Source organism: Gobio gobio, assembly GCF_949357685.1.
Source record: "Gobio gobio genome assembly, chromosome: 15".
In the NCBI taxonomy this organism is placed as follows: domain Eukaryota; kingdom Metazoa; phylum Chordata; class Actinopteri; order Cypriniformes; family Gobionidae; genus Gobio; species Gobio gobio.
Genome location: NC_137108.1, coordinates 40,568,935 through 40,641,023, shown reverse-complemented (window position 1 = coordinate 40,641,023; position 72,089 = coordinate 40,568,935). Strand labels below are relative to the sequence as shown.

Genomic DNA, 72,089 nt, shown 5'->3' with positions numbered 1-72,089 from the left:
CCGTTTTCATTGCCGTTGAGTCTGACATCTGGATCTGACAGGTTTCTGATTGGTTGTTATGATTCATATGAACCATATGTTGTCCTTGCTGGTCTGTCATCTTTTGCTATTCCCAGAAGGAATTTGTTTCTTGACTGAAGAATTATACCATCACGTTACTGAATCCTGTCATTTACGCAGATATATGCAGTTAGCTAACGCTTTTATGTTAATGATTATTCAAAAGGATAAACAATGAAGATTTATTTTTACAGCCATCTTTGATCATATTTACCAGGGGTGCAAATAATTACCATATATATATACAGTGAGGAAAATAAGTATTTGAACACCCTGCTATTTTGCAAGTTCTCCCACTTAGAAATCATGGAGGGGTCTGAAATTGTCATCGTAGGTGCATGTCCACTGTGAGAGACATAATCTAAAAAAAAATAATCCAGAAATCACAATGTATGATTTTTTTAATTATTTATTTGTATGATACAGCTGCAAATAAGTATTTGAACACCTGAGAAAATCAATGTTAATATTTGGTAGAGTAGCCTTTGTTTGCAATCACAGAGGTCAAACGTTTCCTGTAGTTTTTCACCAGGTTTACACACACTGCAGGAGGGATTTTGGCCCACTCCTCCACACAGATCTTCTCTAGATCAGTCAGGTTTCTGGCCTGTCGCTGAGAAACACGGAGTTTGAGCTCCCTCCAAAGATTCTCTATTGGGTTTAGGTCTGGAGACTGGCTAGGCCACGCCAGAACCTTGATATGCTTCTTACAGAGCCACTCCTTGGTTATCCTGGCTGTGTGCTTCGGGTCATTGTCATGTTGGAAGACCCAGCCTCGACCCATCTTCAATGCTCTAACTGAGGGAAGGAGGTTGTTCCCCAAAATCTCGCAATAATTGGCCCCGGTCATCCTCTCCTTAATACACTTAATACAAAAACACCCCCAAAGCATGATGCTACCACCCCCATGCTACACAGTAGGGATGGTGTTCTTGGGATGGTACTCATCATCATTCTTCTTCCTCCAAACACGTTTAGTGGAATTATGACCAAAAAGTTCTATTTTGGTCTCATCTGACCACATGACTTTCTCCCATGACTCCTCTGGATCATCCAAATGGTCATTGGCAAACTTAAGACGGGCCTGGACATGTGCTGGTTTAAGCAGGGGAACCTTCCGTGCCATGCATGATTTCAAACCATGACGTCTTAGTGTATTACCAACAGTAACCTTGGAAACGGTGGTCCCAGCTCTTTTCAGGTCATTGACCAGCTCCTCCCGTGTAGTTCTGGGCTGATTTCTCACCTTTCTTAAGATCATTGAGACCCCACGAGGTAAGATCTTGCATGGAGCCCCAGTCCGAGGGAGATTGACAGTCATGTTTAGCTTCTTCCATTTTCTAATGATTGCTCCAACAGTGGACCTTTTTTCACCAAGCTGCTTGGCAATTTCCCCGTAGCCCTTTCCAGCTTTGTGGAGGTGTACAATTTTGTCTCTAGTGTCTTTGGACAGCTCTTTGGTCTTGAAAAAAAAAATTTTTTTTTTTTTGATTATGTTTCTCACAGTGGACATACACCTACGGTGACAATTTCAGACCCCTCCATGATTTCTAAGTGGGAGAACTTGCAAAATAGCAGGGTGTTCAAATACTTATTTTCCTCACTGTGTGTGTGTATATATATATATATATATATATATATATATAAACTGAAAAGTTATTTTATATTGTAATAATACTTTATGAAAAAAACCTATTGTCCAAAATCAAACACACACACACACATATACAGTATATATAAGGCCTATATATTAATCAAATCAAAAAGCCTTGATGAGCATAAGAGACTTCTTTAAAAAAACAGTAAGAAATCTTACTGACCCCCAAAATACATAATATTAAAGGTCCCATGGCATGGCATTTTGTACTTATATTGTTAGTATGATTTTTACATCATAAAATGTCATAATTTAGAAATAAAATGCATTTTTTCTATACTGATGTTTGCCCTGTGGCTGAATGTCCTGTTTCAAGGGGCGTGTCTGCTGTGAGACTTCAGTAAAAACACCCACTGTTGTGATTGGCTGACATCTTTGCATTTGAAATGAGTATCAGATCTTGTAGCGGAGGGGGGCGTGGTTTAACGAGGTCTACCAGGCAGGAGCAGGCACGAGCCTGCTGCAAGAGAGACGGATGGACCGGAGTTCACTTCACATCAGTTCTCTCAGCACGTCTCAGTTCAGTGAACTGTTGTAGTTACTAGCATATACTTCAGGTTATTAGTTTATTTCTAGTCGGAGGGGCTGTCTGTCACTCATGTCAGAAAGTTAGTAACTTTAGTAAATTATGGATCAGCACTGACTGGAGACGTGAACCGTTTAGAGCGATTCCGTCCGATTTGGTGAATTGGTTCGACCATGTTCACTAAAAAGAACCGGTTCAAAAGAACGATTCGTTCGCGAACCGGACATCAATGGACCAGAGACGGAGCGATTGCTAGCAAAGTTATTTATAGTAACTACTGAGTTGTGAGAGCGCTGTCAGCGTGAGTTTGTGTTGTTTGTATCTGAGAGTTCTGAATAAACACGAGTCCCAGTCACGCCGAGTCCGTCTTCATCATTATTCTACCAACTTTGTAACACATGTAATGTACCATTACAGCTGTCGAGATGAACAAGTTATGAGTAAGTGTTGATTATAGCATTATTTTTAGATATTTTCCTATCATATGAAAAGCGTCAGTGACGCGCATTGAGTACACAGCGCAAACAAATACACAACAGCAATGTAATCCATTTTATTGTGGGGATAGCTGGCTAGCCTAGCCGGATACCCTCACGCTTACCCCCCTTCTGCTTAATCTCGCACCACGTAAGGCGCCTCCGCTGTGGGCCAGATGCAGTACTGGGGGTCGGTGATGTTGAAGGCCGACCGGTCAGTGCAGCCCGAGCTTCGGCGTGCGTGAGGTTTATCTCTAAAGATGTGGCTTTGCCGATGTTGAGCAGAAACTCACGACTGTATGCACATTTTAGAACAGATAGACGCGACGAGGACGTACAAAAACACTGACTCACAAGATAGAAAACACGAAGAAACCGTTCTGTCGGGAGAGAGAGAAGCCGCAGCGTGTGCACGAATAATACAGTTCTGTGTGAACTTGAATAATTAGCTACACATTAGAAATCACTGATCACAGATCAGAAGGAACTGAAAAAAGACTTCTGTTTTCATTTGTACATCCAAACACTGAGAAACTGCCAGCATTCACTCGTTCACAAGCCATGATCTCTCGAGGACAAACAAATATGGTGCTCGCATGGGCGTGCCAAATTCTCTGGGCGGAGGAAAAGGAAGTAACCGTTCCTGTTATGACGTCACAACAGGAAAATTCAAGATCAGCTTGTCTGGGCTGTCATTTTCTCAAAGGCAGAGGAAGACAGCCAGAACTCAGTTTACACCGATCGAAATTTCTAGCCACTTGGGGACAATATTCAGGCTAGGGGAACTCATATTAATGTTGAAAAACCTCATAAAATGAAAATTTCATTGCATGGGACCTTTTAATAATGCTGTGCAGGACACTTGAACCACAGGAACTACATAAAGGAAATTAAGTAAGTGATATTGATCATCATGCTAATCCACACTGCTGTGATTCATGCTCGTCAATAATGACATGGAATCAGTGATCATGTTCCTGTAATCTGTTAATATGGCTTTAATTTGACACCACTAGCACAAGTCAACATGACATGAGTGTGTATGAGATATAAATACTGTCCGCTGTATAGCAATGGACCACAGCCGAGAGAGACGGAGCATTCAGGGAGCACAGACGGGGGGATGGGCCACTGCTAATGGTGGGGAGGGGGGCTGCACAAACAGTTTAGTTCTGCTCTGGTTGGCAGCACATAAGCCGGTGTGATCCAAACTCCAGCCTGTGTCCAGAGCCAGGAATAGCAGCAGTGTGCCGCTAATGGCACTTGAATAAAGGGAAATGAAAACGCTGAAGTAGGTGTAGTAGAAGAAAAAGGAGGGGCTTAGCTCTGGCCACATGGCCAGAGGAACTGGATTATAATATATTTTGCATACATACTGCTTCTTAGTAGCATTCGTTGGACTGATTCAAACCATCAACGTGAGTGAAAATAAGATGAATCATGAAAAGAAGCTGCTCAAATGAGTCATTTGTTGGCGAATCGGACTACACTAGCATTGTTTGATTGGGTGTTGAGCTCGTGAGGACAGCTCAACAGAGCGATGTTTTTGTCACCACATTCAATTCAGCCTTCAAAATTATATTCTCAAATGTAAATAAAGAAATCTAGGTAAAGTTTTTTTTTTACTATTAACAATTTTTTTTTTATAAATATTGTGCGGCGCTGGAGAGGCCTCATCACAAACAGTGACATAACCGCAAACGTAAACGATACTCGAAAACTGGTAAATCACTGATATATTGTTGCCTAAATTACCTCTAAGGTGATTGAAATCGAGTCAGTAAACGTAATCTGAGTACAGGAATTTGTGTTAAATTATTTAATTTATAGTAATAATATATAGATCATAGAGCGTTACGTCACAGTCAGCACAGATTAAAAAGCTAAACATGCTCGCAGTCTCAGCATCAGCGATATTCTGAGCAGAGGCGAGTTTGAGTGACACATCTACCGATACATTACAGCAGAAATCTACCGATACTAACTTAAAGGTGGGGTAAGTGCTTTCTGGTATCCGATGTTGATATTTCAAATCACCAAAACAAACACGCCCCTATTTTGATTGCTCCGCCCCACACATATGTAACCCAGGCAACGACTATGGCGGAATCTGCTGTGCTATGGTATGATGCCATCAATAAGTGAAAGCAATGTGTGTTACTATGGTAATCCAGGTCGAATGTTCAGTGAAAAAGTCATCCCTTAGTTACATCCCAAAAACACGAGCACGACAGATCAACTAACGAATATATAACAAATATGAAAAGATTAGAGGGTTATATCGAATTCTGTGAAACAAGACAACAAACCAATTGTTGTCAAACAAGACAAAACCAATGTTACTCGCCTATCAAGAATAAATAAAGCAACCTCGGTGTCCGATTGCAGGCCTTCGCTCCTTGAGTTCTCTCCAGCGCTGGAAAGCTGATACTTCTTGCCTGATCGTAAGCCTTCTTTTGTTCCTTAGACATTTTCCACGTGTTTTTTTATCTGCCATCTCTCTCTTTTTGTTGTCGCTCGGCTAATGTCCGTCATCATTAGTAGACACGCCCCTTACTGCTGATTGGCTACAAGTTTGTTTTGGTCCACGGCCCGAGACACTTTTATTAAGCATTTTTGAAATAACACTTACCCCACCTTTAACAAACACTGTTTAAGACGTCATTCCATACTGAGTCTATACTCAGCGTGTATTTACATACTCACAGTTTATAGACTCAAACTGTACGGGGTCACACACAGTGTGTGTATCACATACAATTTGATAACTGTAGTGTATATCTGACATTATCAGTTACATTATCCGTTATAATCTGTCAGAACTAGATACAATGTCTACAGAGAGGTGTGTCTTGAGTTCTATTGAGGTGACAGTTGCTGGGTACCAGATGAGGAAGATTTGCAGGTGGAGTTAGAGATCATCAATGCCATCTACGACCTTCTCGGTTGCTCTACATCGGCCCAGATAACTGAACTGGAGGTTGATACGCTTGATGGCATGTCAGTCACTGCGGTTTAGAGGGGGGCGATGTGCAGGTTGAGGTTGATATGAACGACTCAACCTGTGAAGCCTGTAAAGCGAGAGATGAGCAGCTGGAGACTGACGTCAAAGATGTCATCTCAGAGGCCAGAAGTGGCAGGGAGCAGCAGTGGGGTCGATCCTGAAACCCCTGAGAACAGCCCGACAGGTGAATGTTCAACATGCACCACTGCCAAATTTTCAGTATATTGTAATCATTAAGATCACAGACAGAGAGGGAGACACACACCCATTTACAGTTGTTCAAAAGTAATCTGATCGAATTTCGGCTATCGGATTGGATCAAATCTTGAAAATGGGGTGTTCAAAAGGAAAAAGAATTCTGAGATCAGATTAGATCACAAAATCTGGACCAAAACATCAGTTTGTGTTGTTCAAAATGTTTTTGTCAGATTGGGATACCTTTGATCCAAAAAAAATTTGGGGATAATACTGATCCCAGCAGAAGGGACATAAGAAGTAAGGTCCTACTATGAACCTTTTTGTGGTAAAAAAGGTACAAATGTGTCCTTTTAAGGGTACTGCCCCAGCGACAAGCTGTTGTACCCCTAAAGGTACAATTTTGACACCCTTTTTCTCTATGTGTAGACACTGCCTATAAAGCCTTTCGGTAGCCTACAGTAAAAGTAAAAAAGAAGGACGTTAGGACGATTCTAAGGGCCCACGCACTTTTAGGGCCCACAGAGATGTTTTTTTATATATATATATTTTATTTTATATATATTTTTTATATATATATATTTTATATATATTTATATATATTTTTTATATATATCATCATCATTTCGGACATAAGGCTTCAATGAGCACTCTCCATGACAGGTTCATAAATATATATATATATATATATATATATATATATATATATATATATATATATATATATATATATATATATATATATATATATATATATATATATATATATATATATATATATATATATATATATATATATATATATATATATATATATATAATATATATATATATATATACACACACACATACACAGACACAAACAAATATAATAATTTATTATACACTAATATTATGTATGTATGTGTGTATATACAGTATATATATACACAGAGTCATATATAATATATAAATCAAATAATATAGGCTATACACACATATTATGAAAACAAAGACTTTTGTTAGATGCGATTTAATTGCGATTAATCGAATTGACAGTAATTATTATGTATATATAAATACACACTCATTCATGGTTATATATAAGAAATATTTGCATGTATATACTGTATATATATTTATATAATTTATATTATATATAAATATTTTATATATAAATATAACACATTTTTCTTAATTATATACACAAGTGTGTAATGAATAATAAGTGAATAATAATTATACACAGTACACACACATACAGTATTATGTGAACACTTACTTTTATTTTGGATGCGATTAATCGATTTGACAGCACTTGTTGTAAATGTGAACTCAGTATTTTGGATCTATCAGTTCTTTGGAGATAACTACTTGGGGAAACTGTTTTTGTTATTTTTGGGATTTAATATGTTCCATTTCTTGTTCCTTTTTAATTAAACCAATGGAGCTAACGCTATCAAAACAACACTCATGCTGAAGAGATGAAAAGATTATGATGGATCTTTAACCTAAATATTTTTTCTTGACTGCCCATATTGGTATTGTGACATTATTATTTTTGTAGGTAATCTGCTTGGGCTTTACACATTTGGAATTAATACAACTTGTTTTGTTAACTGCTTATCCATCTGTTGAAATTTTGGATCATCAGTAACAAATGTTACAAATACAGAATAATCCTAAATAAATATGTACACCAACATTAACATTTTCGCAAAACTATATGTAAAGCAAAATAGCATTTGAATGCAGTTTAACAGGAACATCTCATAGTGCACTGCCCTTAACCGCAGATGGATAATCACTATTATTCATTTTTAATAGGCATTCCCACTGTGACTCTATTTTTAAACCTAACCATATTAATAATACTCATTTCTCATGAGTGCATTAAAAGAAACCTATACTGCATTCATTACCAGATAAATGTGTATGTTCAGCAGGGAAAACACTTGCAGTTTTACAACCATCTCTCAGGCAAGTGTCTTGCTTTACTATGTTTGTTCAAAAGTGTGGGATCCTTTTTTGTTTAAGAAATTAACTTTTAAGACTGCATTAAATGGATCAAAAAGACAGTATAGACATTTTATAATACAAAAGCCTTCACTGTAAAAAAAAGAAAAGAAAAGTTGACATAAAATTGTATTTGAAGCCGTTTCTGTATTTGGTTGCGTTGTGAGTATTTTCAGTACATTTCTGTATTTGGTTGCATCATGTTTCTGTATTTGGTTGTGTTGTGAGTATGTGCAGTGCATTTCTGTATTTGGTTGCATCATGTTTCTGTATTTGGTTGTGTTGTGAGTATGTGCAGTGCATTTCTGTATTTGGTTGCATCATGTTTCTGTATTTGGTTGTGTTGTGAGTATGTGCAGTGCATTTCTGTATTTGGTTGTGTTTTGAGTATTTGCAGCGTGTTCTGTATTTGGTTGCGTTGTGAGTATTTTCAGTACATTTCTGTATTTGGTTGCATCATGTTTCTGTATTTGGTTGTGTTGTGAGTATGTGCAGTGCATTTCTGTATTTGGTTGTGTTTTGAGTATTTGCAGCGTGTTTCTGTATTTGGTTGCGTTGTGAGTATTTACAGTGCGTTTCTGTATTTGGTTGCGTTGTGAGTATTTACAGTGCGTTTCTGTATTTGGTTACGTTGTGAGTATTTTCAGCACATTTCTGTATTTGGTTGCGTTGTATTTGCAGCACCTTTCTGTATTTGTAGTGCGTTTGTGAGTATTTGCAGGCGTTTCTGTATTTGCTTGTGTTGTGAGTATTTGCAGTGTGTTTCTGTATTTGGTTGTGTTGTGAGTATTTGCAGTGCGTTTCTGTATTTGGTTGCATTGTGAGTATTTGCAGGCGTTTCTGTATTTGGTTGCATTGTGAGTATTTGCAGGCGTTTCTGTATTTGGTTGCATTGTGAGTATTTGCAGGCGTTTCTGTATTTGGTTGTGTTGTGAGTATTTGCAGTGCGTTTCTGTATTTGGTTGCATTGTTAGTATTTGCAGGCGTTTCTGTATTTGGTTGCATTGTGAGTATTTGCAGGCGTTTCTGTATTTGGTTGCATTGTGAGTATTTGCAGGCGTTTCTGTATTTGGTTGCATTGTGAGTATTTGCTGGCGTTTCTGTATTTGGTTGCGTTGTATTTGCAGTGTGTTTCTGTATTGGTTGTGTTGTATTTGCAGTGTGTTTCTGTATTGGTTGTGTTGTATTTGCAGTGTGTTTCTGTATTTGGTTGCATTGTGAGTATTTGAAGGCGTTTCTGTATTTGCTTGTGTTGTGAGTATTTGCAGTGCGTTTCTGTATTTGGTTGCATTGTGAGTATTTGCAGGCATTTCTGTATTTGGTTGCATTGTATTTTAGCACGTTTCAGTATTTGGTTGTGTTGTGAGTATTTGCAGTGTGTTTTTGTATTTGCTTGTGTTGTGAGTATTTGCAGGCATTTCTGTATATGGTTGCATTGTATTTGCAGCACGTTTCAGTATTTGGTTGTGTTGTGAGTATTTGCAGTGTGTTTCTGTATTTGGTTGCATTGCAGTGCGTTGAGCTCTCTTGGGCACAGTGGATAACAAATACTGTATTTAACTATGTTAGAAATGTTCCAGTTAAACACTGCTGACAGAAAGTGAAAAGTAGATAATTACATTTTAAAGCATCCGGGTGAAAACAAACCTGGAAGATGTAAAGATTTGGGGAGAAAAACTAGAGATTCTTTGTGCATTCCGTGTGAAATATTAAAGGGATATATCGTAATTTAAATTGGGAGGGCAGACATCAAATGCACTGTTTTTTTTTGTTGTTTCATATTGTTACAGCAGAATACAAAGAAAAAAGAAAAGAATCAAGAGAAAAAGAATCCAGCGACTGAAAAGAGCTCTTGCCATTGTTATACCGTGTCACATTTAAATACTTCTGACGTCTAAAAATAAAACATGAAAGGAATTTCATGTCAATTCAGTCGAACTATCTGATAAGAATTATCACATCCTTATTATTTGAAATTATTTATTTCAGTCTTTTTAAATAAAAATTCTCCAAACCGGAAGTGCGTCTCATAATTCAAAACGCAGTAGGCTCATCAGGAAAAAAAGTGGATAAACAGAGCCACTATTTACTGCTTTATGGAAAAGAGTAACCAGGACACCTTTTTTGTTTCACAGAAGAAAGTGATATCGGTTTGGAATAACATGAGACATGATCCCTTTATGCATATAAGTTATCAAAAGCATTTTAAGATCTGAAGCATAAATTCAGTCAAGTGCATACAAACCTTTGACTAGTACTGTCAAACAGTGTTTCTCCCAGCACCTATAAGGGAAATGTATATTTGTATTATTGTAAGAGTGCTGGTTGGAGACCACAGTACACCAGCTCTTCGCTTCCATGGTCCCTTTGAAGCTGAGCCTGTTGGCACTTAACCCAAATCTTGCACACGGAGAGCAGTGTGGGAACCAGTAGGGGGGGAGAAGGAGGCATAGAGACCGGGTTAATGAGTCTGTGGGAGAATATCACTTCTATGGGATATTTTTTATGGACTATCAGTTAAGATTGGTTTAAGAATAATTTATTATATAATGCAGTGTTTTTGTGTGTATGTGTATATTCATGTGGGTTTTTTTTGTCGACGTTTCTATATTACTGTTGCAAATACTCACTACATTAATGCTGTACCAATATAACTGTTCAGTGACCAGAGGAATATAATATATCCTATTTGAAATATTTATGTAGTAATATAGTATGACCCCTGCAGGGTCAGGAAATGCAAAAAGAAAGAAAAAGCCACCCAGTGAAACTTTCCATTGATTTTAAAGCCTTTTCCTTAATGAATGGTGTTTTTGCTATACAAGTGCTAAACAATTGCTATCTTCAACTGTTGCCTGATGAAACGAATTGCTTACATGTATGTTTTAATACAGTGGGAAGAAACTTAAGAGATTTTTTCATTAAGAAAAACTTTCTGAGGATTTTTTTCTCTATACCTCAGCTTCATCAAACTTGTGATAGCTGAATAGGTTCAGATGAAATTTACATTGTAAAAGGAGGGGCATTATGGTTCATTTGTCCCATTATTAAAGGACAGTCATCCGATTTATCAATTCTTGATGATGCAGTGAATTCTGTGTTCTTCCCTTTTTGCTGATAGCTTTATTAGTTATTTTGCCCATGAGTGAAATTTCAACCTTGGACTTGGGGTGATTGGGACACTTTTTGGCGTTGAGATGACTTGGAAAAAGTGTCCCAATCACCCTGAATTCACCCTAGTGAACGCTTTTAACACACACACACATAGAGCACAAACCCAAGGCATTGGTGAAACGCCTGTTGCTGGTCCCTTGTGTTTATCAATGGTGCTGTGTGGAAGAATGCTGCCGACCCCCACTGACACCTCCACCCCTCATGCATTCATCACCACAGCCGGAGGAGTGTATCTCATGCCTCCCGCCCCTCCTCTTCCTTATTGTCCTATTCTGCTCTCCTTAAACCATCAACCCGTAAACAATCTGGACCATATCACAGCCCTCGATAACACATGCATCTCCTCTGCCCTCTTGTCCACTATTAATAGATTCAAATTCATTATTCAAATCTGCATGTTTCTGCATGTAAAGGGCCCCCATGTCTGAAGCATTGCTTGCTTAATTGGTAATTTCTGTGGTAACCATTTAGATATTCGTATTTTAGGCAAGATAAAATAAGATGCCACCTTAAAATATATTAAGAGCATAGGCGTGTATATTTATTTGTTTATTTAAACAGTTTTTTTGTTGGCCTAGTCATACTCAAACATTTGCATAATATAAAAAAGATTATTATTTATGTAATTTACAAAATGTACAATTAAATGTTCTTCTTATAACATATATGCTAATATTTGAATAAGAAAAACTAAGCCACACGCAGTAAAATCCACATTGGTTAAAGCTATTTGTTTATTTACTCAGTTAAATAATAATAATTACTATTATTAATATATTATTATATGTAATTTACAAAATAAACAATTATATATACATATTCAACAATGTACAATTTTATTTTCTTCTTTCATATTAACATATATGTTAATATTTGAAAATTAAAAACGAAGCCACAAGCAGTAAAAATTATATTTATTTATTAATTAATTTGTTTATTTATTTATTTATGTAATGTTGCCTTTGGCAAATGGCTTAGTCTTTCATATTTAAAAAAAAGTTAATTAATAATAATAATAAAATAATAATTAATATATGATTGTTATATGTAATTTACAAAAGTATACAAAATAAACTATTATATATACATATTCAACATATGTGCGAATATTTGAAAATGAAAGACACAAGCAGCAAAATCAGTTCCAGCCACTGCTCTATAACCATCAGCGGTTCCAACTATCCAAGATAAAAGCCCATTGGATGAGCAAAGGAAAAATCCGAGCTTGTACAATGGAGGGCTGTTTTTGTGTCTGTCAGTAGTTGAACATTATTGAAAGGAGTAAGAACTTGGGGAGGGGTTGGGGAGAAGAGGGGGTGGGGAGACAGTGGGAGCCGAAATCATTTTCCCTCTCATACTGTGAGAACGCGTAGAATCGCATCTCTCCAAGTGGACGCGCGTCGGTTTGGTTTCCGGAACCGATTGATTCGGTCAGCGTCCGTTCGTCCGTCCGTCCGGTTCTCAGCAAGATCACCGACTTGCATTTGCTCTGTGGCAATGGGACCATAAAGGAACAAATTCCATCGCATTGAGAAAAAATAGAAGTAAACAAATACGACCAGAGAAGACACCTCACAAAAGAAGTGGACATGGAGAAGCGCAGAGGAGATACGATATAACAGATCGGACAAAACACATCTAGGATTTACTTCTCGAATTGAACATTTTTGGTTTCCAGGAGACTATAGAATTTTTATTCCGCTAGATATCTTAGTTACACGCAAGCATGAACCGAAAAGAGATGAGGCTGTGTCCGAGATGCTGGAGCGTGCCGATGCTCTCTGTCCTCCTGGTTGTCTTCTTGACACCGCTGTTTGCACATGGTAAGATTTTTTCACATGCACATTAAATCAGCTGATAGTTAAAACTCAGTAGCCTTCAAACACGAGGTGGCATGACAGAACATCACAAAATGAGAATGTCGGTCAGTAGTGCAGCCGCTGCTGGGTTTTGCAGCGCGTAAATCATGACTGCGCGCCGGCTGCTGCTGATGTGCCTGGACCAGCGCCGTGGAAATGTAGGTTAAATGTCGAACTGGGATATTTGGGGATTCGTCCAAAGTGCACATCATTAATTAACCCACATTAAACCACAGAAAACATCTGCGAGCAATTTGCAACCCATTTTTTATCTTAAATATTTGCTCATTATGCGCAAATGTCTTTTTCCTCCTGGCCATTTTATGCAGTAGTATTCGTTGTAGTAGTAGTAGTGTAGAGCTGTGATTACTCCACAGAGCAGCTGTTGTCACTATGGCAATGATGGAGGCGCACAAAGGCAGGATTAGAGCACCAAATAATTTATGCTCGGACATTCGCGCGCAGCAAATCACACTATTTATCCGTGTAGTTTGATTTTACGCACAGAACAAGAATGTCTTTGTAGTTGTAATGGTCAGTCACTTGGGTTATTTAAGAGATGTGTCGTTCAGCCAGGGAAGGATGGAGGACCAGCCCAATGGGAGCATGTTCGACCAGTGGTGTGTTTCAAATTCCGATAGATCCCAGAGCATTAGGCATGATCTCATTGACGCGCTCTGTGTTTGTAAAAAAAAAGCCGGTCTTTTTATGAAATATTATAAAGTCTATTGTATAATTCTGCAATGGTGGCTAGAAGGTCCATTGTCCATCTAGTCAGATGCTCAGTTTCTGCATTTTGTCACCCAGCAACAGGACAGGGAAAATCTGATGTTCTTGAATCTGCTAATAGACATATGAATATTGATGAGCTGTATCTATAGTAGCTATGTGTTCTTTTTTTATATCAAATTTTACTTGATGATTCCCCAAACTGCACTTGATCAGCAGAACACCTTTGTTAAAGCTGTGTGATGGCGGTTAGTGTGGTCAGGTAAAAATGATGTCACCGGCGGCCATGCCCTTTGTTAGCTTCATGCATGTACCGGCTTTTGATTTTTAGTTCATTCACTTCATCTCTTCATTTGAACAAGGAATTGTTTGAGATTAAAAAAAAAAGCATTTGAGTAGAAGAGGAGTGCCATTGGCCATCATAGACAGCCTTTTCCAATCCATTAGGTCCTTATTGGTGCGGTGAAACCTTTCAGGCAAATTTTATTTGTGCCACTAACTGATTTAAAAATATATTCACTTTCAGTATTTGCTGAATCGCCTTTTTATTGTCACAAGAGCCCAATGGACACACTCGCTTGTGCTGAGAGATTCAGCTGCTGCTAGGGAAAAAAAGGTGTTGCCCGCCTCATCTTGTCTTGATTTTAACACGATTCTAATAAGATTTTTTCATACATTGACACGTGCATGATTAATAGCAGTTTTATCTATATGTACGTGTGCCACCTGTTACTGTGCATCAGTCCAAAGCCATGAACGCTTAAAGCAGGATTCTGATCTCAATTCCCTTAATTGAGGAGGATATGGAGATACTCTGATATCCTCGGACACTAGCCCTTGCTCAAATTGAGGTAATGCTGTATGCATCATATTCATCAATCCCTACAAATGGAATCCACTACTGAATGTAGGCTACTATATTCCCAAATGAGCCGAGGCATGTAGTTTTAGTCATTTTCAATGCAACATGTCCAATCCTGAGTATTTCAAGGATTGCAGTTCTTTGTTCCAGGGATATGATGTCATGTGCACAGCTACCTGATAAAAATGAAGGTTCTTTATTGGCATTGATGGTTCCATAAGGAACTTTTAACATCCGTGGAACCTTTCAAGGTTCTTTATAATTAAAATGATCTTCACACTAAGAAAAATTTTCCTTTTGAGAACGGTTCACTGAAAGGTTGAAAATGGTTCTTCTATGGCACTATGAAACAAAACAAAAAAACCTTTTGGAACCTTTATTTTAGTGTATTAGAGTGTATTAAGTCTCGTCGTGACATAAATAGGGCATTTTTGTCCTTAATTTATGATTGTTGTGTGGATACATTTGTGCATACGGATTTGTAGGCAAAAGGGCTGTGTCTTTTCTGCTGGATCTGTTGCAATGTTCCCGAAAACAACAGCTCACACGTTTTAGATGGTTTTAGGTGAGGTTAATCAGATTTGCATTCATTCATAATCGTTTGCTGCCAAACAAAGTCAGTGCAGTCTGTTTTCAGAGGAAGGGAAAAATTACATTATTGGTGATCTTGGAATCTTTTGAAGGCATTCATTTACTGGGTCTTCAATGCCTTGATTTTTTAATTTTTTAAATTAGTTAATTTAAAGCAACCAAAAGAAGGGGGTGGTGGATTATAAAGATGTGCTGTGTTAATGTGGGCTGCTGCCATTTTGTGTTTCATCAGAAACCGATTACCCCACCCTTATGTATCTACCATGTGAATTCATACATGTAATGACAACACATAATTAGCTTATTTAATTAGCTTATCAAAGCAGACAAATGGCAGGGAAGATATATCAGCGGTTGTGCAGATGCTAGAAAATTGAGTAGTCTAAAAGACTTAGCACATATTTGTTTTTCTAGGTGTTTTTTTAACTTGAAATTGTGTTGATGTGGACGTATGAATTTGTGATGATGGTTTTTCACACAGCGCATTCGAGCTCCGCCGTTGCATTCGCTCTGCACAGTGAGGGCAAGCTGGTTCCCATGGCAACACATCCCTCCTCCATCCAACCACCTGTTGAGTACAGAAATGGAAAGATTTATGCATTGGGAGGTGGCGAGATGTCCAGTGGCAGCTGTCTGACTATGTTTCAAGGTCAAAAGATCTGGCGGTTAATACCTGCATAATTAGTTAAGGTAAACTATTGGAGGGATGGAATAAAAAAAAAAATCCTATTTTTTTGCACAGGAAACTAAGGCGTTTCACAAAAGCCTATTGAATGGAGGCAGTGTTACATTTTTCCCTCTACATTTTCCACTCTAACTTGCATCCTTTATTTATATTTTAGATATGTACTTAATTCTTTTTAGTCTTTGCAAAGTTCTGGAGGGAGACAGTGATTGAGGTGCTTCATTCTGGGATTGATCATCAGATAATCAAACATTTTTGGCACCAGATCCTGGACGTACTGCTGTTCATGATTAACATGTCTCTCTAGTTACAGACTAATGACACTGATGTCTTTAGTTACAAATTCATTAGCTTGGTCTGCTGTTTTAGGGGCCGTTTACACGACACCGTTTTCAACTGAAAACGGAAATCATTTGATGCGTTTGGCCGTTAATTTAAATGACAACGGCATTTCGGGGGCCTGAAAAGGTGTTTAAAAACGGTCTTAAACGGATTTAAAAGTGCATGTTTTTGAAAACGATATCGTTATCGTCTCCGCAAAACTACAAAAAAGGGAATTTGTGAAAACGGTGATGGCATGCACGTGTATTACATGTTCAGTCTAAAGGGGCGTGGTGTTTCTTTACAGTGATATCGCCAACTACTGGCCTGGCATGAATAATACAGTGTTTTTAATCGTTTTCGCTGATTCGTGTGAACAAGGATCATTTGGACAGCGTTGTCATATGTATGCGAAAACAATTTTTTTTAATACATTGTTGTCGTGTAAACGATACCCTAAGTGTTACATGAATACTTAAATATTATGTTTTCTTTAGTCATCCTTTAAATAATCTTGTAATCTGTGTTTTCAGTACTATTTTATTTTCTAAATCGACATGAAATCAAACTTGACTCTTATACTATATATTCTGTTTTTTGTTTTTTTTTAAAGAAATTAATACTTTTATTCAGGAAGCAATTAAAGGATGATGCAGTGTGCATGAAATTGATCAAAAATCACAGTAATAACATTTATAATGTTACAAAAGTTTTCGATTTTTAAATTAATGCTGCTCTTTTGAACATTCTACGGGAGTAATGATGCTGAAACCACAGGAATAAATGACATTTTTAAATATATTAGCAAAGACAACAGTTATTTATTTTAACTTGTAATAATATTTCACAGTAGCCTATTACTGTTTGATTGCATATTTGATCAAATACATGTAGCCTTGGTGAGCTTTAAAAAACGTATGTCCTTAATACACATTCCCAATCTTATTGTAAACGTTTCATGATATTCCAAAGAAACTTTTTTTTCTTTTAGATTTTAATATTTAAAGGCCCTTTGAAGTGCCTTGAAACGTGCAGTATTATTCAATGTTTTGACATAATTTCCACTGAAACAGGAATACAGGACAAGACATATCGAACAGCTCCTCCCCATTTTTAAAATGGCCAATAGCATTTAGTTTATATCACAGACAGCTCGGCCAGAGCCGTTGAGCTTGGTAAAGCCACAGTTTCCTCCTAATCTCTAACCATTTCTCCTCCTAATCTCCTCCATATCCCTTTAAAATATAGCATTCTGTGTAGTATTCAAATGGATCCAATACGTTTTCTGGTCTTCGCCGACTTGCGCATATGATCCGCTCTGTGCTATTGTGTCTCTGGACCACTGCAGTGATTTGCGTGTCACTAACTTGAAACCAGACTTCATTTGCACAATGGAAAGCATATTTTCACAGTTTGAATCGTTCCCTATCCCCTGCACTATGTGCCATTCACAATGTCGAAAATAGTAAACGTGTGAGCAAGTGATTTTAGCCGCAGTGTCTATTTAGAGTGTACGGGGCGGGATGCTTCAGATTCTAGAGAGGATTTGATTGGATAGAAAATCTGATAAGAAGCTGAAGTGCATCGTGATGTCATCAAAATCAATTATCCATATTGGCAGAAGTGAGAGACTGTGGGTCCTATTTTTAGTTGTCTGAGTGCAGAGTCTGAAGCGCATGGCGCAGGTGCATTTAGGGGCGTGTCTGAATCCACTTTTGCTAGTATAACGATGGAAAAATGCATGGTCCAAAAGCGTTTTACCTATTTTCTTAATGAGTCATGGGTGTGTTTTGGGTGTGTTTTGGGCGTAATGTGCAATAAACCAATCAGAGTATCATCTCCCATTCCCTTTAAAAGCCAGTTGCACTTGCACCATGGTGGATTTGCTATTTACATGGCGGAATTTGCAAGCGGAAAGACTGAACTTTTAAAAAAATATATATATTTAAAAATGTTTGTGTGCTGCTGCGCATCCCTGTGTGTGTAATAAGCAGAGTGTACACGCGTTGTGCACCCACCTATAGGCGCATATTAGTTTTCAGTTGCCTCAAAATAGCAACATGCCAACAAATGTGCCTGCCCTGAACACACCTCGTTTTCATTCCAGCACGCCCATCTCGTCGATGTGCGTGAGTCCATTTGCTATTTAAACGAAGTGCTGGACGTGAAAAAGATATCTAGCAAAAAACACTAGCCTGCCATCGCATTGCGCCCTGATAGGGCCCTGTGAGTTTTGAACGCAAATATCTTCTAAATGTCAATTGTCATCGTTTTGGAGCATACTAGTTTATAGATAATCAGTAATGCTAACATATTCATACTAAAAGCCAAAAATCTTCAATTTTGATTTCAAGGTGACTTTAATATTCATGCGCTTCCCTCCAACCACCACTTTTCATGATCCAGTCAATTCCTTATGGATGAATATTTGATTGCTGACCTCATAGAAATCACAATGTTACTAGACCTATAGATGACTGGGGGAAAAAAACGTTAAATGAAGCTGTTGGGTCCATGGTTTCTGAGTTGTACCTCCCACAGTTCTTGCTCAGGCAGTCTGCCATCAGACAACCATCTGAGGTACAGACGAGCTGTCAGGGCGCTTTCGCTGTCCTCCCTTCACTGTCTGCAGTGCTGCACAAACAAAGAGCTTGGCGTCTCCCCAAAGTCATGCAACCAAGACCCGTGGCCACGATTCCTCTGAGCCTTGCCACCAAATAAAAGGGCCAAACCCCAAATTACCTCCTCCCCACTGGGCTGCATTGGGGTGCCTGAGAGAAAAAGGGGTAACTGAGTATTATGTAACAAGATTTGACCATCTGAGAGAAAGGGGGAAACACAAGGACCCTTTTGTGTCCGCTTTGCCAGGGGCCCCCGGTTCCTCACTTCTGTAGTGCGTCCCGTCTGAGAGACGCATTATGGCAGGGGATCTTTGATAATGCTGTGGCTGTAAAGATCTGACCCAAATCTGGCTATTTAACCCACACAGTCTAAATCCAGCGTTCCAATTATGGTGTCAGATGTTTTTAAACTGAACAAATAGTCTTGACTGACTGACCGACTTGGTGTATTTTACTAAGAAAAGGAGATAAATGAAGGCGAATGTGAAAATCCTGCTCCTAATTAAATTACCGGCAAGTATCCATGACACGTCTGCTAATGGTTGAAGGACGCCGAGCATTAACTGTTCGCACTTATCAAATTCAGACCTTCCACACCAGAGTTTGGTTTTCTATCTCTAGTTTAATCACTGGCTGCTCTCTACATGAGTCACACTAAAACATCATTATACAATTTAGCAGATACACTAAACTGCAATATTATGCTACTCAAATGAGAGCTTTATTACTTAGCATTGGCCATGTTAATGGTGCAAAACACTTTAAATGTAGAGATCATGTGTTTTAACTACACATCTGGTTTCTATCTAGTCAGATTGATGATGTCTTCCTGAATTAGTCATCTTATTTAAAAATACTTTTGTATTAAAATAAACACCAGACTCGTTTTTTTTGTTCTGTGCATGTTTTGTTAAGTTGTATCAGAAGCTAAAGATATTTGTCAGAGAGCTTTGATTTTTTTGTACCTTAAGTTTCATCACACAAATCAGATATGAATTTCAAATCAGATTTTTAGGACTGACAGTACACTATTTTGCACTACAATGTTCTACTTATAAGTGTACTGTTTCAATAATTTTTGGGACTAAATTGGCTAAATTAGTATATAAAAGTACACTTTAAGTGTAACAGAAGTAAACTTTGAGTACACAACTAGTTTACAACTATGTTTTTTGTTTGTACTGCAACTATACTACAAGTGAACTTATAGACATACTGATAGTTTACTAGTCAAATACTTGTAGCATGTATTTTTAGTTTATGAAAGTACACTTTGAAGTGTACTCTCAGTAAACTACTAGTTTAGTAGTTTTATTCTGCAAGTATACGTGTAAGTTTTCTTTAAGTGAACTTAACATCGTACTTATGGGGCAAGATTAACTAAACTGCAAATAAGTGTGAATGCGCAATTTAAAAAAAAATTGCGGATGGGAGTGGAAAGTTCTGCCCGTGATCTACTGACTGATTAAAGAACACAAACGCAGCAGTTAATTTCCATAATGACCAACGCAATCTACAAGAGAACCGCAAATTAGCGACTGGTTTAAGACATGCTTTTTTGGGGGCGGTAAATAATGGCACAAATACCAGCAATTTATAGCACAAACCTTAGTAAATCACCTTGCGTGATTCATTCAAATACTCTCCTCCCATAAATTGTGCATCTGGAAAGGAAAAACTCCTAAAAATGCGTATGCAATAAGGTCAGACGAAAACATTACTCTGTCCATGCCTTTTCATCGCTAATTTTTCACTGCGTATCTTTAGTAAATCCTGTTTTTTAACGCCAAAAGAGGGTTTGTGATGGCGCAAGCAGTTAGTAAATCTGTCCAATAGTTTACTATTTAAGCTATATATTATTTTTGCATTAAGTATTTTCCTATTATCTGTTTTCTTTGTAAATAAATATTTTCAAACTATGTAAGTTTATAAGAGTATGTAAAATTATGTGAAAAAAGTATTTAATAGGCTACTCAAAAGAGTAAACAACTGCAAGCTCAAGTATACTTAGAATACTTAATTATATTTTTAAGTTTATCTCGATCAAAAGATTGAGTACAAGTATAGGCCAAATATACCTTGAATTATCTGTCCGTGTAAGTCAAGTACTTAAGTGTAATTTTAAAGTACTGGTATATTTCTGAGAATTACATAAAAAGTAGACTTAAAGACTTAAAGTTATTTTTATAAGAAGTATACGCTAATAGCATAATTGAATAAACTTTTTTTATTTTAAGTTTTACTGTATTTTTAATCAAATAAATGCAGCCTTGGTGAAGAGGTGTCTAAATATCTGTTGTTTCTTTTCTGTTCAGTCTAGAGAAAACTAAATGGAAAAAGTTTCAAAGTGTTTGTGCTGGTTGTTTGGTGTCAAAATTGCTGATGTCTTGAAAACAGCAATTGATGACCTCCTCACCCTCTATGTTGTGTGTGTGTGTGTGTGTGTGTGTGTGTGTGTGTGTGTGTGTGTGTGTGTGTGTGTGTGTGTGTGTGTGTGTGTGTGTGTGTGTGTGTGTGTGTGTGTGTGTGTGTGTGTGTGTGTGTGTGTGTGTGTGTGTGTGTGTGTGTGTGTGTGTGTGTGTGTGTGTGTGTGTGTGGTGTTTATGCTCCAATGACTGATTTGACATCTGTGTTTGAAAGGCATGTTAATCTTGCACGAATGCAGAGATCTAAATGCTAATTTCTAGATTCGCTAACGTCTAATGTTACCACAAAGGAGCTGTATCAGATTCATCTCTGTCAGATTTGTCACATAAATACTACATTAGTGATTCGCACTCCAATAAAATCCAGACCGAGCACATCTGGCCATTTTTGGGAACCTATTTCTGTCTGAGGGAGCATCTCTGTGCCAAAGATCTTAGTCTCCACTGTCATATGTTAAGTCTCCGACAATATACTCAGTTTATTTCTTTAATAGTCACCGGTTTTAAGTGAAAAAACACAGATGTTCTTGAAGCAAAAATGTCCTGGCAATACAGAAATAAATAAACTCATCATCAATAGAGCAGTCAGATAATGGCACAGGAAAATCAATGCAAAACAATCTTCAAACAACGGTCAAGTTCATGTACTGTAAGTTTGCTTGGACTTTTGCTCTGTGCGACAGGAAAGCAGGATCACAAATCCACTTTTAAAGCACACGATTGACTGAGTCCATATACTTGTTCACAAAATTTGCTATTGCCATTCCAAAAATACACACAATTTTCTGTGTAGTGGAGGCAGCAACATATTTTTGAGCTTACAATACACAAGTATCTTTGTTTGTTTTCAACTGCTATAGAAATGTTTTACCAATCATTGCGTGAATCCATGCTTTTTTGTTCCTGGGCATATTGTAAAAGATTAATTTGTTCATGGTGTTCTTACCATGTTTTTAGTGAAGTGTTTCTGACTTGTTTCCAGTAAAAATATCTAATAATCCTTAAACTAAGATACATTTACTTAGAAGCAACACTGTAAAAGGTATTTAGACTTGTTTTAATTGACTTTTGAATACAAGTAGGCCTATTTGTTTTCCACTTGTTTATATTTAAAGCAAAGCAAGTTACACACACACACACACACACACACACACACACACACACACACACACACACACACACACACACACACACACATAGACGTGTGCATACATGTATGTATGTATGTATATTCATGTATGTGTATGTATGTATGGATGGATGTATGTAACTATATATATATATATATAACATACACACATGATGAAAAAACTTATGAAAAAACTTTTATTTCATTATCACCAAGCCTTTGACGAAATTACATTAGACCTGATGTAATTTTTTGTTGTTGTTGGATTAGACCTGATAAGATAGAAGATGACAAAAGAATTTATGTTCTTTTCTCGTGGTCAAAGATGTTGTGTGTCTTTTTAGCTAATCATTGATTCAAGTTTCGACCCCTAATCCCTAATCCTGCCTTTGAGAACCATGTACATTAGTAAAATAATTGCACCTAATCTCAAGGCTTGCTAAAGAAGCTTTTTAAAGATATTGGGAGACCTACCACTGAGAAAGAAATAAGCAAAGAGTTAAATACAAGTGGCTTTATTGTTTGGATAAATGTGAGGCCCTGTTTGCACCTGGTATTAAGATGTGTTTTGGTCGATCAGTTCACAAGTGGAAGATGCTAAATACAGGTGTAATCAGGGTCAAACACGTTTTGAGCTTGTCCACTTTCAACCACTTCCAGAGATAATCAAAAATGCATTCGACCGGATTGCTTTCGTAGTGAAGACGCTCGTGTGGTTGAATGTCTTCGAACCACCTTCTCTCCACCTACTGACTTAATGAGTAAACATTACCCCAAACGGGATTTAAACTTTGTCAGGTGAAGACCCAAGTTAGGTTTGTAGATGAAAAACGTACCAAGCACAATGTTCTCTCACCATTCCTGATTTCTAATATGCCCTCACCGTGTTCGCCGTGGTCTTGCGGCTGTCAGAGCAGAAACTAACGCTGCTGTTCTTCAAATGCTTTTCTGTTGTCTCAATGCACGTTCACATGTAAAGTGCGCAAGCGTTTTTTTTTTTGTCCATTAGATCGAAAGATCTGAAAATACACTTACATTTACCCGCCCATAGTCCCTCTCCTCAAAGAAATCAGGACAGAAATGGTTGATCAAAGAAAAAAGAGACATTAAAACACCAGGTGCAAATGGGTGTGAGGCGTCTACTTGTGATCCGATTGACAAAAACACATCTTAATACCAGGTGTAAACAGGGCCTAAGGATTTTCATTCCTCCTAACTGTAATCTGCTTCTTTCAACAGGTAACTCTGTGGAGGGGAATGAAACTGATGCTGATAGTGCTGTTAATGTGACCTCCTCGACTACCAAGGGTGATCAGGATGTGTCACAGTTCTCCACCTTGTCCAGCCCCTCAGACCTGACTCGCACTGGACGAAAGCTCAGAGAGGAAGAAGTAGGCAGTGGCATGCAGGAAGAAGTCTTCTCGCCAACTCCAGAAACTCCAACTTCCAGTGAGGGTGCCTCAACCACTTTGGCAAGCCCAGAGATCAGCCCCGACTCTGCTGAGGATGAACACTTGCTTCCCCATGGGCCTGTTAAGCCTGAAACCATGAAGCCTTCAAGCCATGAGCCTGAAGAGGAACATGAAGAGGAAATGGAAATAGCTACACAACCACCCTGGCAGGATGCTAAAGAAGACATGGAGACCACTGTGCTTGACCTTGACCATGAGCAATCTCCTACGACTGCGTCCCCAACTCATCCACCGTCCCCATCTGACATCATTGTAGATTTCTTAGACTCCGGCTCCCGCCGCAAGAACCTAGACCCACCATCTCTGTCACCGCACGAGCTTCAGGGCCGTGACCCCACCTCCTTGTCCATGCCCGACAATTATGACTACATGACGCCCTATGACGACAGCGTGTCTCCCACTACTGACGATTACCCCTACAGCAGCACTACTGAGTCTGACGGTGATGACATCTCCCCTACACCTCCTTCCAAATACTTCCCTCCCCGATTGCCCTCCAACCCTGATTCCTCGCTTCCCAAAGGAGCCACTGTGAACGAAGACCCCCGTGCTCCCCCTGGTGTGATCGAAACAGTTAATGGCTCAGAATGTCGGCAGGGCCTTGTCCGCACCAATGGCACCTGCAAGTCCCCATGTGATCTGCAGCCCAACTACTGCTTCAACGGGGGCCAGTGCTACGTCCTGGAAGGAGCTCAAATGCTCTGCAGGTAAGCGTTTTGAAGAAGCAGTTTATTCACTAAGGCAAGAATCACAATTAATTTTGCTCATACTTAACATTTAGTTTGTTTAGGACAGGGGTTCTATTACTTTACTATGTGATTAGACTTGTAATTTTCACTTAGTGGGTGTTAAAACAGGTGACAAAATCCCATAGGCTTACATTGAAGGCATGACTCGATCCATATCTAGCGACCAGAGTACTTGAGGGTCGGCTTTTATATTTCGGCTTTTCTTGCTCACTTAGCAATCATCCAAAAAACCCTAACAAACCCAGCAAACATTTAGAGCACCTTAGCAACATGGCTGCATGCCATTCAGAATTGAATTGAGGGTGTCTAAATGGAATACATGAATGGGATACAGAATTGGAAAGAAATTCAACTGTAGCTTTTTAAACAAAGTTTGTCCAAATTTGAGTATTGGCTACACAAAGCTTTTTTTTAAGTTTTGTTTAGAAACAATGTTGAAAACCCTGAACTTTAAAGGTTTAGAGGCCTCGGAGAGAACAATACAGATATAGACAGACAGATCCTTTACCTGTCATTCCAATTCAACTTCTTGTGGGATATGGCAATTTCGATTCAAATTCATAATCATATATTGAAAGGGAGTCAATCTGAATTCTGAATTTGCACATCCCTGTTAGCAACCACATAAAAATGCCCTGGCAACCCTCCACAACTCCCTAGTTTATGCATGAGCAAACACCACTGGTATTTTCTTTGGAAAAACCTAGTTCTAAATTGGAATGAAATGGAGGGAACCTCTCAAGAAGATTGGCCTTTCCTCATGGCACATCTGGTCACAAGGGGAACTAAGGACTTCCACAAGGACAGGCCGAGTGCTGCAGAGCAGAAAGTACCACATGTTTTCCCAGATTCTTTATGAGGAAACTTTATTAGGAAACTTCCCTCTCGCTGCCAGATTATTTTGAGCACAACTGTTTTTGCCAAAACATGTGATCAAACATGAAACATTCACACTAGTCTAGTCACACAAGTGTGTTTGTTTTCATGTGTCTTCTATTATGCCTAAAATCCTGTCTTTTACAAGGAAAACATTATTCAAAGTCCAATTTTGAAGAATGTCAATAACAGCGGGTTCAATAACTTCACTATCACTGCAAATACAGAACATTTACCATGAAAGCAAATGCAGGGCCTGTAGCAGTTATAAAGAGGTCATCATGAGGATTATGTTTAAGCTGAAAATAAGTATGAGGAGATGTGAAATTCAGCTTGTTCAAGGGTAGATTAGGTCAAAATGGGGGGAGGATGCTTGAGAGCCGAACTCACTGCTTCCTGAAAAGCAACTACCATATTTTCTTACATAAAAGTCACATATGGGTGATAGTTTGGGGGGGTTTGGTAGAGTAGACCTTGGGTAGATCATGCAGTCATGGGTTCAGATGATCTCAGTACTTCAGAAATGTGAAATTGACCATCATTCTCCCTCTACAACTCTACAAACACCGATTGTAATTCACATTGTGATTAAGATCTAAGACAATCCCCTTGCCAGCCAGTGCTCTATTAACAACCTATCCATGGTCATAAATCTCTCGCCCCTCCCCCTTTTTGGATTTGTGCAATGACCCTGACTGTATCCCCAACCTTTGTCAGTCCCGAGGTCATGGTTAGCTGTAAATTTCAGATTTAGTCACATTTATTATTATGAATTTCATTCCTAACTGAACGTTTTATTGCTCAGAGGTTGCTCTTTCATAGCACATGAGATTTCTCAGGTATGCTTCATATAAGGATTTTGTCTTAGATGTTTCTCCTTAGACACTGTTTGAATTTAGGATGGTTTACATGCAGTTTACAATAAATATAGAGCTATATGCATGAGTAAATAGATAATTTGATTTTAGAAGAAGAGTGAGAAATGTTTGAGTACATATTGAAATCTATGGTTTTTGATTGATAATTGAGCACAGTTTGAGATTTTGTTGAGAGCAGAGGACTTAGACCTTCATTTGCTCTGTTTAATCTCTTTTTTTCTAAGAGAACAAACAATTGTCTTTCTGCCAGTTGTGGTGGATTAAAAATCATTTTTTTCCCCTCCCTTTCCACTCTAAATAACACCATAGTAACATAATATGAGCGGTCTATTCTCATATTAAATGATCTTGTTGAAAACTTACTCCCAGATACTCCTCTCACCTAGTCATCATAATTACCAGTGTAATTTATTACACCTCTAGTCACTGAATAAGAGCATCTGCTAAATGTAATCAAATGGGATTTTTCTGAGCCTTTCTCTGAGTTCTTCACCATGCTCATGTACTTGCAATTTAAACAGACGTTTGCCCTATCAGTAACCCCCCCTTTGGGCCCGGTTCCCCTTACTGACTCCCCGAAACAGGCCTAGTCAAAGTGGGTCAGTGAGGCTCTGGGCAGCTGTGTCCCATGTTGGCTTTGTTTATATGAGGCTCGTCTGAACACACTGATTTATTCACCACTGCAATCTTATTAGAGGATGAATGTTAATGACTCAGACATCTTTTCAGAACACTGTCCTTCCCCTCCCCTGCGCACAAGCCTCACTTTTAGTGTCGAGAGCTTTCTGTAAGTGTGGATATATGACAGATGTGCCTTCATTTCAGTTAGAAAACATGCTTTTGACTGTGATTCTAGTCAGTGTAATATTAACATCCCAGAGGACTTTTTATGCTCTTTCACACCTCAATAGACCTAATTTTGTTCTCAATATCACTACTGTTTGGGGTCGCTACGTTTTTTTTGCACCTCTGGTGCTCCTAATTTAGGGGTCACACTCATACTCCTCCCGGTCAAAAGTGGCTAAACACCCCAAATACAGCAGTCATGGACTAATGTTCAGAGAGTCAGATTAGTAACCCGAAGGCTGCAGGTTCGATTCTCAATACCGGCAGGAAATGACTGAGGTGCCCTGGAGCATGGCACCTAACCACCAATCGCTCCGCAGACGCCACAGCAAAATGGCTGCCCATTGCTCCGGGTGTTTGGGTCCACGGTTTGCAGTGTGTGTGTGTGTGTGTGTGTGTGTGTGTGTGTGTGTGTGTGTGTGTGTGTGTGTGTGTGTGTGTGTGTGTGTGTGTGTGTGTGTGTGTGTGTGTGTGTGTGTGTGTGTGTGTGTGTGTGTGTGTGTGTGTGTGTGTGTGTGTGTGTGTGTGTGTGTGTGTTGTTCACTACTCACTGCTCCTAATGTGTGTGCACTAACTTGGATGGGTTAAATGTAGAGGACAAATTCTGAGTATGGGTTACCATACTTGGCCTTCACATGTCACTTTTACTTTCACTTTTCACTTTCAAATGCAACTTTTTTTCTGTAAAATCAATGTAAATTTTAGTGCAGTAATATTTTTTATTTAATATTTTGTATTTTGATGGACTTTTATGGTACTAAGTAATATTTATGGAATAATTATGATCTATTTGTTTCAGCAATTTTTACAATAATAATTAATTAATTCATCTTTTTTCTAACACTTTGCAATAAGGTTTCATTTGTTAACATTAGTTAATGTATTAACTAACATGAACTAACAATGGGCAATACATTTGTTAGAGTATTTGTTAATCTTTGTTAATGTTAGGTTATAAAAATACTGTCATTCATTTTTCATGTTTCTTCACAGTACATTAACTAATGTTAACAAATACGGTTACACTTATATGGGGAACACATATTCACTATTAAAGCTACACTGTGTGATATTTTCCCCCATCTAGCTGTTAAAAGGTATATGACCACCCAGTGAATATTAGTTTCTCTTCCTCTCAATTCCGATTTCGTTTTAACTCCTACGGTGGCCGATTTAGTCCAAGATTAATATGGCTTCCAGTTCGACCTCGTCCACATTCGACACGGTGCCATCAAGTGTTAAAACACGAAAGGCGAAGCTTGAATTTACGGGTATGTCCCTCTTTGGCTAATGTACTTTCAAGATGGAGGGGCAACATGGCGACCCGCATTCGAACCCCTTACCCGTATGTATTTTCAATGGCATATTATAAACTTACGATAATACTTTATTACTTTAAAGAAGTAAATATACATTAATGAGCACATATTTTTGAAAGAACTAAGTGTTTTTAGCTAAGAATAAACTAAAAAAGTTACACAGTGTAGCTTTAACTATGACTTTTGCCTCAATAAACTCTTCATTTACTGCTTATTAATAGTTATTATGGTAGTTTTTGTAGTTTATGTTTAGGTATTGAGTATATATTAGGCTAACTAAGATTAATAAATGTTGTAGAAGTATTCTTAGTTAGTTCATGTTAACTAAAGTAGTTAACGGCACCAAAGTAGTTAAGTTTCGGCACCAATGTAGCAGTGTCATTAGTTCAGGGAAGAAGGAGGCTGGAACCGGCAAACATTTCAACATTCTAAAATATTAAACTAAACAAACACTGAACGAAAGTAAAGCGGCAGTCGTCCGTGAGGGGCTGCCTCTTTATGTTCACACACATACACAAAACATAACGTAAACTGTCATCACTTCTCCTTTTATTCATCCGGATCTCCTTCCATGAGACTCGAGACCGGTGCGGTTTTTACTGACCCCAAACTTTTGAACAGTAGTGTGTGTACTATTTCATTATCACATTTGTCTGAGATGCACCCATGCATTGGCGAGCTGCAGTGAGCCAATGAAGTGCCAGAATAAGGTGAGGCCGTAGGAAGCAGAGTCAAAAAACTGCTGCCTACGACTCCTGAACTGTCTCATTCACATGTTTCAGCTCTTTTTCTTTTACTTTTTTTCTTTTTTGCTGTCTAAAGAAACTGGGAAGATTTCACATGTGTTTTTTCCTTTCTATGGGGTGTTAGTCATCCACAGGTGGACATGGAAAACAAATTCAGAGAGTTCAGATGTGAGATATGTGGAGTTTAAAGGGGGAAAAAAATCAATTGTGAGTCACACTTTCGCTCACTGTGCCAGTGTGGAAACAGATTAAGGCTGCAGATTAATATTTTGTAAATTAAGTGGTGAATTATGTTTTTCGCGTAGCTTCATAAAATTGAGGTGGAGTCACATGGATTACTCTGAATGATGTCTTCACTACCTTTCTTGGACTCGAAAGGGTAGTTGCGTAGACTGTCAATGGAGGGACCGAAAGCTCTCAGATTTAATCTAAAAGATTAATAATTTATGTTCTGAAGATGATCGAATGTCTTATGCTTTTGCAACGACATGAGCGTGAATAATAAATGACAGAATTTTAACTTTTGAGTGAACTAACCCTTTATATTGTATAGTTCGTTAATTTAGATTTTGAAGATCAGCAAGCGCTTCATTTTCGAGATAGATTTAGAGATAGAGTGTTGTTGTGACAGACACAGTTGGACCTGATTAATGATTGTTCTAATCCAGTCCTGATCCTTCTCAGTCACTGGGTTATTACCATTAGTGGTCTCCGAGTAAAAGCGCTCTCCATCTGGGGATCACCCTTATATCACCCCAGGGATCCGGCAAGGGATCAAGTGGGCCGCAGCCTCTCAAAGCCCAGTCAACTGGATATTGCAAACATTTGTAACCCTGGTAATTTGGGGGTTTTATTCAGGAACTGATGAGTGATGATTGTGGCAGCAGTGCTAAACCACATGTTTAGAGTTAATGAAGGGTTGCTGCTCATGGTGTGGCTGTGTTTAGGATGACAAGCTGTACTGACACTTAATTAAGTGATGGTAAAGAGCCACATTTTAGTAGATCTGTCTAAAGACAATTTTGCACGGTCACCGCGAGTTCCCATTTCATTTGTAATGGGAGAGAGTTGGCAAAAATCTTGTACAAAAATGTGCTTATTGTTAAGGTGATGATACACAGGAAAACTTCTTGAGCAATGTTACTGGGCAATGTTGCTGTCAACAGGCAACCAGGTGAGACACAGGGCCCATGACTGATCTAAAGTATCCAGATAGAAATGTGTTGCCCATTCTCAATGGGAAAGTTCCCAAGCAACATCGCTCAGTTGCCCGGCAACATTGCAAAAAAAGTTGCCCAGTGTATCCTCACCTTTAGTCATTTTAGTAAGAATGCACCTGCTATAAATGTTGTTAGCACTACCAGTGAGCATGCAGAGAATGCTGACAACTGATGATCCCTCACTACTTTGCCCAGTTTTTGCATAATTAAGGAAGTTTTTGCAATTATACATGTATAAACAGCCGAGATGTACTATTATTATATTGCTGAGCGATAATATAATTGACATTTTTCAATGATATAACAATCAAGCTGAGATTTACTATACATTACATAACGCTTACCCAGTACTGTTTATATTTGTGTAAGGTTGGTTATACTTACTTATAGTAGTTGTATAATTAATCATTACTAGACCTGTCTGACTTAAATTTTCATTAGTCAATATTGTTTGTATGACTACACATGACTTTCAGTGGTGTGTAACCACACGTATGCATATTTTTGAGAACAGAAAAGGTTTCTTGACATTTTTATTACAACCATCTGTATTTGTGTTGCTCTCGAAAGAGGAAGAGATAACCGAGTGAAGAAAGAAAGAGAAATGGTGAAATGGAGGGGAACAGAGGGGAGATTTGGTCTTAAGAGAGATATTAGTGATGGAATGACATGTCATCACTACATCTGTTTCAGCTACTGCATGCTACTGCTCAGCTGGGGTTGTTTGGCATCCATCCATCTCAACACTCCATGTAACACACACACATGTACGCACAAACACAGTCTTAGATGCACCATCTGTCCACACGGCAGCTTCGTATACTGACCATATTTATACACAGAGACTAACGGCACAAATTCAACATTTCTAGTTTTGCTTTTTTTTTTTGCTTGGTTAAAGTAATAGTCTTTACATTAAAGTAAAGTATTTTTGGGTGAACTATCACTTTAACCTAGTCAAGTAGCCTGGTGGCTTGTGTTTTGTAGTCTACAGGCCCGTTCACACCAAGGATGATAACTAATAAAGGATAACTATAAAGATAACTATTGTAGCCTCCACACCAGACGATATCATTCTGTTTATTCTAAGTGCGTGCTTGCCCGCCGCTTTAAATGCTCGAGCTTGTTACAGCAGGATGGATTCTGATTGGCTGTCAATTTCTATCATTCATCAGCTGGTAGGGCTGCGCAATATATCAAAATTATCGAAATATCGCAAATGTACATATCGCAATATGCATATCGCAAGGGCACGCAATATCTGAATGATTTTAATAGGCTACTTCAACATTGTGAAAAGTGTATGTTTTAGGTTGACGCATATAGCAGAGAATAGACTGGGCACACGACTGTTACTTATGTGACTTGCTTAACATTAAAAAGATTTATTAAACACAATAACTTGCGAAAAACAACTCCTTGCAGTCAACTGTCTGCCACACACATCAAAATGTGCGCACAAGCCGTTCCTTTTTCGTGTCTTGTTACACACTCGAACTGTAAATGCTTCCTTTTCCCAGAACCAATGCTTTCTTTTCCCAGAAAGAATGTGAAACAACACACAAATGATATCATTCTGTTTTTAAATATATATATTTTTTTATATAATTTAAATAGATTTTACACACTTAAAGCAATATCGTATGGCATATCGAATATCGCATTATTTAACAAGGATATCGCATATCGCATTTTTCATTAATATCGCATAGTCCTATCAGCTGGATAAAATCATTCTGAAAATGATTCCAACAATATAATTTCTCTATATCATTATCGTTATTGCTGTGGTGTGAACCCTGCTATTCTTTAAAGGTGTTGTATGTAAGTTTTTCACTTTACTAAAGCATAAAAATACCATAATATATTTGCAGATATTTAGGAAACATGCTAAATTCACCTACGTGTCGGAACGTCTGTTTTTGTTTTGGTCTGTGCGAAACCGCACGCCGCCGGTTTACCCAATAGTATTTCGACACCACAGGTTGCCAGTTGGCGGAAAACAAAGCGTATTGCAGCAATGGAAGTCAGCAAACACACTGGGTCAGAGATCGCAGATTCCACCCGACCTAAAAATCCTCGGCATCCATCTAAAAATCTCTATGAACGAGAGCATATTAAAACGCAGATAAAACAACTCATCCACTTAAAGCGTGGCTTTCATTGTCAATTGCGCTCGCTCTTGTTGTGTCCTCAAGCTGGAAACATCGAGTCTGGTGGAGGGTGCAGGGGAAACAACGATCTCCAATATTTTGAATTTGGACTGCAGTACCCATTTCGACCACTAGCTGTCAGTCCTACATACTGCACCTTTAATATTGAGAACGATTTTTAGAACTATATCTTTATCGTCTATATTACTTTATCTTTATAGTTATCGTCCTTGGTTCACACAGAAAAGAAAGGTGTCGAAATTGTACCTTTAGGGGTACAACAGCTTGTCACTGAAGCAGTACCCTTAAGGAGATCTTTTCTACCTTTTTTTACCACAAAAGTACCTCAAGGTACGTATTTGTACTCTACTAATATGCATCTTTTAGGAGTTAAAAAGGTACAAAGATGTCCTTTTAGGGGTACTGCCCCAGTGACAATCCGTTGTACCCCTAAAGGTACAATTTTGACACTTTTTGTGTGTGTGTGTGAATGGGCCTTAACACACAAACTCACTCAGCCTGTCATTTGCAGTTATATCAGATTTTCTTAGAACTTCTCAGAATGCATCTAACCATCTGATTTCATTTCACATAATAATATTAATATTGTGTAAATGGGCCCATTGCCCTACACTCTAAAAAAAAAAAAAAGGTTCTATATTGCACCAAAAATGGTTCTTGGCTCGTAATCATACACTCTAAAAAAAAAAAGGTTCTATATGGCACCAAAAATAGTTCTTGGCTCGTAATCATAGGGGAACCTTTTTTAGTGCTATATAGCACCATTTTTGGTGCTTCAGTGGTTCTTCAGCGGTTCTTCAGAGGTTCTTTACCGGTTCTTCAGAGGTTCTTCACCGGTTCTTTGACTAAGGTGCTATATAGCACCTCTGAAGAACCACTGAAGCACCAAAATTGGTGCTATATAGCACTAAAAAAGGTTCCCCTATGATTACGAGACTTTTTTTTAGAGTGTAGGGGAACCTTTTTTAGTGCTATATAGCACCAATTTTGGTGCTTCAGTGGTTCTTCAGCGGTTCTTCAGAGGTTCTTCAGCGGTTCTTCAGAGGTTCTTCACCGGTTCTTTGACTAAGGTGCTATATAGCACCTCTGAAGAACCACTGAAGCACCAAAATTGGTGCTATATAGCACTAAAAAAGGTTCCCCTATGATTACGAGCCTTTTTTTTTTAGAGTGTAGGCTCTGTTTGAGACGACAGCTTACACAGGATGAATACACTCTAAAAAAAAAGTCTCGTAATCATAGGGGAACCTTTTTAGTGCTATATAGCACCAATTTTGGTGCTTCAGTGGTTCTTCAGAGGTGCTATATAGCACCTTAGTCAAAGAACCGGTGAAGAACCTCTGAAGAACCGCTGAAGAACCTCTGAAGAACCGCTGAAGAACCACTGAAGCACCAAAAATGGTGCTATATAGCACTAAAAAAGGTTCCCCTATGATTACGAGCCAAGAACTATTTTTGGTGCCATATAGAACCTTTTTTTTTTTAGAGTGTATGACTGATTGCATTACAGTTTTAACTACTGATGCAGTCAGAAGGTTGTGCCGTTATAAACATGGGTGAGAGAGACAGGGAAGGAGATAAATAAGAGAACATAAGAATGCAAGAAAGAAATAAAATATCTTGACTAAAAGCCCTGAAAAGAGGGTTGGGTTGGAAAACTGGCAAGAGAATGGGTGTAGAATGTAATTTAGATAGCATGCAAACTTTTGTCGAAGAAACAAACACAGTTAAGAGAGTGTTGAGATCTGGGAGGGTGGATGAGAAACAGCTGAGGGGCTGAATAGACAGGCTGCTTTATACAGCCCACTGTAAGGATGCATTTATATGCACACTCACATCAACACGCCTGTCACCTCTCCCTCCTGGGATTGAATGCTCTCGATGGCACGGCGCCAACCCTGTTCTCCTTCGTCTCGCTCTGGGTTGGCTCAGGCACAAAAGGGCATACAGGATGTTGTAGTGAAAAGAAGTGAAACCTCAGACCCCCCTCCCGTGACCACCAAGACTGTGAATGAAGACGACTTCCTTTCATTATAGACATTTACATTTGAGTGTGTGCATATGTGGATGTGGTTTGAGAGAGAGAGGGAGAGAGAGAGAGAGAGAGAGAGAGAGAGAGAGAGAGAGAGAGAGAGAGAGAGAGAGAGAGAGAGAGGGAGAGTGAGAAAGAGAAGAGCTACAGTCAGGATTGCAGTCTTTGCAGATCAACTGTGTTTGATTGCTTGCAAATGTTTCAGTTATCATCAGATTGCTGTTTTTTTTGTTTGTTTTTTTTTGGCCTTCTCCTCTCTCTTTCCCACAATTATCTGCATGATGCCCCACTATTGAAGCTTTTTACCACTTTACACAAGGTGCGTTTCACACTTAACGTGATTTGGTCATGTTCCTGGAGCAAAATCAACAATGGGATTAACCAATCAGATTAGATTTTTAGTATATACCAATATGTACATTTTAATGTTATACATTCTAAAATATGTTATTAAAAATATTGTACCTCCTATACATTATATATAAAATGTATATTAAAAAAACTTCAGATTAGATTAAATTTCAATATAATATATGCATTATTTTTGTATATATATAAATTAAATTAGTATATATATATGCACATACAATAATAGTATAGTTTGATAAAATATAATTCATCTCATGCCATTTCATGCCTGACTTTTATCAATAATGCTGGTGGGGTCCGGTCAACAGGTACAGGGTATATTTCAGATTTCATCCTCCAATCTGACAGCGGCATCTGCACCTCTGATGTTGTTTGCTTGTCTGTCCTCTAACAGAGTCAATACTGTTTATGTGTGCAAAATGGTGGATGAAGAGTTTAGGGAACTGATAGAGAGGATGCAGATGCCCATGTGCTTTTATTCCTGACAAAACCCAGATGCAAAGCCCAGCGTTCTGCAACCTTTTTTGGTAGCATGATTTTCATAACCGCTCAAACATAATATTGTGACACTGGATTGCCCTATTGGATTTTCAAGGCAAATGTCACTGAGTATGACAGATCCTGACAGTCTTTGAAGTTAGTTCAATGACTTTACTTCTGGAACAGGTTCAGAATTGGTGTTAAATCCAGTCTAAAGCAGTACAGAAGAAACTTAAGGTAAGATAAAGGCAGTGAACTTGTCATCCATCCAGGTGTCTGCAAAAATGAATGGTAAAAATGCTGAAGGCGGTGAATTTTAACTCGCCCTTGGTGTAGTAGAAGCACTGAGCCCCCCTGAATAATTCATATGGAACAAGAGACTACATGGGGAATCAAAGCACATTTTTGGGAAGCCATTAAGGATTAAAATACCGTCTCTCCTGTGTATAATATGGTGTGTTTAAAATGTGTCTCACTTCAAAAATGAGCGTGAGTTGGTGTGATATTGTCTGTTAAATGAATCCCAGTAAGGGCCTTGTTGCTCCATGTGTTTTTACTGGAAAAGAGGCAAAAAAAATTGGCCTCTAAGACCTGCTGGTCTTGAACCAGAAACCAGAACCAGTAACATCAGAGGCCAATTTAAGGGATATTGTCAGCAAAAAGTAATGGTTTCTGAACAGCAACTATTATTGCAAGACAGATGCAATATTGCACAAAATAATGGGATAATTTCATTTATATTTAAATAACCTGTTTACATGAAATGCCGGATACAGCCATGCCAAAGCTATCTCACGACCAATTTGTACATATTTTACGAGGTAGCTAATTCTTATGAATTTGTACGACCTCACTCGTACAAATTTGTATGATTTGTCTAAACCCCAGTGACAGCTAGGTTTAGGGGCGGGGTTAGGGGATGGTCATTCGTTTGAATTCATAGGAATTGGGCAACTCGTAAAATATGTACAATTTAGCGCGAGTGAGGTTGCACAAATTCGTACGATTTGTCTAAACCCCTGTGACGGGTAGGTTAGGGGTGGGGTTAGGGGGAGGTAATTCGTATGAATTAATACGAATTGGGCAACTCGTAAAATATGTACGAATTATCGCAAGTGAGGTCGTACAAATTTGTACGATTTGTCTAAACCCCTGTGACGGGGAGGTTTAGGGGCAGGGTTAGGGGGAGGTCATTCATTCGTATGAATTAATACGAATTGGCCAACTCGTAAAATATGTATGATTTAGCAAAAATCATACAAATTTGTATGAGTGAGGCTGTACAAATTCGTACAAATTGTCTAAACCTCAGTGACCGGTAGGTTTAGGGGCGGGGTTAGGGGGAGGTCATTCATATGAATTCATATGAATCGGGCAACTCATAAAATATGTACGATTTAGCAAAAATCATACAAGTTCGCACGAGTGAGGTCGTACAAATTTGTATGATTTGTCTTAAAGGGTTAGTTCACCCAAAAATGAAAATTCTGTCATTAATTACTCACCCTCATGTCGTTGGACACCCGTAAGACCTCCGTTCATATTCGGAACACAAATGAAGATATTTTAGTTGAAAGCTGATGGCTGAGAAAGGCTTCACACAGGCCTCCATTGGCATTCAGTACATTGACACTTCCAAGATCCATGAAAGGCACTTAAAACGTCGTTACAAAGTCTATCTCACCACAGTGGCTCTACAATAATCATACAATGCGACGACAATAGTTTTTGTGCGCAAAAAAAAATCAAAATAACACCTTTATCCAACTTGTTCTCGACTTCCGTGTGCGCCTCCACGACGCATGCGCGAGAATATGACGCAGATCCGGCGTTCGGACATATGACCCAGAAGCGATTTGTTTACGAGCAGAGGAAGACGCGCGTGTCTAAGCTGTTGGATTCTACATTGATCGTGCTTTAGGTCTCGGCGTAGTGCTCAAAATGGGGCTTAAGTGTGTATTTCATCGATTCACGAACACCGGCGCTACGTCATATTCTCGCGCATGCGTCGTGGAGGCACACACGGAAGTCGAGAACAAGTTGGATAAAGGTGTTATTTTGATTTTTTTTTGCGCACAAAAACTATTGTCGTCGCATTGTATGATTATTGTAGAGCCACTGTGGTGAGATAGACTTTGTAACGACGTTTTAAGTGCCTTTCATGGATCTTGGAAGTGTCAATGTACTGAATGCCAATGGAGGCCTGTGTGAAGCCTTTCTCAGCCATCAGCTTTCAACTAAAATATCTTCATTTGTGTTCCGAATATGAACGGAGGTCTTACGGGTGTCCAACGACATGAGGGTGAGTAATTAATGACAGAATTTTCATTTTTGGGTGAACTAACCCTTTAACTCCAGTGATGGGTAGGTTAGGGGTGGGGTTAGAGGGAGGTCATTCGTATGAATTAATACGAATTGGGCAACTCGTAAAATATGTATGATTTAATAAAAACTCGTACGAGTGAGGTCGTACAAATTTGTACGATTTGTCTAAACCCCAGTGATGGGTAGGTTTAGGGGCGGGGTTAGGGGGAGGTCATTCGTATGAATTCATAGGAATTGGGCAACTCGAAATAAATCGAGACATTCAGTGTATGTATTCACTGAGATCGAACATTCAGTGTATGTTCCTGTGTATGTCGCTTTGCACCATAACATTATTGTATATGCAATTATCATATCTGAATTATTGCTATGATTTGTATTGTATACTGAATTAACTTTCGATCAATGCATTAAAATACCAATTTGTTGCACATTTTCTTTGCATACATTTTCCTTTCTTTGTCTTGCAGGTGCAACATCCAGGATTACATGTGGCACAAGGGTGCCCGCTGCGAGTCTGTCATCACGGAGTTCCAGGTAATGTGCATCGCCATCGGGGCCTCCGCTCTCATGGTGCTCCTGCTCTTCATGATCGTCGTTTGCTTTGCCAAGAAGCTGCACATGCTCAAGACTGAGAATAACAAGTTGCGCAAGCGCAGGTGAGACTCCAGCACGCTGTGGGAAGTTGCCAGGATAGAGCTAAATTCATAAAAATTACCTGTGTGGTAGAGATTTTTAGAGAGAGTAAGACAAAGTAGAAAGGTTTATGGATTAAAGGTCTTAAAACCTTATGTTTTGTTGCAGAATTAGGAACAAATAAGTCACACACAGTGGCGCTTGCCAAAGTTTTGTGTAGTTATTTAAATATTGACTATTCAATCCCATGACCTTTCTCAAGCATATACACCGGCAGCAAAAAGTTTAGAATAATTAAGATTTTATCACTTACGCTCACCAAGGCTGCATTTATTTGACAAAAATACAGTAATATTGTGAAATATTATATATATATATATAAAATATATATATGCAAAGCTGAATTTTTTGCGTCATTACTCCTTACATAGAATGATTTCTGAAGGATCATGTGACACTGAAGACTGGAGAAATGATGCTGAAAATTCACCTTTGCATCACAAGAATAAATTACATTTTAAAACATTCTTTACAAAATAAATAATATTTTACAATATTACTTTTTTTACTTTATAATAAATTCAAAATAAATTCAGCTTTGGTGAGACATTTCTTGAAAAATGTCTTTAATGTTTAAATAAATATTGTTTTGTTTTTTTCGGTTGAAAACAACTTGTTAGTTTGCTGGTTTTTAGATTAATTTTGGGGACTTGTCAGCAGGCTAACCAGTTAGCAATGAGCTTGGTCAGGCTGTGACACCAGCTTAAACCAATCAAGGCCAGCAAACCAACATTAAGCTGTATTTTACAGCAGGGTAAAAAAACTAAATAAATCAAAATAAAGGTTTAGCTGAGAGAAACAACATAATAGTGTAGAAATGGCTTTTGTAATGTCTGCTGCATTTTTAATTCCCTAAAAAGTGTCAGCTGCTAATCGGAGGCTGCAGAGACCAAATAAAGCCGTGAGTGGATGGCGTGCTAATACTTAGCGTACTGCGCTAGCAGCGGGCAGACTGCATGATGTCACTAAAGCTACAGCTGAAAGTAGGGCAGAGGGGGAGGGGGGGCCAGCTGACCTACATACAGCTGTGAGACCCAGTGGGGTGTGGGGGTAGAAGCGGCCAGGAATTAAACAGCACACACCCTCCTCAAATAAGAGAAAGAAAATGATGAGGGAAAAGAGAAGAGCAGAGGAGGATAGCAAGTGAGAATGATGGAGGGGATAAACAAGCAGCAGGGCTACAGATGAGACTCGTGAATACATCAGACGCCCACCTCTCCATCTGCTACAAGTAGATATGCTTAAGTTCTTTCTGCGTTAAACAAGATCAAATCTACAGATCGTATAAGAAAAGATTTGGCCATAATACAGCAAAAAAAAGGGATTGATCCTATAAATTCTCAGGTGGTTTTACTTCAGAACCCAGGTTAACATCATGCGGCGACCCAACACATTGTCAAAATTGTTTATCACCCCAAAAGTGAGCAAAAATGTCCTTGAAATCACTGAAATTTTTTTAATAATACTATTAACTGCATAAGTCCAACAGTATGCAAAATCACACATAGGCTATATGTTATGTTATGTTACACAGCATATAGGCAAAATTGTTGTATGTATGTGCATGTGTGTATATATATATATATATATATATATATATATATATATATATATATATATATATATATATATATATATATATATATATATATATATATATATATATATATATATATATATATATATATATTGGATGCGATTAATCACGATTTATCGATTGTCCAGCACTGTGTATATATATATATATATATATATATATATATATATATATATATATATATATATATATATATATATATATATATACACTCACCTAAAGGATTATTAGGAACACCATACTAATACTGTGTTTGACCCCCTTTCGCCTTCAGAACTGCCTTCATTCTACGTGGCATTGATTCAACAAGGTGCTGAAAGCATTCTTTAGAAATGTTGGCCCATATTGATAGGATAGCATCTTGCAGTTGATGGAGATTTGTGGGATGCACATCCAAAGCACGAAGCTCCCGTTCCACCACATCCCAAAGATGCTCTATTGGGTTGAGATCTGGTGACTGTGGGGGCCATTTTAGTACAGTGAACTCATTGTCATGTTCAAGAAACCAATTTGAAATGATTCGAGCTTTGTGACATGGTGCATTATCCTGCTGGAAGTAGCCATCAGAGGATGGGTACATGGTGGTCATAAAGGGATGGACATGGTCAGAAACAATGCTCAGGTAGGCCGTGGCATTTAAACGATGCCCAATTTGCACTAAGGGGCCTAAAGTGTGCCAAGAACACATCCCCCACACCATTACACCACCACCACCAGCCTGCACAGTGGTAACAAGGCATGATGCATCCATGTTCTCTTTCTGTTTACGCCAAATTCTGACTCTACCATCTGAATGTCTTAACAGAAATCGAGACTCATCAGACCAGGCAGTATTTTTCCAGTCTTCAACTGTCCAATTTTGGTGAGCTCGTGCAAATTGTAGCCTCTTTTTCCTATTTGAAGTGGAGATGAGTGGTACCCGGTGGGGTCTTCTGCTGTTGTAGCCCATCCGCCTCAAGGTTGTGCGTGTTGTGGCTTCCCAAATGCTTTGCTGCATACCTCGGTTGTAAGGAGGGGTTATTTCAGTCAAAGTTGCTCTTCAATCAGCTTGAATCAGTCGGCCCATTCTCCTCTGACCTCTAGCATCAACAAGGCATTTTCGCCCACAGGACTGCCGCATACTGGATGTTTTTCCCTTTTCACACCATTCTTTGTAAACCCTAGAAATGGTTGTGCGTGAAAATCCCAGTAACTGAGCAGATTGTGAAATACTCAGACCGGCCCGTCTGGCACCAACAACCATGCCACGCTCAAAATTGCTTAAATCACCTTTCTTTCCCATTCTGACATTCAGTTTGGAGTTCAGGAGATTGTCTTGACCAGGACCACACCCCTCAATGCATTGAAGCAACTGCCATGTGATTGGTTGATTACATAATTGCATTAATGATAAATTGAACAGGTGTTCCTAATCCTTAAGGTGAGTGTATATATATATATTAGTGTTGGACAATCGATTAATCGCATCCAAATCATGTTCATTAAATCATGTTCAGTCTCTTGTACATTACGTGTGGACTTTACATGTATTTACATGGCTGCAGTTCACTTATCAGACACCGGTGTCGCTAAAATCAAGAGTTTCTGAGTGTGTGTGTATATGTATATATATATATATATATATATATGTATGTATGTGATAAAGCATAAAGTGCTTATATGTATGTGATAAAGCATAAAGTGCTAACATATATGCATGTATGAGTGTTTATTAATATACACATAATAATTATACACAGTACACACACACACTTTTATTTTGGAATGCGAATGGGATTAATTAATCAATTGTTCAGCACTAATATATATATATTAGTGGTGTAACGGTACACAAAATTGACAGTTCGGTACGTACCTCGGTTTTGAAGTCACGGTTCGGTACAGCAGTTTTACAAAATTGCTTTTTATTTATTTTATTAAACAGTGGTTTACTGAAAAAAATTGTGTCTGTCCTTAAGTGAATTGAATAATAACTAAAAGTTTTTTGAAGATAATGCTGTAAACTATATAGGGAGCCCTTACTTGCACATTACTAATATTAAAGGTTAACAACAGAGCCCAAACTATTAGCCTAAATTCAGTTGCTATTTATTTTTAGATATAATAATCAACACTCAAATAACAGTACGCAAACATGTCAACTTCACATAAGGCAGTTTTTGCATTAACTTCTAAATCTAATTATAAAATAGTTTTTTTTTCCTTCTCCAATTCGTTGTTGAAATAACAACATAATCAGTTATACACAGTGGCTATCATTTTCATGAACATACATTAAATAATCAAGACTTCAGAAACAGGTTCAGTAGAATATAATGAATATATAGGCTAATATTGCTCATATATTTAGTGAACGAGTGTTTGGTGTTTTTGATTTCTCTAGTGAACCAACATCTGTGGACACTGAATGATTCCTCATGTGATGCTACGTGACATTCTCAAGCTGTTTTAATATTGACGTCTTTCCGCCGTTGAAACACTGAGTGAGCTACTCATATGATGCGTTTCAGTAAGTTGTAATGTATCTTTAACATACCTTAAGATATTAATTCATGTTTATTCTTTAGGAAGAGATGATCGATCGGGTTCACAGATGATTGCGTTCACACGCGCACCGCGCGGCTGTTTGAACTGACACTCCTATTCAGTCACGTCACATTAAAGAGCGTCAAAACGGCATTTATCGTTTGAATTTCGTGATGAAATGGACTGAATACTTAATATGTTCGTGTGGGAACTCGGATTGAAGTGTGTTCCGCGGTACAGGCGTGCACCGAACCGAAAGCCCTGTACCGAAACGGTTCGGTACGAATACGTGTACCGTTACAACCCTAATATATATATATATATATATATATATATATATATATATATATATATATATATATATATATATATATATATATATATATATATAATATATGTATATACACTCAGAAACCCTTGTTTTTAGCGACACCGGTGGCCGATAAGTGAACTGCAGCCAGCAAGCAGCGCTCACATGTAAAGTCCACACGTAATGTACAAGAGACTGAACATGATTTAATGCCCCGATAAGCTCACGGCGAATTTCTTTTTGTTCTTTGCTTAGAAGTCAAAAAAAGAAGTTGTAAATACCTTTGCAGCGATATACTTTTACCGAACATCCCAATGCTGTCCACACTGCTGAAAGCAACGTTTAGATGAATATGTAAATATGTGCTGCACACTTTCCTCAATAACAAAATCAAACAACAAAGATGACAGCGGTGAGAAAGCAGCAGTTAAGAAAGCATCTGATCGTAGCAATGTGGATATGTTTCCACTAGCTCTGCAATAGACCAGTACAATTAAATTCACAATTAAAATTACAGTTTGATTCTAAAATATATTAAGAGACTTTAGTCTACATAGATATGGCTATGTGAAACTATAGTTTGAATTAATCCCTCGATATTAAATTACAGAATGGCTCTTTCGGCATGATCCTGAACATTGTATAAGCATTCTCTTTATGTATCATTGAACGGAAGAGAGGCTCTCGTGAGCACGCGTAAACATCCTTTGGATTTTCCCTGAAAAAACGTTTTCCCTGAGAAAACTTTCATAGACAACCTATGAAGTGGGGGAAAGACTCTTTTTTTAAGTTTCGTTACAAGCTGTTCACACATTGACAATAAAAAAAAGCGATTAATACATGACAAATCTTACATAGTCCCTTTAAAAACATACCATATTGTCCATAATTTCTCAATTAGAAGTGGTGCCATTGGTGAATGCTAACCTCCTCTCCCTGTCTTCCTGTTCCAGCCACTTTCATTAGCCAAAGATGCAGGTTATTAAATTTGATATATTGTTATAAATATTTATGTAGGATATGAAGGATATGAAGGATAAGGGAAGAAAAACTGGGAAGAAATTGCGATCTACACATGAGCCCAAGAGGCTTAATTTGTTTATTCATTTGAGGTCATGAAATGTGTTTAAAACTTCTCGTGTTTTGAAATGAGTGAAAAAATGGCGTCATTTTGTCATCTGATATGTTGCATCACAGGTTGTAAACTGAATGTGTGTCTAAACTTCTGTCTCCAAAGCAGTCCTAGAATTGCACTAATGCTCTTTTATCTTGCTTCTCTCTCTCTCTCTCTCTCTCTCTCTCTCTCTCTCTCTGTCCTTCATAAACTCTAATATTCTCCCTCTATATTTTCCATTGTGTCCATGTCTCTATACCTCTCATTTCCCCACAATGCTCCCTCCATTCCATCACTCTCCTTCTTTTTCTCCCTTTCGCCCCCTGCCACCTCGCAGCAGTAAGTACCGTCCTTCCTCGGAGCACCACAATGATAATTTCTCGTTGTCCACCATCGCTGAGGGCTCCCATCCAAATGTAAGGAAACTTTGCGACACCCCTCCTAACCTCCCTCATGCCCGTGCTTTGGCTTACTATGATAACATTATCTGTCAGGTAACGTGTTTATCGTCTTTCTCTTTCCTCTCTCCCTCCTTCCCCTCTCTGCATGGACCCCGAGCGTAACCTTTTGGTAAGGGAGGGGGTGCACAGCGCACAGAGAGATGGGAGCGTTTTCTCCGCTGAAAAGGTCTGCTCTCAGATAGGAGTGTGGTTACTGAGGCAACAGTTGTTACCATAGCAACAGGGTAACAGGGAAAAAAGCTGGTCTTTTTTTGTTGCGAGCACTGCTTTTGATGCGCCGTTAATGGTGGGGCTCTGCGATGTGGCTGACCTTAGTCTGTCACTGTCTGTCAGCCCCTCTCCGACCGGCCATCCATCTGCCCGGCTGTGTCTCTAGATGAGCAGATAGTCTAGCCTGTAGACGCACTCTTTAACAGCGGTTTGAGAGACTCATGGGAAAGCGGCTCTATTGATCCAGCACAAGAATCAATACAGAGGCAGCCCTGGAAGACACATTATACCCTGGAACATTCATATGCATACGCATGCTGGCTATTTGTTTTAAACATAAAAGTGACAAGGTATTAAGCACATTGTGTAATTTGCACCTTGTAATATAAGGTGTCGAGGTCCTATCTTAAAGGGCTAGTTCACCCAAAATTGAACATTCTGTCATTTACTCACCCTTATGTTGTTCCAAACCTGTATGAGTTTCTATCTTCTGTTGAACTAAAAAGAAGATATTTTGAAGAATAGCAGTTGCCAGACAGTTGACGGTAGCCACTGACTTCCATAGTACGAAAACAAATACTATGGAGGTCAAAGGCTACAGTCAACTGTCTGGTTACCGACATTCTTCAAAATATCTTCTTTTCTGTTCAGCAGAAGAAAGAAACTCATACAGGTTTGGAACAACATAAGGGTGAGTAAATGACAGAATGTTCAATTTTGGGTGAACTAGCCCTTTAACGTGATATTTTATGGTTCAGAGGAATATTTCTTGCTTTATGTGCGAGAGGGTAAGAGTTTGAGATGAATTATAGATTTTTTTATTTAATTTTTAATGTATATATTTTATTTAATTGATAGGTTTTTTTTTATAAATTAGAATTTTATTTTTGATATGGCACAATTCTGAGAAATATTGTGAGTATAATTACAAGTTTGCGCTTCAAAATTGATTGGATAATTTGCATAAATTTTTTATTAAATGTATTAAGTTATTATTCATTTTATTTTCATAAAAATATATTTTTAAATTAGGAAAGCAGAAATGTAATTGTTTAAGTTTATTGTATTAATTCATAATTTATTTAATTAAATGTATTAATTATTTTCGATATTTTAGAATTACAGACATCATTTTTTTACATTTAATATATTAATTTTAGTTGATCATTTTACCATTTTCTAATTTTGTAAAGTAAATTCGATTTTCATCAGTTGGTCAGGTGTTTTAATAATGGTGGCGTATTCGGTTGCATTGTATTTTGTGTTTCTCTTGAATGGAGAGCGTTCAGATGAGGAGATGTTTTCATGTAGGAAAGATAGTACATGATGTCACAAACTTTCTAAGGTCTGGAAAAGGTGAGGAAATACCCTCCGATATCTTTTTCAGCAAACATGATGAGAGATCCCACAATGACAGATTTTTAAGGGTGAGGTAATCGCAACATCTCTGGTTCCGGCATTGTGCCCTGATTGCAGACCTTGGACTCCGCTGAGAGAGCCCACCCACCCACGCCCACCCTCCTCCCCCCATCACCCTGCTCCCCTTCTCTTTTCCTCTGCATCGCTGCATGTCTGACTATTCACAAGGACCTCCTAGTGGTCCTGTGATCTGCTGCTGTTTGTCCACTGCATCGCATTAATATACCTGTCTGTCGTTTCACTCGTTTATCCTGTTCAGAAAGATGAGAGGGTGAGTGGGTGATCTCCCTGTGCCAGATCTCACCAACCAATGAAGTGTTGAGCGTAAAACGCAGGATAAACATCTGAGATGCAACGTCTCACTGCTGCCTGTAGGTGGCGTAACACTTGGCTAACATGTCTGCGGCATGGGTAGATGTAGATCTAACACGGGCGTCGTTCTCTTCTGTGGGATAACCATAACACATCTCTCCTCTCGTTTCAATGATTCTAATCTGCCTTAAACAATGGAAAAACTATATTCTTTTAGAAAAGAATAGCAATTTCCTTATAATATGCATTTTTGAGCTCATATTATGTTCACTACAGCCCCAGTCTGTAAACTGTTTAGTAAAAACAGTCTCAAAAACTCTCAATAAGCATAGCATCTTCATAAAATATAACCAGCCATCCATGTGTATAGTTGCCATTCCATCTTGGATGCATCAGTTAGATCAAAGGAAAAGCAAATCAAAGCTTTTCTGTTTATTCATGGTTTTATACCCTTTTTTAAAACACGTTTGGGTCGAGAAACATGAATTGTGTCTTCTAAATGTCTTTAGGACCTGACCTCAGGAGTTTTTTGATTAAAAAAAGAGAATTTTGATGAAACTATGTATAAAGTGGTTAAACTCAAGGTTTTTTAAAGGGATAGTACACCCCAAAAATAAAATTCTGTCATTATTTACTCCCCCCGATGTCTTTCCAAACCCATATATTTATAGAAATTGCTCATTTTTATGCAACTCTTTGCTAAAAGAAAAGAATTGTCACACTTTGTCGAAAAAAAACTTATATGATTGATATTTTTGTGATGAACAGACAAATTTGAATGGATAAAACAGCATATAACACCATGAGGGTTGCTAAATAATGACAGAATTTTCATTTTTATGTTATATATCCCTTTAAGTCTAGTACACAGTGGATGGGTGTATTTTTTTTTTGCCACAGATGTAATTTAAAGGGCCGTAGACCTACACCGACAATGTTGATGTTTGAATAAAGCTTAAAAAAAACTTAAGATAAGTGGTAAAAAAGGGCCCTTTCCCTGCCCCTCTGTCTGTCTTTCCCTGTCTCTCTTAGTCTCTATCTCTCTTTCTTACTAAATGGAAATGATATTTATGAGGTATATAATCCTCTCCATGCCCCCACCCCTCAGAAAACCATGAGCAGATACACCTGGGAGTGTAAGACCAAAGAGGAGCCCGGCTGTGAGGTAAGATTTACAACCCCACAGCTTCGCCCAAAGTCACGGCAGCTGTCCCTTCATTGTGCTATTATCCTGTCAATCAAATTGTAGTGACCAATGCTGGCCCTCCCTACCTTCGTCTTCATTGGGAAACCAAACCCATTTTGCTACAGTATGGTCCATTTAATGTCTTAAAGGGATAGTTCTCCCAAAAATCATAATTTTCTCACCCTCATGTCATTCCAAATGTCCTGTTGGGCTTCAAACATGACAGGAAAAAAAAAACACCCCAAAAGTTCCATGAAACTGCTTTGTGTTGTTCTGCATCTTTAAGTTTCACACTTTAATTTAATTTCGACAGCAAAGGTGAAGATTTTCAGAGAACGACCATGGAAGAAATAAAGTTTGGAACAACATGAGGGTGAGTCAAAGATTTTTGGGTGAACTGTCCCTTTAAAGAACACAATAGTACGTTCACTCGGTCACAGTTTACACTTACAAATATTAATAGTCCATTAGTGGAAATCACATCTGTGGGTGGATAGGGTGTCAGTCATCTGCAGAAATATAATATGCCAGTATCAGATCAAGAATGAGATAAATGCTCCAAATCCAAAACTCTGACCTTCAGACAATATAGGACACTGAAATTGATTGTCTCTTCCGCCCACACGGAGGCTTGGAGCTCATCGTCGGAGAGAAAAAAAACTCCTGTAAATGAAATGCATGTAATGAAACGAGGAATCTCTCAAGACAAGAAGGGAGGGAGGAAGGGGGCAAATTGTGGACAGTCAGGCCTCTTTATTACCATCAACTCAGAGCTTCTGCTCCACAGATCGATATCTGCTTGAGTAAAAGAGCCCAGCTAGAGCAGCCAAAACAGCCTGTATCTCTCTCTCTCTCTCTCTCTCTCTCTCTCTCTCTCTCTCTCTCTCTCTCTCTCTCTCTCTCTCTCTCTCTCTCTCTCTCTCTCTCTCTCTCTCTCTCTCTCTCTCTCTCTTTCTCTCTTCATCTCTCTCCACACACACAGACCCAAACCCTCAGGGAGGGTCTATGACTTGACAGATGTTCTGGAATGAAATAGACCATATATAAACTAGAGCGGGAAGGTCAGATAAGTGAAGTGGTATAGCTGAAAATTCTTCAGTCTGAGATGTTGACTGGATTTAAAGAAATAGTTCACCCAAAAATGTAATTTATTCACCCTCATGTGTTGTTCCAAACCTAAGATTTTGTTTCTTCTGTGGGACACAAAAGGATATGTTAATCTATACAAGTCATCTGAAGGCTTTGTGTAAGTAGTGTAATTTAAAGGTATAGTTCACCCAAAAATGTACTCACCCTCATGCCGTTCCAAACCCATATGATTTTCTTTCTTCTGTGGAACACAAACGAAGATATTTTGAAGAATGTTGGTAAACAGACAGTTTAATTTCCCGTTGACTTACATGATCTTTTTTGACCATAAAATGGAAGTCAATGGGAGCCGAAACATTGGTTATACCGACAATCTTCATAATATATTCTTTAGTGTTCCACAGAAGAAAGAAAGTATAGAGGATGACAGTTGTGTAAATGATGCTGAAATGTTTTGGTTGGATTATACCCTTAAGTTTTCTGCTCAAATATCATAGTATATTCAAATATGGACCGACAAATATGTCACACCAGGTTTGATGTAAATTATATTAAATGGTATTGGTTCTAATGTGTCTTATAACCAGTTGCAATGTGCCATATTTAAAATCAATCAAATGAAATTCGAGAGCTATACAGCATAATAGAATATTTTACATTTCAATCTGGGGGTTTTTACACAAAAACTGATGCATATTACTTCAAAAGACTTGGAATAAAGCTCACAATTCATATAGACTATTGTGATGCTTTATAATGGTTTGATGGCAGAATTCATAAATTCTAAACAATTCTAGAATATTCATTTGTGGGTGGACTGTCCCTTTAAGATAACACATGGACCATGCTAGTGCACCTTAGAAGTTGTCCAACCAATCACTGCCGTTTTGACCTCTATCCTCAGCATTTTCCAGATCAAAATGTAAACAATTAAAAATTTTACTTTATTCATAGATTATAAGTGTGGACCCAGACCCTCTGCTCTATTCCCATGTGTCCTCTGTCCCTCTGTCCACTCCAGCTTTGTGCTATAGTGAAGCCACGACAGTGGTTCTACAGTGTCCCTTCCTTGTTCCCGTCTTGTCATCTTAGTGTCCTTCCTCAATAATTTTGCCACAACTGACCCTCATGCATTGAATGCGAATGCTTATTTACCAGTTTGTTTTCATTAGAAATGTTCTCAACAGCTCTGTTCCAAAACCTATTACAAGCTGCTTTGTGTGCGCTGTTATTTGTGCTTATTAGAGCAGGGGTTCTCAATCTTTTTAGAACTAAGTGTCCCATTCAAGACCAAACTGTTTATGCGCTACCAATCAGTTGCGTTACCATGAAAATGGGAAACATGGCAGTGAACGCACATTTGCTCCCAGTGTTGCCCCTTTTGGGCCTCTGTAGTTTTAACATCATATGAATTCATATGGAAATCTCCACTTGTGAGATTGGGTTGTGTTTTCCACAGACCCATTTTATTTGAGATGGACCCCAGCTTTATAACTGCCATATTAGAGTATTATGTTTTTAGCTTAGCCACATATGCTAACGCCAGATCTGTAATCAATTGTGATTACACAATTGATCTGAGGAACAATACATGTGAGGAGGTGCTCTTATGCACAGCGTTTCAGATTAGCAATGTTCACTAGGTTTTGGAACAGAGCTATAATGTGTATAACATCTAAAATAATGTCATTTTAGACCTTATACACATACGAATGAAGGTTGAGTCTAAGATTCTCCAGTTAATCTTAGGATGAAATTGCACTGAAAATACTACATTCAGAGTAGCAGTTTAAGTTAAGAGCATCATGGTAGCCACCAATTCTCATCAATAGTTAATGTTGACAGGAAGGATGCAAAGTATTCATCAGTCATCTCCATCATGGCACATCCAAAGCAATTTCCCTTTAAAGTCTCAGGAGAAATGTAATCCCCCACCCCATCCAACCACAATTAAAAAACACATTTTCTAGTTCCATGCCGACGGAAGAAAGGACGCCCCCTATCCGGTAGCCATGGAGGTGGCATATCCCCACGTCCTGCCCGAAGTTACAATCTAAGTCATCACTGAAAGGGTAAATCTTCATTAGTTTAAAACATGACACACTCGTGCCTTAGTCCAACTACACCAAAGGACCCATGATGCTTCATTAGCTTAAAACTAGCTTAGCTCAACCATTTTCCCTTAAAAAACATGGAAGGTCTGCGATCTTCACCAGCTACACTGGATTGAGGATGTCAAGTTGTCCCTAAATCAGTTTTCACATTGATACCATTTACCTTGAGGCTCATTTTCGATGATCAAAGGATGTGCAAGTCTTCTCTTATTAATTTGTTTCAATGCTGCACTAATTAAAGGCCACTAAATGGTTATTCCACAGAGAGAGAGAGAAAGAGAGAGAGAGAGAGAGAGAGAGAGAGAGAGAGAGAGAGTGCTTTGCTTTATTGCTTTGGCAGGTGAGCTCCTCTTGCCAGAGCTCTTGTTTCAGTTCAAGGCTTTTCCTGTTCACTGGTGGGACAGGAGTGTGGGATGGGGCTGTATGAGCTATGATGGGTTTGCATGTATGCATGTGTGTCAGGACGAGTGGATCATACAGCCTCCGCTCTGCCCAGAGGAGAAAACAGCCTCAGCCATTGATCGACTGCAATCAATTGATTTATTTGCTCCAATATCTGTTCCTGCAGTGCAATCACACTCCAACTATATGAATGTGATGCTAAAGTGTTGTGGATAAAATATCTACCAACTTATATTTCAGTTTACATTTATATTTCATTTGTTTGTCTATCTAAGCAGCTACATTTATTCAGTCTTCCAGACCTGGATGGAACGAATTATAGGCATTTTGTTTCTGGTTTACTAGAAATTATTCCTTTATACGGTATACTAATAAAGCACAGGCAGATACTATATTTATTTATTCATATTCATATTCTTTCTTTCTTTTTTTTCTTTGTTACACTTGCACATTATTCAATTAAAAACAACAATTTTATTCAAGTAATATGGGACCGAACAAGCAATATTATTTATTTATTTAATTATTTATCTATTTATTTACTTTAATAATGTTATGTCTTTACAATTGCACATTATTCAATTTAAAACATAATTGTGTTAAAGTAGTTGGAGATGTAATGAGCAATATGATTTATAATTATTTGTAAAAAATAATTTAATTTATTTAAAAACTTGCACATTTTTCAATTAAACAAACAAAATATCAACATATTTATTAAAGTAGTATGAGACTTAATGAGCAATATTGTTTATTTATTTGTTTACTTAAATAATTTAATGACCTTACAATTACAAGTTAGTAAATTTAAAATAGTTTTATTAAAGTAGTTGGAGACGATATGATTTATTTATTTATTTATTTTAATGAAATTATTTTTATTTTTAATCATTTAAATAACTAGACTTGCACATTATTCAATTAAAAACAAAAAATGTATTAAAGTAGTATGAGACTTTTTTATTTTATTTTTTAATAATGTGCAATTTGTTTTTACAATTGCACATTATTACATTTAAAACATAATTTGTATTATTTATTATTATAAGTAGTATATGTTTTGAACAATTATGTATTTATTTATTTGATTTATTATTTATTTATTTAATCATTTATTTTCATTATTTATTAAGAGCACAATTGCACATTATCCACTAATTTTATTAACGTGGGACTATCGTTTCTCAGGATGATCCTAATGCCCAGAACAAGCTGGAGGACCCCGTGAAGGCCCCCCCACCCAAAGAGGACGAGTCGCTGAACATCCAGAACTCGCTCACCCCTAAGCACGAGAACAATAAAGTGCTGGGCGAGGAGAACTCTTCGGAGGTAAACTCGCTGCAGAACAACATGATGTAGAACAGAAAAAAAAAAAAAAAACTCCACGCAACCACGTCCACCATCACTTATAGCATTGAACCGCAGACGGTACGAGCAGCCACACCCACCACACCATCACCACATGACAGAACACTTTGAAAACCCCGCCCCTCGTACCCACTCAGTCTCCGCCTCCTGCCCTGCCCCTTGTTGCAGTCTTTTTGCCCCTGTAGTCGACCCGCCCCTGACTCAGCCCTTATATATATATATACACACACCTACCCCTGCCTAACTGAATTACGGCATGCGTTGGTGTATATTGTAAAAAAGAAGAAAAAAGTAAAACATATTCGGGGTTTTAAATATAAAACGTTGTCATAAAAGAAAACGCTACTGAGAGGTTTTGATGTTTGTCTGACTAATTCAGTGAGTATGTATAAATATATGGAAAAAATGCTTGGATTGATATAAAGAAAAAAACACAATGTGTCTTTGTTTTGATGTGATTTCTAATCCTTTGATGTACTTGTTTTATTTTGTACTTTTTTGGGAATATAAACTACGAAGATAAAAAATCTGACAGTTGTTGAAATAAACCTTTTTAACACTAAAGTCCTTGTCCCTGTGTGGTCCTAGCCTGTGTTTTTTCCCCAGCCAGATGCTGTCTTGCACTCATTATCTCTTGCTTTGCTTGAAATTACGCATGGCTTTTTGATACCTGTTCAATGCCCTGAAGTCTGCATCATTTTAGACCTTCACACTGACATGCAGAAGCCGCTATGCCTAAGGTGGGTGACCCAAAATCATACACATATGTTTCCCTGACAAATATGAATTTCAAAGGGATCACCTAAAATAATCTGACCCATATTAGACAAATCATATGTCTCTCTAAGGTTTAAGATTTGACCTTTGTGTGAAGTTAATATGAAGTTGGAGCCTATTTTTTTTTTTTCCCACAAGAATTCATGTTAGAAACAGAGATCGGACCCCCCTGTTGAAGACCCTTGATTTAAAAATTTTGACATTTGAAGTTTTTGAAGAGGTGTAAAGAGTACCTAAAAAATCATACTTGAGAAAAAGTACAGATATCTTACATTAAAAAAAAACGTCATTACATGTCACCAATTCTAATGCAGCTTGAGTAAAAGTCTTAGGCCCGGTTCCACAGGCAGGGTTTAGATTAAGCCAGGATTAAGCCTTAGTTCAATTCGATTTTGAAAACATGTCATAGAAAAAAAAATTACTTGTGTGCATCTTGAGACAAGTACTACCACTGATGTAGTAAGATATCATATTTTACTCATACTGAATGTACATAGACTCAAAGATGCACCTCAAAACCTAATAATTGATTTGGAGAAGAGCCATAGCTACTGTTTGTTTAAAAAAAAATCTAAATATAAAATTTGCAATTGGTCAAGGTCAATAAAACAGCATCTTAAACGTCTCAGTTAAGCTCACAAAGGGCATATGTAAACCTATATCCTTCAAAAAGGTCTCTTCAATGTAATGGATTAATAAAATAATGTAAATTAAATTGTCAACGCCTATACTTGCACTGGACATGATAGTTGTGGCCTCACCTGTGATTCAGCAACTACCTGCTAATACTCACATTTGCGTAAAGTATCCTTGTTGACAAGTTTGGGTGAGTAAGGGCAAAACTCACAAGATATAGAACCTTCAATGCCCTGTAGATGGCGATATCAGTTCGTTTGTAGCAGAAATAAACTTCTGCAGAATAAGTTAGGTGCCATGCAAAATGTAACAAGTAATTTAATTACTTATCCCAAATGTAGGGGAGCGCACGGGGCACAACCTAACTCGGGGTTAGTTGTAACACACATGGTTTAAAACTTTCCACACATGCCAGCATGACGACACTTAGTGTATTTACAAGTTGTCATATCAACATTATTTAGAGAAAAAATTGCGCTAAAATTCAAAAGTCTTTGGAAGATATCACTGAACATTTATTTAACCATAGCAAAAGTACATTTCTTACTTAAAGGTCCTGTTCTTCGTGATCCCATTTTTCAAACTTTAGTTAGTGTGTAATGTTGCTGTTAGAGCATAAATTTTACCTGTAAAGTTATAAAGCTCAAAGTTCAATGCCAAGCGAGATATTTTATTTAACAGAAGTTCCCTTTCAAAGCCTACAGCGAACGGCCGGTTTGGACTACATCCTGGTACATCCTGCTTTAATTACGTCAGTAGAACAGTTTGTTGACTAGCCTCCGCCCACAAGAATATGCGAAAAAGGGGGCGTGGTCTTGTTGCTCCCTCGTGGAGAAGAGGAAGTGTTGCGTTCGGTTCGGTTGCGTTTGTCGCCATGTCGTTCAGACGCTGTTATTTTCATCCCAGAGTCAAATCACCTTTGTTTGGCCTTCAGGGGCTGTAGTTTGAGCGCGTTCATCTCCCCGTTATGGTAAGAGGCGTGACCTTCCCGGGCAACGTGCCCTAAGCTGCTGTCGAATCACAACACGGGAACCGCTGGCACAATCAGAACTCGTTACGTATTTCTGAAGGAGGGACTTCATAGAACGAGGAAATTCTCAGGCCGTTTTGAGGACAGTGAAAACAGCAGTATACAGATAAGTAAATTGTGTGAAAAATACTGTGTTTTTTTTACACATGAAACATGAACACATGTTATATTGCACACTGTAAACACAATCAAAGCTTCAAAAAACCACGAAAAACAGGACCTTTAAGTTAATTTTTCATCTCTATTTTTTCTGTTTATTTTAAATGAGACAAATCTGAAATTATTTTAATCTTATATCTGTTGTTTAACAGTTGAGATCATTCTTTAAAGCTGATCTAACCAGCAGAAGACACGAGCCGGGTTTAAATCCCAGGTGCACCGGTGGGGTATGTTGTAACCATAGACTGTAAAAAGAATAGAGATGTAGTGTCCGCGACGTCACCCATAGGATTCTGAAGAGCCGTTTTGAAGCGCAAAGTTGGGACGCGTCACTCCCGGATAATAGAAAATGGGCAAAGAGGATGACGTGGTTGAAGCTGAGGTGACGCGATGACTAACAGGCAGCAGATTAATGGCTATCCAACTGTCACTCAAAGTGGCCACGCTCTTAATTATGCAGAACTTTAAAGCTTTAAATATTATAAACAAATGAGTTATAAAAAAAGGGCAAAATTGGCCGTATAGACCAAAACCACATTTTGTACCAGGCTGTAAACATGTATTTTTCTGCTGTAAAGTTGGGCATTTTAACATGTGGCTTACAACCAAGGTTACAAGAGGTTATAACCAAGCGGCAACCTCCCCCAGTTTCTCTTGAAGCCAATACGGAAGTGACTTAAACTGCAATTAATCGACTGGCCACTATAGGGACAGGCTCCAGATGGTATAAATCAGATAACTTTACAGCATAAAAAAATATGTTTACAGCCTGGTACAAATTGTGGTTTTGGTCTATACGGCTAATTTTGTCCTTCATGATAACTGTGAGGGGGGTGACATTTTTTTTTATAACTCATTCGTTTACATTATATAAAGCCTTAAAGTTGTGCATAATTAAGGGCGTGGCCACTTTGAGTGACAGGTGGATAGCCATTTTACGTCTCTTAGTCATCGCATCACCTCAGCTCCAGCCACGTCCCGCCTCTTTGCCCATTTTCTGTTATCAGGGAGTGACGCGCGATGACGTGCTGCCAAGATGGCAACGGCCAGCTCGACTCTACTTTACGCTTCAAAACGGCTCATCAGAATCCTATGGGTGACGTCACGGACACTACGACCATATTTTTTTACAGTTCATGGTTGTAACACTGCGTTACAATGAGCCCCTATCAGAAATATCCTATTCTATTACTTTTATGAATTTTATTGAGAAACCATGAGAAAAAGGTGAATAAAGACTGAGAGTCAATGTTCAAAAATTATGAATTATTATTATGTTTTGAACCATGCTGTATAGCTGTATTTAGCTGTGTGTTTGCAAAACATTTTCTATTTTTAATTATTAAAAAAGGCCATTATTTTATATGAAAAAGTTGATAATTGTATTTTACTGACAAAATATTTTAGTTTGTCTTATATATATTTAATTAGATCAGATAACATTTTAAGCTGTCATATATGTTAATGTTACATCTTGCCCCTCATATGTTACAATGTACCCCACCTATGGGGCAAGGTGTCACATTTCACTTCCATTCTTTCGGAGTAAATCAAGACAAAAGTATACACTGTATTAATGAAACAAAACCACTTAATTGTACTAGACGTGTGAAATTAATGTGGGGAAAAATAAATACTCTGAACCCCAAGTGGATTTACACAAACTGAGAAAGTCAAAAGGCGTTAGGTTGTGCCCAGCTCTCCCCTATTGGAGTAGAGAGTGCATTTACTTATTCAACAATGTAGTCAAGTAGAGAGTAAAAGTTGCTAATATCTTTGATACTCAAAGTAACCGAAAAGGTACTTAGGTACAGTAACTAATTACATTGAAAATACTTTACACCACTGAATATTGAATAGTATCCCTCATAAGAATCTCCCTGCAGTCGGTGCAGTTGTCAAACGGACACTCCCGAAATTCCTTGGAGAGAATTCTCCTTTAAATGAATCACAGGTTCTTTATTGTGGTTTCCTCTTATGAGTTTTTGACGAGGAGGTTTGTTTCGGCCCCAGAGCAAAGACTCCGTCCCCTAACCACACTAATAGAGAGTTCAATTGCCAGCAAATTGAAAGCAGACACACAGCAGAGGCAATTTTGTCATTTAGCAGTCAGACATTATTTTGTTTATTTATTTTGTATGTAATATTTAATATTAAATAATAATCTATAATTTTTTTAATTAACTTTTTTATTATTTGTATTTTAATTTTATGTTATGTTATGGTTTGTTATGTTTGTTTTAGTTTTGTTTGTTGTTTTTATTTTCGTATTTATTTTGCGTTGTGTAGTGTGTTTGTTATGTTATGTTTTTTGTTTTGTTTGTTTCATTTCTTTTTGCTTGGTTTGATTTCTAGTTTAGTTTAGTTTTGTTGGCTTGTTTTGTTTTGTTTTGTTTTGTTTTGTTTTGTTGGCTTGTTTTTTTATGTTTTATGTTTTTTATTATTTCTTTATATTTTATTTTACTAAGGGCCTCTGATTGGTGTCTTTGTGTGAATCTGTATTATAATATATAATAGGGACCACTTCATCCTCTCATACACAGAGCAACACAAGTACCTTTTCAATGCACCACATACCAATGAAATGAGATCCGGGAACATATAGACCTACATAATCACATGAGTCTGGTTATATTGTCTGTGAAGCTCACTATGTTTCTACTTCAGAGTTTAAGAGCACTTTGCTTAGTTTTGGCCAAATCTGAGTTTGTGGCAGCTCCACTTATTATTACGGCCTTTTTCCTAATCTAATTCTTGCCCGCCGCCATGACAACAGCATATACACAAGTATCAAAAACAAGGGAGTGTTGACAACGTGTGCTACACACACTAAAAATAAAAAAATGCCCTGAGGTGGCCCTCGGTCTCAGACACAGTGAAAAAAGGACACAGTATTAATGTCCCCATGCAGGGGCTGCTGTTTCAAGTTGTTCTGTTGAACCAAAACCAACTCGATCTCACCACGGCTCTCTCTGGCATTCTTTCTTTCTTCTCTCTCTCATTTTTCATTGCTTTCCTTCCCTCCCCTTCCTTTTCGGCCGTGTTGATCTTCATGCAAATGCAATTCTGGGGGTGTAATTGTAGAATCACATTCTGATACTATGGGTCATAGATTGAGAAGGGCATACAGCAAAATACAAAGGAGACCCTCATTTACATACAAGTAGCATAAAAAGTATTTGGACACTTAAGCCAAACTATATATAAGTTGTTTAAAAGGAATTGCACAAAATGGTTAGATCTGAAAGGTCGGATATTATTAGTTTGCAGATGCCATTTTGATTTAATATATTTAAAATAATGTAATTTATACATAAAGTAAGGCCTACAGTAAGTGTCCAAATACTTTTGGAGCCAATGAGAGATGCACTATACATATGCTATTGTTCCAAAATGTCCTTTCAATTCTCCTTTCTTAACCTAAATGTGAAGTAAAGCAGTTTTATGGCACATAATTAACTCAGTATATTTTATATGAATACCCTCTGACGTCAAATGCTCTATGAGCGAGTACATTTCATACTGAGGTGTGGCAACATCCGCCTACACACCAACATGGGTACATGCATGCAGCATCCCTGCTTCCCCATTGGCTACAGATACAGTGGAACGATGACAAACAGATCTCAGACAGAGTTCAGCCATTGGCCGTTTGAAATACGAGGACACATGCGCACGCACACACACGTTCAGAGCATTGGTTTAGGAGATTTAGATTGTGTGGGTTCATTAGAACATGCTGAACTAATAAGGAATGCTTAAGATTATTAATGAGGCCTTTGGAATGTGGGCTGAGAAGCCTTTATAATGGAAATGGGTCTGATAGATTATGGCTCAAAAGCTAAAAATACTCCCACGCAGGGCTGTAGATGGGGTATCCAGGGCCCCGGTGCAGGTTGTTGCTGTGGGTCCCCTTGAAATCGTGTTCTGAGGCGGGGGGCTACACCCCTCGGTTGACATCGCAGGGCCCCCCTAAGGCCAGGAGCCCCTAGAATCCTTTCGGCCCTGCTCCCACACCCTCCTTTTTCCCAAGTGTGTTTTGTCCTGCTGAGTTTAGCACATTCTTTAGATGTTGAACATCACGTGAGGTCTAAAGTAGCAGGTGCAGTTGCAGGAACCGGCACGGGAATGAAAGTGACAGAATGAGAAGGAATCTCACGAAACAAGTCTAGGTCACATTTCACCCAAAAGTCTAAATAATATAATGCAAGAATAAATTATTTTCATGACAAATCTCATTACTTTAATGTATTCAGTTATTATTATTATTATTATTATTATTATTATTATTATTATTATTATTATTATTATTATTATTATTATTATTATTATTATTATTATTATTATTATTATCATCATCATCATCAATATTATCAGTGGAATGTAATGCAGTAATTTAAATGTATTATGATGTTTTTATTTATTAATAAAATGTATTTATTAAATGTATTTATTAATTAATACATTTTTTGTTTTTTGTTCCGGTAATTAAATTACACCCAGATCAAGAGTTAAATTCCCAGGAAATGCATGATGATTAACATCTATACCTTGAATTTATTTATTTATTTTACTATAGTAATACATTAAAATCAATGCCTTACATTCCACTGAGAATATTGGTAATAATAATAATAGCGCGATGCATTACAGTAATGAGATTTCTCATGAAAATTATAGATTACAGACAGACAGACAGACAGACAGACAGGTAGACAGATAGATAGATAGATAGACTGACAGACAGACAGACAGACAGACCGATAGATAGATAGATAGATAGATAGATAGATAGATAGATAGATAGATAGATAGATAGATAGATAGATAGATAGATAGATAGATAGATAGATAGATAGATAGATAGATAGATAGATAGATAGATAGATAGATAGATAGATAGATAGATAGATAGATAGATAGATAGATAGATAGATAGATAGATAGATAGATAGATAGATAGATAGATAGATAGATAGATAGATAGACAGGTAGACAGATAGATAGATAGATAGATAGATAGATAGATAGATAGATAGATAGATAGATAGATAGATAGATAGATAGATAGATAGATAGATAGATAGATAGATAGATAGATAGATAGATAGATAGATAGATAGATAGATAGATAGATAGATAGATAGATAGATAGATAGATAGATAGATAGATAGATAGATAGATAGATAGATAGGCAGGCAGACAGACGACGATGATAGAGAGAGAGAGAGAGAGAGAGAGAGAGAGAGAGAGAGAGAGAGAGAGAGAGAGAGAGAGAGAGAGAGAGAGAGATAGATAGATAGATAGATAGACAGACAGACAGACAGACAGACAGACAGACAGACAGACAGACGACGATAGAGAGAGAGAGAGAGAGAGAGAGAGAGAGAGAGAGAGAGAGAGAGAGAGAGAGAGATAGATAGATAGATAGATAGATAGATAGATAGATAGATAGATAGATAGATAGATAGATAGATAGATAGATAGATAGATAGATAGATAGATAGATAGATAGATAGATAGATAGATAGATAGATAGATAGATAGATAGATAGATAGATAGATAGATAGATAGATAGATAGATAGATAGATAGATAGATAGATAGATAGATAGATAGACGACGATGATAGAGAGAGAGAGAGAGAGAGAGAGAGAGAGATAGATAGATAGATAGATAGATAGATAGATAGATAGATAGATAGATAGATAGATAGATAGATAGATAGATAGATAGATAGATAGATAGATAGATAGATAGATAGATAGATAGATAGATAGATAGATAGATAGATAGATAGATAGATAGATAGATAGATAGATAGATAGATAGATAGATAGATAGATAGATAGATAGATAGATAGATAGATAGACAGACGACGATGATAGAGAGAGAGAGAGAGAGAGAGAGAGAGAGAGAGAGAGAGAGAGAGATAGATAGATAGATAGATAGATAGATAGATAGATAGATAGATAGATAGATAGATAGATAGATAGATAGATAGATAGATAGATAGATAGATAGATAGATAGATAGATAGATAGATAGATAGATAGATAGATAGATAGATAGATAGATAGATAGATAGATAGACAGACAGACAGACGACGATGATAGAGAGAGAGAGAGAGAGAGAGAGAGAGAGAGAGAGAGAGAGAGAGAGAGAGAGAGAGATAGATAGATAGATAGATAGACAGACAGACAGACAGACAGACAGACAGACAGACAGACAGACAGACAGACCGACGACGATAGATAGATAGATAGATAGATAGATAGATAGATAGATAGATAGATAGATAGATAGATAGATAGATAGATAGATAGATAGATAGATAGATAGATAGATAGATAGATAGATAGATAGATAGATAGATAGATAGATAGATAGATAGATAGATAGATAGATAGATAGATAGATAGATAGATAGATAGATAGATAGATAGATAGATAGATAGATAGATAGATAGATAGATAGATAGATAGATAGATAGATAGATAGATAGATAGATAGATAGATAGATAGATAGATAGATAGATAGATAGATAGATAGATAGATAGATAGATAGATAGATAGATAGATAGAATATACAATTTCTGTAATTTCCATGTATTTATTTTTTGGTGCCAAATGTGACGAGAGCTAAACTACACACTAGGAAAAATGCTTATGTCTCTAAGGACACGTTTTATTAGTATTAACAGATATCTCTTTGTGTGCCAATGGAAACGTGCTTTGTGCACGTGTCTTTGCCTGTGTTCTCTTTGCAGGGACGAATGACAATTGACGTGGAGCTTCACCTTCCCAAAAAAGCCAAAGTCTTACCCAAGCCCAACCCTCAAGTCCACTATGATGTGTTCCTTTATAAAGTGCCTAAATCGCCTGTGAATGGCAGGGTGAGGCACAGGGTGAGATGGGAGGACTGTGAATACTGTGTCTATGAGTCTCCCTTCTACAGCCCGGTCAGCACATGCTCACTGCCTGCAATCATCCACAGGAAGCCCTCGCAAGGACATGACATGCACTCCCTGTGCGCCCTCTGAGCAGAGACTCTGACCAGTCACACCAGAGCTTTATTCATCCTCATGGTGCTCGATCAAGACTGTAAACTGAAGACTTTCATACAGACATGCATACTTGCTTAATAAAATGGTGCTCAGGCTGTAAATATTAAGTATCAACCAAATATTATGTGGTTAGATAGCTAACGTTCTGGCAAGGTTCTCTATGAACAATCGTTCTTCCAGTAACATTAATAAAATATTTGTTCAAAGTTATATGGTCTAATGTTCTCATAACGTTAGCACAAAAGCGTTATTTATACATCATTCATGGAGCTTTCTTTTGAACACTTCATTTCAATGGTCCACTTTAGATATTCTTCAAACTATAAGTGTCATCTAGCATTCATTAGAGTATTAGTAGCCTCCACTCTCTGCTTAATATCACTTTATTATGATGGTCCCTCAACAGACATTCAACTGGCTGTAGTTGCAAAGTTAGTTATAGTTTGTAGAGTGTCTAAAGTGGGCCATCGAAATAAAGTGTACAATTTTTTTTTTAAATGTTTTAGTTGGATGTTCATCTAATCTTTAAATGGTATTACTTGTTTCAGAATGTTCAGAGAAGATTCAAAAGTAACGTTCACATAATGTTTGCTTAATGCTGTCAAACGATTAATCGCGATTAATCACATCCAAAATAAAAGCTTGTGTTTACATGATAAATGTGTGTGTACTGTGTATAATTATGACGTATATTTGAATACACACACATGCATGTATATATTTAAGCAATATTTGCATGTATATACTGTATATATATTTATATATTTTATATTATATATAAATATTTTATGTATAAATATAACAAATTTGTCTTAAATATATACATAGATATGTGTGTATTCAAAATATTCATAATGTTTGTACACAGTACACACACATATATCATGTAAACACAAGCTTTTATTTTGGATGCGATTAATCGAGATTAATCATTTGACACCCCTAAAAATTATAAAATCCAGTGTTCCCTTAAAGGGATAGTTCACCCAAAAATGAAAATTCTGAACAATCAGAAACAACGTTTTAATCACTTAATTGGAACATTAGCAAACCATTCTTAGAACATATTTTTGTTAGCTGTGATGCTAATTAAATGCACTGTACCATAATGCATGAAATGCACAGCAAATGAATAAGCTGGTCGCTGAGCTGATCTCTTGGGAATATATCATCAGCAGATTGTTTAGGAAAACCTTTTTCTGCAAACAATAAATCAGACTTTGAAACAGATCACCTCATGTTTTTGCACACGTGCACATTTTGTAATTTATAGTATGTAAACAGATTGAGAAAATGAATAAATGCTACGACATGTGCCACTGCAAATTTGACACACTAAAAGCCTGCAACAAAATACTTTTGTGGAACACAAAGGAAGATGTTGAAGAATGTCTGTAACCAGACAGTTGATGGACCCCATAGAGTTGTTTTTCCATACTATGGAAGTCATCAACTGTCAGGTTACCCATATTCTTCAAAATATCTTCTTTTGTGTTCAGCAGAAGGAAGAAATCCACACAGGTTTGGAACAAATTGAGGGTGAGTAGGCTACAAGACGACATGTTTGGATAAACTATCCCTTTAAGAGAGCTTAATGTGATAGAATTCAAACTCAAAGTATGAGGATTTCATTTACCAAGCCCCTCTCCACATGCTTACAAAACATGATCGATTATCCAAACCTGATCTCCGTTTGAGAACGTGTTGGGTTTGGCTAACATGGTCTGTAGAGTTCTTACAGAACCGAGGTAGGCCTATGTGTGAGTGTGAACAACGACGTGTGGTCAAAGGGGCCTCCGCAGCACCGAAAGAAACAGGGAACCTCCGCCTCTTGAACCGCAGGGAGCTCCAAGGCCCCTTTGTGTCACATAGGATTAAATTAGCACAGTCCATTAACTTCACTGTGACACAAACACACAATGGCCTGCTAGTGAAACCAAATACACACACTGTGTCAGAGTTTTGTTTCTCACACATTTTTCATAAATCACAGAAAAACACTGATATTTTCTGCAATACTACTGAGAATTTAATTATTAAAGTGTCAAGAAATAAGGTATTTGAAAGAACCCTGTCAAGGTGATAATCATCCACAGTCCACCATAATTCATATTGCACATGCAACAATAGTATTTGCTGACAGTATGACAAATAAATTATATAAGATTAATAAAAAATAAGTTAAAAGCAGCAAAGTTTAAGTGTGTATCATTTGCAATAATTTAAAGAAAAGCAATGTAAATGTTTTGATAAAAAAATCTAAAATCTACATATGACTAACATGCCACATTTCTCCCTGAAATCTATAAAAAAATTATATAAATTGTAATTGTCGCAGACATCATTTTTTTCTTATTCCATGTACATACTAGATGACAAAAGAAGACCACACCAATATATTTATATATGCTGCATTTATATATACAGTATCTGTGGCAGTCATTTGAACTGGATTATTATTTGGAAAAATGGAAAATGGCGTGGTCTCTTTTGCCATCTAGTGGTTGAGTATTCCGTTACATGCAGAGTATGTATACAGGAAGTGCGGAAACGAGATGGGGCTTTTATTTTGAAACACTTGTTCTTTTTTCCATCATTGTTGTCTCTGGCTTCTTGACATTTCTACGCGAGAGCCTTGAGGTACTATGTAACAGCAGAAGCCGAGCTTTCCAAATTACATAATTGTATGCGCAGGTAAGAAGTGACTTTACTCACTTTTTATTAATATAATTTGTATCTAATTTAGCAGTCATTCTGGAGTTACTATGTAACTGCAGAAGCCGAGCTTTCCAAATTACATAATTGTATGCACAGGTAAGAAGTGACTTTACTCACTTTTTAATAATATAATTTGTATCTAATTTAGCAGTCATTCTGGGTTTTTAGGCAAACGTTTACACATTTTGTCATCTGTTTTTTTTTTATATATATAGCAAAGGCAAGTAAAGCATGTTAGAAAGTCTGCAAACATTGACATTCATTTTTAATGTAGCTTTCTTCTAAATAGCTACAATGAATAATTATTATTTGCAGGATGTTTGGCGTCTGTTTTATAATGAGACTCATTCTAGTCTACAATGTAAGGATTAAGTTCAACTCTGACCAGTTGAACAGATAACGCTCTGTTTGTATTAAAGGGCACATTTTTCTTCCCTCTTTTGTTTGAATATGATAAATCACCTTATCAGGGGCCACCACCCTGTTACTCCACCCTGGACCTCTACTCGTGGCAGTGCAGGGCCCCATGCCAGTGTTGAAAACCCTTCTTAATCTTTCAACTGTCAGAGATGCATTCAATGCATATGACCAAATGGCAGAATGTGCCTCAATTTTAGTGTTTTGTTTATTCTTGAATTATGAAAGGACAGGTTGCACGTTTGAGTAGGTTAACTCTGCGCATTTTCATGGTCAATAACACTTCTGTATTATTTACTCATGGTCTTGCTGATGTAAATGTTCATCCGTTGTCATTTTAGACGTGGGTCTGTCTTGTTGCAGGTGTGGAAGTGTTTGGAGCTGAATGCAGAAGATTGTAGCAGTGCTTGGTGGGGGGATTGGGGGTCTGTCAGCCTGTCATCATCTGAGCAAAAGTCCAAATGTTTCCAAGGTACAGCATAAGTGAATAATTTAGCAGCTAAAACAATGTAACAACTAGTGATGTGAGAAAGCAAACTGTATTGCCATGCAGCCGACAGAAATATAAACAAATCAGAAACGCATTCGATTTCAATACATATTTTGTTATTTTGACTAGATAATCGTCAAGTGTTCTAAAAAAGCAGACTGTTTGGATTTATATGTAACAATTTATAATAATATTCCATTTGTAACATTAAGTAAGGTTAATAAATGCTGTAGAGGTATTATTCATTGTTAGTTTTATCTGTTAACCTTAATTAATGCATTATGAACTAACATGAATGATCAAGGTACAATTGTATTGCTCAAATATTAATACATGCTGTAAAATGTTGCATAATGCATTTAGTTCATGTAAGCTATAGCTAAATAAGCTAATACATACTTGTTAACAAATGGGACTTGCAGTCTGTTACCTATGACATGTTTCTAGGTTATAGCTAAAGAAACTTTTATTTATAATATTATTTTAAGGTTTAAATTATTTTCTGTAGAATTTTTTCTGTTATGACTTCTAATTTCACATTTTCATGGTTCAGTACTGTTTTTGTCATTTTTTGTAATAAAGTTCAGCACTCTTTTACATAGAGTGTTATGTTTAAAAAAAATAAAAAATAATCTATCTATTTTAAAAACTATCTGTCGATTAACCGGTTATCGGTATCGGTAAAATCCACTATCGGTCGACCTTGAATAAAAACTGTTCAAAAAAGATGCTCACCAAGGCTGCAAAAAACATACTGAGTGTGAATAATAATATATTGAGTAATGTTGTGAAATTGTATTAACCCTTAAATGCATGACTGTTTCGCCAAACATTCTTACATATTCAGGTCTTTAGCGATCCGGATCTATATCTAACATGGATAGATCTATACCTGTCGCGAAAATATATATAAAACTCCTGATATTAGAGCAACAATTATAGAAGAATATTTTGTTACCTTTTGGAGCTTGGAAGGGTTCAGTTTGAGCAGATGTTTTATACCATTATCACTGTCCTCGTCAGAACTCATTTCCCAGTACATTCTGCATCTGGATCATATTCGCGATCTCACGCATATTCTCAAAACTAATTTTCAACGTCTTGAAAATAAATATTTTGATCACTGACAGCTTCCTTCACCAGATCCATCATCAAGTGACAGTAATATTTGAATGTTTTCAGTACTTGCTCTGCAGTAAATCGCTGAGCCATTTCAAGTTTTGCAGGTTATAATTATTATTGTTTCGTTTTCTGTCTGAGGTAACTATGAGTGAAACGTCAATTCATCATTGTGTATCAGACATTGCCACCTTGTGGAATAAAGGTGAATTGCAGTTATTTCGTCATTACGGATTCATTTATTATTGTGCAGAAAGAAAAATATGAATTATCTTACACACCTCGGGTTGTTAGCGACCCTATACAATTTTGACAAAAAACTAGTGGAAAAACAGGCATTCAATTATAATTTTTTTTCTTGTTATATAGTTTAAAATGGATTGATTGAGGAATACTAAGAAGGATGATGTCTAACTTTAAAAAATGAATTAGGAGGAGGGGAGTAAATGACCCGAGGTATGCAATTAAGGGTTAAAATGTGAAATAACTAAATACAATTGTATCTTCATTGTCACATGATCCTTCAGAATTCATTCTAATATGCTGATTTGATACAGAAACATTTCTAATTATTATCAATGTTAAAAACAGTTGTGCTACTTACTTTTGTAGGCTATAAATTGTTTTTTAATTCTTTGATGAAAGTTCAAAAGATCAGCAATTCCTTTACTGTCACTTTTACTTAATTGATTGCATAATTGCTGAATAAACATATTAATTTCTTTGAAAAAAATAAAAGAAAAAGAAAGCTTAATGACCCTAAACTTTTGAACGGTAGGGTAGATATAATCTGTTAAGATCACAGGCAAAACATGCTCTTCATTTGAAAAATATCCCATTTATTGTTTTGATCATTTAGATCAAGGGTCTTCAAGCTTTTTCATGCAGAGACCCCTTGTTGCATAATGAGTGGAACATGATGATAGATTTAGCTGAATTTTTCATTTGTTTACAAACATAATTTTGGGATCAAAATTGTAAAAAGAAATTCAGACACAGGCGTCACTTTCTTAAAAAGCAAATAAACTTTCACTGCTAACCTCAGGACCTAGACCGCTTGATGATCTTTTTAATGGGATGATTTGATTCAATAGATCTGCTTTCATTTTAATCAACAAATTTTACTGTAACCACTGTATCGCCTCTGCTGATGTAGATCGTGCTGCTGGAGGAATCTGGGAGATGTGGGGGTTGGTTGAGCTCCACGCGGCGGGATGATGGGGCGGTGTTCGAGCATGGACCACGAGGGGTGCGACCTGCCGGTGCTACCGGACGGAACACTTTGAATATGGTATACATATGTCATTAGAAAAATCTATATACAGCTACGTGAAAGTTTACAAGGCACATTTACATTTCATTTAGTAATTTAATAATTTCAATTCACATGATCACATGCATGTAATCTCTGATATTATAATTGGTATGTAAAATCAATTATTGGGTTGTACCTAAACAATTACTGTTGCTCAGCAACAGCAATATAATAAAAGACCAATGTTCAATAATATTTACATAGTATTATTTTGCCCAAAAATTGTGCATTCATTTTGAATCAGCTTCAGGCAAGAATTGAGTCAAAGTTTAATTTAAAACTTTTAATATCACCCATCTTAAGATCATTTCTGTATTGGCCATTGTTATTGTTGTTCCGTTGCATGGCCACAAGAGGGCCACATTTACATTACATTGATTTATTACTTATATATTTATATGTAGTCGTTTAGCAGATCGTTTTGTCCTAAGCAGTGTTATTTTAGTTTTTGTTTTATTATAGTTCTATTCATATTTTAAATTAGCTTTTATTTTTATAGTTTTAGTTTTCTTGTTAATTTTAATGTAATTTCGTTATTAGATTTTTACATTTAATTTTAATATAAGTTTAGATCACTTTATTTCCGGTTAATAATCTTAGTGCTTCAACTAAACGTGTTTCATCTTATTGCCAAGGCAACATTTAACATTTTCATTTAGTTAATGTTTTTCAACTATTATTTATATATAATTTTATTTCAGCATAATCTCAGAAATGTTTTTAATAGTTTTTGTAACCCACCTCTTAAGTGAATTACTGTACACATGAGGAACATCACAATATGTAAAGCCAACAATATTTGCAGTACATAAATAATGCCAAGGTTGAATAGTAAACAAGATAAGTAAACTAGCTAGAGCAGGGGCCCGTTCTTCGTACCTCGCTTAATACATCTAAGATGATTTGACAGATCCCAGATCTTTTAATCGTGATAACTGATCTCTGGCTAATTTGGTTCTTCAAACGAATTTGCGGATTGGATTAAAATATCTGGATTAAATGATCTAAGATTACTGAGCGTTCTTTTTTTCCCTGAAGAGGGCAGATGCATCGATACTTGAAACCACGATCAGCATTGCAGCGATTGGCTGGCGTCAAGACAGCAACGTAATGACATCATATAATTAAAAAGCCACCTGGCAAAAAACTTGACAAATTACACACAAAACCCCCACGAATTTCTGAACCTTTATAAGGAAACAGCCAAACGACCAAACCAACATAAAAGTTATAATAGATAAATTAATAATTTTTTTTAAACATGATTACCAATTATTTATATTCACGATTTTATACAGTATTTGTACACCCTTTACATTTTTATTTCAATGTTGTAATTTAATTTTTAATTTAATTTGAAGCAGATTTGTAACGTGACCGTATTTACATTTCTTATGGGTCAAGATCAAATTATCCTCTCTTACGCTGCATCAAGCCAATCCCATAATATCCGTGATCACTTAATGCACAGCTCAGATTAACTGTACAACATGTGTGTAAACCAATAAAAACAAAATTATATAAAGTAATTATTCCATCACAAATAAATCTCTCAATCAAGTGGCTGTGTCTATAGTATTATACACAACATTATACATTCTCATATACATATACAATATAACATTTTTATATTATTATTTAAAATTATTATTATTGCCCCTGGTTCAGTAATGCACTCTTGTAATAAAGTAGCAGTGGCTGGGACAGATTTTAAGTATCACCTCAAGATGCAATCTAATCCTGTTTACATGAAATAAGCCTGCTCCCGAGTAGGTTTAAGCTTACGGACCTGTTACTATGACAGCAAGTCCAGGATGAGCTTCGAAGAACCAAACAATCCAAGATCATGCCAAATCGTCAACAATCAAATCCAGCTAACTGAGTTAGCGAGGTACGAAGAACGGGCCCCTGATGTGTAATGCAAAGAAGGCTGCATTTATTTGATCAAAAATACAGCAAAAACTAAAATATTGTGAAATAATTAATATTTTATAAAATGTAATTTACTACTGTGATGGTAAAGCTGAATTTTCAGCATCATTACTCCAGTCTTCAGTGTCACATGATCCTTCAGAAATTATTATAATATGCTGATTTGATGCACAAGAAACATTTATTATTATTATCAATGATGTAAACGGTTGTGCTGTTTAATATTTTTGTGGAAACCATGATACATTTTTTTTCACGATTCTTTGATGAATAGAAAGTTCAAAAGAACAGCATTTATTTGAAATTATAGTCTTTTGAAACATTATAAATGTCTTTACCGTCACATTTGATCAATTCAATGCATCTTTGCTTAAAAATAGTATTAATTTCTTTCTAAATAAAATCTTACTGACCTCAAACTTTTGAACAGTATTAAATAAAGTGCTACAGACCTTTGCTATAGACCATTCTACCGCCATTTATTCCTAACATTATTTGAATTTTCATGCATATGCATCATCATCTCTCATTTTCCTGAAGTACTTTGAGGAAATGTGCAAATTGCATTCTAAGAGATAGAAACGGCTGTTAAGTCTAAGTACCGGCCAATGAAATGTAGTATTCACAGTGTATCTTTCTGCAGGCCCTAACAGATTAATGCTCATATTTACTGTTAGTTATTGTTTTCTTGTGTAGGTCTCTGAGTTGGATCTTGAGTCTGAAATCCTGCCAATTACGAAGGATCATGTGGCGTCTATGAACCGCTTCTTGTATGTAAAGGGACAGCTGCACAAGATGCCATCAGGACCTGGGTGAGAGAAAAGTCCAGCGTTCAGTCCATAAAGTCCAGTTATTAAAGTCATAAATATTTCTCATCTTGTTCTCCTTTCCTCTAGTGGGGTTTTCCGCACCATCCCTCCTTTCTCTCGTCCCATAATACAGAGTGTTCTGAAGGAGATACTGATCAGTAAAGGGAAAGAGGAGGACGAGTCCGTTCATGCATTTGTGTCCAGACGACTGGGTTCTGAGGTGAGAACACAGAGGCACAATGACCTGTTAAACGATCCACCTTGTCCTTGTGCTGTACAACATGCTTCGCTGCCATGACCAATCACTCTCAAATGTGTAGCGACAGGAGAGAATCTGAAACTGATTCAACCCACCTGATTGTCTCTCTCTCACTCTCTATGCAGTTGGCAGATATAGCCATAGACAGCCTGTGTAGAGGAGTTTTTGCTGGAGACTGCAGAGAGTTGAGTATACGGTCCTGCTTTCCACCTCTTTATGAAGCAGAGCGGTCTCGGGGCTCCATCGTGCTGGGCATGCTGATGGGTTCAGGTGAGAGCTGGAGGTGTAAACCTAGTGTGGTGCATTTTGTGTGTAGCACTGCAAGGACAATCCGCTGTCCTTCCTGTCTCTCTGTAGCACTGTCTCAGGCTTACCTTACAGATATTTCGGTTTATTGCTCTGGCCACATCTGCAGTCCTCATGCCTCCTGCAGCAGGTCTGTCATGTTCACACAGGTGATCAGGGACCATGGGCATCTTTCTTCTGGTGTTTGTCAGTAGAAAGGTCTCTTTAATGTCCTAAGTTATTGGAACTGTGACATTAATTTTCTTCGGCCTCACAACTGATATGGCCAGATTTACTAATCAGGGCAAATTATCTTGAGAGCGCAATCCCATTAAAGCGCTGATAGGAAAGTTCTGTGCATGATCTACTGACAATGTGCAAATTAAAGAACACAGACGCAGCCGGATCATTTCCATAATGACCAACGCAATCTACCAAGAGCGGCGCAAATTACCGTCTGGTTTAAGACTT

At 37.4% G+C, this 72,089-nt stretch overlaps 2 protein-coding genes across 6 annotated transcripts in view; both read left to right on the top strand.

The window, feature by feature from the left end:
- Positions 1 to 12,403: 12,403 nt before the first annotated feature.
- On the top strand, positions 12,404 to 53,167 carry cspg5a (chondroitin sulfate proteoglycan 5a; the record flags this gene model as incomplete). 5 transcript variants are annotated; one of them, XM_079836134.1, is made up of 7 exons in its annotated part: positions 12,404 to 12,910; positions 23,550 to 24,489; positions 38,267 to 38,455; positions 44,377 to 44,455; positions 47,550 to 47,606; positions 50,687 to 50,788; positions 52,421 to 53,161. In XM_079836134.1, the coding sequence occupies exons 1-6, from the start codon at positions 12,814 to 12,816 to the stop codon at positions 50,771 to 50,773; spliced, it is 1,449 nt and encodes a 482-aa protein (XP_079692260.1). In that variant the 5' UTR covers positions 12,404 to 12,813. The 5 variants fall into 5 exon arrangements, with proteins under 5 accessions (XP_079692260.1, XP_079692258.1, XP_079692256.1 ...); XM_079836132.1 differs by lacking the exon at positions 50,687 to 50,788 and having other exon boundaries at positions 52,421 to 53,167; XM_079836130.1 differs by lacking the exon at positions 50,687 to 50,788 and having other exon boundaries at positions 44,377 to 44,533; positions 52,421 to 52,591.
- An 11,687-nt stretch (positions 53,168 to 64,854) lies between these two features.
- Positions 64,855 to 72,089, top strand: part of ppox (protoporphyrinogen oxidase) — a 16,819-nt gene continuing 9,584 nt past the window's right edge. The window contains exons 1-6 of the mRNA XM_079837103.1: positions 64,855 to 64,968; positions 65,773 to 65,881; positions 68,175 to 68,309; positions 70,962 to 71,077; positions 71,162 to 71,294; positions 71,459 to 71,603. Coding sequence (XP_079693229.1) covers positions 65,795 to 65,881; positions 68,175 to 68,309; positions 70,962 to 71,077; positions 71,162 to 71,294; positions 71,459 to 71,603 — 616 coding nt within the window. The 5' untranslated portion in view covers positions 64,855 to 64,968; positions 65,773 to 65,794. The remainder of the gene's footprint in view (positions 64,969 to 65,772; positions 65,882 to 68,174; positions 68,310 to 70,961; positions 71,078 to 71,161; positions 71,295 to 71,458; positions 71,604 to 72,089) is intronic.